The sequence below is a fragment of the Toxotes jaculatrix genome, chromosome 8 (genome assembly GCF_017976425.1).
Source record: "Toxotes jaculatrix isolate fToxJac2 chromosome 8, fToxJac2.pri, whole genome shotgun sequence".
Taxonomy (NCBI): Eukaryota; Metazoa; Chordata; class Actinopteri; family Toxotidae; genus Toxotes; species Toxotes jaculatrix.
In genome coordinates this window covers 15,791,316-15,857,839 of record NC_054401.1, presented here as the reverse complement: position 1 = coordinate 15,857,839, position 66,524 = coordinate 15,791,316, and the positions used below count along the sequence as shown (strand labels likewise).

Here is a 66,524-nt window from a genome sequence, read left to right as displayed (position 1 = left end):
CGCTTATAGATGCCACAAGTGCGCAACAAGACCACATCGCTTCTCCGTAATTCTGGAGGCTTGAACTTCTCAACAGCGAATTTCTCATTAGAGATTTCAGCGAAATCTACTCTGAGTGGGCTAAACTGACCAAGATAGCTCCCGTGATCCCCGTCTCCAGTGTGCCAGCACAGAGGTTTCTCTCTGCAGAGCCGCATCCAAACGGCGCCTATTGTATAATGCGCATTGCAAGTTGCGGAGAGACACTGCATGCTTTAGATTTTAATTCAGCTGCTGTAGCCTACAATTAACTGCAGCAAATATGCATTAGAAAAAGTCTGAAACATGTCAAGGGATCTTTTAATATTAATTAATATAGTTTTTATTGCATTGAAAACGCATATAGCGAACTGACTTTTTTTTTTCAGTTGGCAGCACGCCGTGTTATTGAAACGGTATGAGCCAGTCCAGATGGGTTTTATCTGAGAATGCTTTCTTTATATTCATGTTCAAAGAGCGCAGCTTTGTGCAATATTTATTTTAGAAGTGACGCACGGGAGTCAGTTGACGGCACATATTTTATCTGATACAGCCTATATGTTTCAATAAAAAGATTCTAAACTGACATACTTTGATATCATTCTCATACATCCTGCATATCATTTATCATTTTAAGCTCAATAAATTCAGATAATACAAATATTTAATAAAGACATTTGTCCGGTAAATTGAAAACCTATCGGTCACGTTGTGAATTAAAAATGAATGACCGTGAGGCTCAGCAAACTATTGGCTTGTGCCTGCATCGTTCACAAACTGAATGGATAGTCACTTGTTGTGCGACTAGCCATCTTTCTTTCTCTCTTCTCCGTGCTGTCACGTAATGACGTCACGTTCATAAACTTTGTCAAATGTCTCGAAAAGTAAAACATTATGTATTACTGAAGTAAAACTGAAAATTCAACCACATAAGGCATTAAATAAATGTTTAATATTTAATCCTGATCTCCCATATAAGTGCATTTTATATTTTATACTGACGTATTGAAACTGATACCGTTGCTATTTTTAAGACGACCGTATACCTGATTACCTTAATAACTTTTTACTGCCCAACCCTACTGTCAGGTATGTTAGCCTGGTTAACTCAGGGTAACGTGGTGGAGTAGGTACTCAGTAAAGAGAGTGTGTGTGAGTGAGAGAGTGAGATAAAATACCACACACATACACCATCATGAACTTAAGTCAGGAAAAGACCAAACCTGAAAACAACAAAGGCTCCAGACTCGACTCACACTAACTCTGTTTTCTTCTTCTTTTTTTTCAGGTAGATCTACGAACTGTAAGTCTGCTTTTTCTTTAATATGTGGTTTGGATGTTCACCGAACCATCACTGCTGTCAGCCACCGTGCCTCTACTGTGTTATTTTGACCCTCATGCCCTGTTTGTTATTTTGATCCTCTTGCCCTCTTTATTTCCATCCTCATGCCACATTTCTTCTCATCCTCATCCCCTGTTTATTATTTTCATCCTCATTCTCATGCCCCGTTTGTTATTTTCATCCTCATCCTCTCTTTCTTAGTTCTATCCTCTTGCCCCGTTTAGTATTTTCATCCTCATGCCCTCTTTGCTAGTTCCCTCCTCATGCCCCATTTCTTATTTTCATCCTCATCCTCATGCCCCATTTGCTAGTTCCATCATCATGCCCCGTTTGCTAGTTCCATCCTCATGCCTCGTTTGTTATTTTGATCCTTATCCTCATGCCCTGTTTGTTATTTTCATTCTTATCCTCATGCCCTGTTTGTTATTTTGATCCTCATCCTCTCTTTCTTAGTTCCATCCTCTTGCCCCGTTTCTTATTTTTATCCTCATTCTTATGCCCTGTTTATTTTCATCCTCATCATCTCTTTATTTGTATCCTCTTGCCCCGTTTGTTATTTTCATCCTCAACCTCATGCCCAGTTTATTTTCATCCTCATGCCCTCTTTGCTAGTTCCATTCTCATGTCCCGTTTGTTATTTTCATCCTCTCTCCCCGTTTGTTTTCATCCTCATGCCCTGTTTTCTAGTTCCATCCTCATGCCCCGTTTGTTATTTTCATCCTCAACCTCATTCCCTCTTTGCTAATTCCATCCTCACGTCATGCCCTGTTTATTTTCATCCTCAACCTCATGCCCCGTTTGTTATTTTCATCCTCAACCTCATGCCCTGTTTGTTATTTTCATCCTCATCATCTCTTTATTTCTATCCTCTTGCCCCATTTGTTATTTTCATCCTCAACCTCATGCCCTGTTTATTTTCATCCTCATGCCCTCTTTTCTAGTTCCATTCTCATGTCCCGTTTGTTATTTTCATTCTCTCTCCCCGTTTGTTATTTTCATTCTCTCTCCCCGTTTGTTATTTTCATCCTCATGCCCTTTTTTCTAGTTCCATCCTCATTCCCCGTTTGTTATTTTCATCCTCAACCTCATGCCCTCTTTGCTAGTTCCATCCTTATGCCCAGTTTATTTTCATCCTCACATTTCTCCATTTAACATGGCAGCCTGTTAGATCCTTATCTGTCCGTTGTACATTTTGATGATTTTCCTGCCAATTTAAATGCGATGTAGTCATTTTAATTTCTTCGTCCAAGACGTTGCCACCTGTGCGCTCGTCGTCATTTTATTTATTGTTCGTCCATTTTGATGAATTTCCCGCCAATTTACATCTGATGAAGACATTTTAATTTCTCCGTCCAAGACATCTCCACCTGTCCGCTCGTCGTCATTTTATTTATTGTTCGTCCATTTTGATGAATTTCCTGCCAATTTACATCTGATGAAGACATTTCTCCGCCCAAGATGTCTCCATCTTTACATCTGATGAAGACATTTCTTCGTCCAAGATGTCTCCACATGTCTGCTCGTCGTCCAGTTTAATGATTTTCCTGCCAATCTACAAAGTTATGTGCTGTTGCTGTTGGTGATGGGTTTTCTGTGCCACCGTGACATGAAGATATTTCAGTTTCTCCAACATGGCCACCTCCGCATCACTATGTATTGTGTTGGATGTCTCAGCTGGTCTGTTTCTATGTCTATGTGGGTCTGTTTCTATGTCTATGTGGGTCTGTCTTTTGTTTCTGTCTCTATGTGAGTCTGTCTGTCTTTGTGTGGGTCTTTAACGTGTGAAGAAGACGAAGGCCGAGCTGGACCGAGTCCTCCCTGATGAAGGTGACGCCACCCCCACCTCTGCACCATGTGATTGATCTCTGCGGATACTGACCAGTGTGTTCTGTCAGATACATTATCCACTTCAGCCAAATCTGTCAGTGCTCTGTGTTTATGGTAATTGATTTTCTTGTTTTTCAGACCCCCCAGCACCATACACGACAGTCAGAGACTTTAAGACCAGGTTGAAGGTTGTGAAGGGCAGAGACTATTGTTGTCTAACTAATAACATCATACTCAGGTGATCCTTAGCTTTGATTGTCATGGTCTCGTTTTCAGCCAGTCTCCAATGGAGGGGGGGTGGCGTGTCATGTATGGGCGTAGTGGCCCGTTGTGGAATATATCTCATTGTGCTTCGTGGATGTATAACTGCAGGATGCACGAGCCAGATGGTGCCAGGCGGTGACGAAGGCTGCCGTAGGTTCCGAGGTTTCCCGTGCCACTGTAGAATTCAGCGTGGGACGCTGTGACCCAGAGGAGCTGAGTCCCACTGACTACAGTCACCTGAGTTCACAGTAAGACAGGTGAGAATGGTGTAGTCTGGTTCTGAGCTGTAAATTAAAAACTAAATATGGTCTAAGCTTCAGTGCCTCGGTCCTCCAGAGGACTCTCCAGCTCAGGAGCTGGGCCTCAGTCATAATGAGGATCAGTCATTTAAAAAGATAAAAAAAAAACCCAAAACAAAACACCTTGAAATACACAGTACAAGTTAGCTTGTTGATGCACACCTGTTAAAGGTGGACCACCGCCATAACCCTGAGAGCCCAGGCTTAAACCGGAAGTTAGCCGGCTAACCACAGATCCTGCCTTGTGGTCCAGGCCTCTCGTCTGGATTCAGACTAATTGACTTTTCTCTTTGATTTAACAGAGAAACAGCTCCTCTGGTGAAGAAGGCAGGAGAAGGACAGTCGACCCCGTCCACCGACCTCTTAAACTAATCCAGAGAGGTCAGTGACACCTGTCGGTCTGCTGAAGTAGCTACTAGCTACAGTATACCTTATTACTGCCCAACCCTACTGTCAGGTGTGTTAACCTGGTTAACTCAGGGTAATGTGGTGGAGTAGGTACTCAGCAAAGAGAGAGTGTGTGAGGGAGAGAGTGAGATAAAATACCACCCCCCCCCTCCCCCCCATCATGAACTTCAGTCAGGACAAGACCAAACCTGAAAACATCAGAGGCTCCAGACTCGACTCAGGCTAACTCTGTTTTCTTCTTCTTTTTTTTCAGGTAGATCTACGAACTGTAAGTCTGCTTTTTCTTTAATATGTGGTTTGGATGTTGGCCGAACCGTCACTGCTGTCAGCCACCGTGCCTCTGCCTCTTGTAATTTTTATTTTGCTACTGTGCTTTGTTATTTTGATCCTCATGCCCTCTTTGTTATTTTGATCCTCATGTCGTTTATTCTCATGCTCATGCCCTCTTTATTAGTTCTATTCTCTTTCCCTGTTTTTTTATTTTCATCCCCATGCCCTGTTTGTTATTTTCATCCTCATCCTCATCCTCTGTTTATTTTCATCATTATGCCCGGTTTGCTAGTTCCATCCTCTTGCCCCGTTTGTTATTTTCATCCTCATCTTCATGCCCCGTTTGTTATTTTCATCCTCATCTTCTTGCCCCGTTTGTTATTTTCATCCTCATCTTCTTGCCCCGTTTGTTATTTTCATCCTCATCTTCATGCCCCGTTTGTTATTTTCATCCTCATCTTCATGCCCCGTTTGTTATTTTCATCCTCATCTTCATGCCCCGTTTGTTATTTTCATCCTCATCTTCATGCCCCGTTTGTTATTTTCATCCTCATCTTCATGCCCCGTTTGTTACTTTCATCCTCATCTTCATGCCCCGTTTGTTACTTTCATCCTCATCTTCTTGCCCCGTGTGTTACTTTCATCCTCATCTTCTTGCCCCGTTTGTTATTTTCATCCTCATATTCATGCCCCGTTTGTTATTTTCATCCTCATCTTCATGCCCCGTTTGTTATTTTCATCCTCATATTCATGCCCTGTTGGCTATTTCATCCTCATGCCCTTTTTGCTAGTTCCATCCTCATGCCCTGTTTGCTAGTTCCATCCTCATGCCGTGTTTGTTATTTTCATCCCCATGCCGTTTTTGCTAGTTCCATCCTCATGCCCCGTTTGTTATTTTTATCATCATGCCCCCATCTTTCTTAATGCTGTGCTATGCCATGACAGGTTTTCCTCTGGTTGTTGAACACGTCTAACATGACCACTTATTATTCAGGCGTATCTACAAACGCATCTATATATCTATAACTATTTAAAACAGGGCTTTGTCTTTGCCTCTTGTAGCTAGTCTGTCTCTGTGTCTCTATGTGGGTCTGTCTGTCTTTTTGTGTCTGTCTCTATGTTAGTCTGTCTCTGTGTGGGTCTTTGACGTGTGAAGAAGACGAAGGCCGAACTGGACCGAGTCCTCCCTGATGAAGGTGACGCCACCCCCACCTCTGCACCATGTGATTGATCTCTGCGGATACTGATCAGTGTGTTCTGTCAGATACATCATCCACTTCAGCTAAATCTGTCTGTGCTCTGTATTTATGCAAATTGATTTTCTTGTTTTGCAGACCCCCCCAAAACCAGACACGACAGTCAGAGACTCTAAGACCAGGTTGAAGGTTGTGAAGGGCAGAGACTTTTGTTGTCTAACTAATGACATCATACTCAGGTGATCCTTAGCTTTGTTTGTCATGGTCTCGTTTTCAGCCAGTCTCCAATGGAGGGGGGGTGGCGTGTCATGTATGGGTATAGTGGCCCGTTGTGGAATATATCTCATTGTGCTTTGTGGATGAATAGTTGCACGGTGCACGGTGCACGAGCCAGATGGTGCCAAGCGGTGACGAAGGCTGCCATAGGTTCCGAGGTTTCCCGTTCCACTGGAGAATTCAGCGTGGGACGCTGTGACCCAGAGGAGCTGACTACAGTCACCTGAGTTCACAGTGAGACAGGTGAGAATGGTGTAGTCTGGTTCTGAGCTGTAAATTAAAAACTAAACATGGTCCAAGCTTCAGTGACTCGGTCCTTCAGAGGACTCTCCAGCTCAGTAGCCGGGCCTTTGTCGTAATGAGGATCAGTCATTAAAAAAAAAAAACAACAACAACAAACACACCTTGAAATACACAGTACAAGTTAGCTTGGTGATGCACACTTGTTAAAGGTAGACCGCTGCCATAACCCTGAGAGCCCAGGCTTAAACCTGAAGTTAGCCAGCTAATCACAGGTCTTGCCTTATGGTCCAGGCCTCAGGTCTGGATTCAGACTAATTGACTTTTCTCTTTGATTTAACAGAGAAACGGCTCCTCTGGTGAAGAAGGCAGGAGAAGGACAGAGATGCCGACTTGACCTCGTCCAGATTCATGTGGAACTTAAACTAATCCAGAGAGGTCAGTGACACCTGTCGGTCTGCTGAAGTAGCTACTAGCTACAGTATACCTTATTACTGCCCAACCCTACTGTCAGGTGTGTTAACCTGGTTAACTCAGGGTAATGTGGTGGAGTAGGTACTCAGCAAAGAGAGAGTGTGTGAGGGAGAGAGTGAGATAAAATACCACCCACCCCCCATCATGAACTTCAGTCAGGACAAGACCAAACCTGAAAACACCAGAGGCTCCAGACTCGACTCACGCTAACTCTGTCTTGTTCTTCTTTTTTTTCAGGTAGATCTACGAACTGTAAGTCTGCTTTTTCTTTAATATGTGGCTTGGATGTTGGCCGAACCGTCACTGCTGTCAGCCACCGTGCCTCTGCCTCTTGTATTTTTTATTTTGCTACTGTGCTTTGTTATTTTGACCCTTATGCCCCATTTCTTATTTTCATCCTCATGCCAAGTTTGTTATTTTCATCCTCATTCTCATGTCCCGTTTGTTATTTTCATCCTCATCCTCTCTTTCTTAGTTCTATCCTCTTGCCCTGTTTATTATTTTCATCATCATGCCCTATTTGCTAGTTCCATCCTCATCCTCATGCCCTATTTGCCACTTCCATCCTCATCCTCATGCCCCGTTTGCTAGTTCCATCCTCATCCTCATGCCCCGTTTGCTAGTTCCATCCTCATGCCCAGTTTGTTATTTTCATCCTCATTCTCATGCCCCGTTTATTTTCATCCTCATCCTCTCTTTCTTAGTTCTATCCTCATGCCCTGTTTGTTATTTTCATCCTCATACCCTGTTTGTTATTTTCATCCTCATGCCGTTTGTTATTTTAATCCTCATCATCTCTTTATTTCTATCCTCTTGCCCCGTTTCTTATTTTCATCCTCTCCCTGTTTCTTATTCTCATCCTCATGCCCCGTTTGTTATTTTCATCCTCATGCCCAGTTTGCTAGTTCCATCCTCATGACCTGTTTATTTTCATCCTAATGCCCTCTTTGCTAGTTCTATCCTCATGCCCCGTTTACTAGTTCTATCCTCATGCCCCGTTTACTAGTTCCATCCTCATGCCCTATTTGATAGTTCCATCCTCATGCCCTGTTTTTTATTTTCTACAAACACATCTATATATCTATAGCTATTTAAAACAGGGCTTTGTCTCTGCCTCTTGTAGTTTTTTTTTATTTTGCTGCTGTAATTTGTTGGTTTTTTCCAACCATTGCCCACACATTTCTCCATTTAACATGGCAGTCCGTTAGATCCTTTTTCGTCCATTGTCCATTTTGATGATTTTCCCACCAATTTACATCTGATGAAGACATTTTAATTTCTCCGTCCAAGACATCTCCACCTGTCCGCTCGTCGTCATTTTATTTATTGTTCGTCCATTTTGATGAATTTCCTGCCAATTTACATCTGATGAAGACATTTTAATTTCTCCATCCAAGATGTCTCCACCTGTCCGCTCGTCGTCATTTTATTTATTGTTCGTCCATTTTGATGAATTTCCTGCCAATTTACATCTGATGAAGACATTTCTCTGCCCAAGATGTCTCCACCTTTACATCTGATGAAGACATTTCTCCGTCCAAGATGTCTCCACCTGTCTGCTCGTCATCCAGTTTGATGATTTTCCTGCCAATCTACAAAGTTATGTGCTGTTGTTGTTGGTGATGGGTTTTCTGTGCCACCGTGACATGAAGATATTTCAGTTTCTCCAACATGGCCACCTCCGCATCACTATGTATTGTGTTGGATGTCTCAGCTGGTCTGTTTCTATGTCTATGTGGGTCTGTCTTTTGTGTCTGTCTCGATGTGAGTCTGTCTGTCTCTGTGTGGGTCTTTAACGTGTGAAGAAGACGAAGGCCGAGCTGGACCGAGTCCTCCCTGATGAAGGCGACGCCACCCCCACCTCTGTGCCATGTGGTTGATCTCTGTGGATACTGACTAGTGTGTTCTGTCAGATACATCATCCACTTCAGCTAAATCTGTCTGTGCTCTGTATTTATGCTAATTGATTATCTTGTTTTGCAGACCCCCCAACACCAGACACGACAGTAAGAGACTCCAAGACCAGGTCGAAGGTTGTGAAGGGCAGAGACTTTTGTTGTCTAATGACATCGTACTCAGGTGATCCTTAGCTTAGATTGTCTTGGTGTAGTTTTCAGCCATTCTCTGATGGACGGGGGTGGCGTGTCATGTATGGGCGTAGTGGCCCGTTGTGGAATGTATCTCATTGTGCTTTGTGGATGAATAGTTGCACAGTGCACGAGCCAGATGGTGCCAAGCGGTGACGAAGGCTGCCATAGGTTCCGAGGTTTCCCGTGCCACTGGAGAATTCAGCGTGGGACGCTGTGACCCAGAGGAGCTGAGTCTCAGAGATGTGTGAAGAAGACGAAGGCTGAGCTGGACCGAGTCCTCCCTGATGAAGGCGACACCACCCCCACCTCTGCACCATGTGATCGATCTCTGTGGATACTGACCAGTGTGTTCTGTCAGATACATCATCCACTTCAGCTAAATCTGTCTGTATTTATGCTAATTGATTTTCTTTTTCTGAGACAGATGTCCAACCTTAAGGAAGACTGGAACTTGGCCTGTGACCTGACCTGAGCTCACCAAACTGTGCACACTGCTCTGACGTCCAGACCTCACCTTTAAAAGTTCTGCTCTGCACATTAGTCAGTTTCTCAACAAGTCTGTATGCAGGGCTCTAGCTCAGGGTCTTCCTAGACTGGGACGTATCAGCTTGTCTGTCTTTCTGTCTGTCTGTGTGTCTGTGTGTGTGTGTGTGTGTGGCACAACTTTATTTCAGGTGAATCTACAAACGGTGAGTTTTTTTTTTTTTTCTTCGTTTTTTTTTTACTTTTGCACTCTGCCCCCCCCCCCCCCCCCCCGTTTTCTTTCCTTCCTTCCTTCCATGACACCCCGTTCAATCTTTGACTGGTTTCAGCCCATGGATACTAGATTATGAATCCATGTAAAATCAGTTTTGGCTTCTCGGTATTTCCACATTTCTTTTGTTGTATAAAACCTTTCTGCTCCATGAGACGATTGTTTATTCTTCCTCGGACCTGTTAGGGATCAGTAGACCATTTTGCATTTGGGTTTTATAGAGGGAGGAAGCCTGGCCTGGTATAATATTATTATTGGAAACATCATGGGTTTTCCTGAACTGTTAGGGTTCAACAAGTCAAACCTAGAAAATGTGTGTAAGACAAAAGGAAAAACTTGTTCAGTCCTTGGACATAGTCTATAAGATGGGGGGGCAGGCAGTGTGATGCTTTCCATCTCGTTGTACATGTAAAAGATGTCCAATGACAATAAAAGGCATTCTATTCTATTAAGGAAGAAAGAAAAACAGAAGAGACCATATGCATCATCAGGATTTCGTTTTCTTGAACCTGATGAGTCCAGGACCCAGACCCTAACCCCACAGACCACTTCTAGTGTTTGGTCCTTTTTAATTAAACCTTACATTTTAATTTCATCATCCGTCTCTAGGCCTAAGACACAAAACCTGCTGAGGTGAGTGTGATCTGATTCAGCTGTTTTGACATGTGGAGGTGAGACAGGTGAGAGGTGTTTGGCCCAATGCAGCACCATTAGTGACTCCCCTCGTAGTGTCTGAAATGGTAGTTATGTTTTTAACCCCTTCCCCTCTCCCCCCTCCCTCCCCTTCTCTGTGGCAGCTGGATTTTCCAGCGTGGTCACTGTGAACACTTGTTTACTCAGTTGGTTTCTGATATTGTTGGACAACATGTCTCCAGGACTAGTTGTCTGAGAGACCGTGACCTTGCCTGTAGTCTGAACAGTTTGAAGTGATGTAGGAGACGATGCCAGAGATGTTGACGTGTCATGACAGAATCAGCACCGTTTGAAAATGTCTCCCCAGGATTATTTTCAAGTTTTAATGAGCTCGGATTTCTGAAGACAACAGAGAATGAGGCCACACGAGTCGACTCACTTCATAAGAAGGCAAGGCTTTTCTCCTTCCCCTTCTTCTCTGTGTGTGACGAAGTCTGTGCTGTAATCAGTCATCGTTAGTTCTGCTGCTGGTTCTGTCTTAATCAGGGACTTTTACAGGACCAGAGGCTGGGAGTGTTTCCTGGCAGTGGAACAGGTTCCTAGACAAGTAAGGAGAAACTTAGCCCTGTGAGTTTATTCTGCAGAGCTTGTGTGCCTCAGTCATGCAGTTTCCAAAACCAGACAAGGATCCCTCTGGCTTTGTGAATCAGCTGATTGTGGTGCACAGATACCTGCAGAAGATGAAGGTAAAACACATTTGAGTAACGTTACCACTTTCAGACTTGTGATCATGAGTCTTGATGCATTTCAGGGGCAGATCAGGCTTCAAGCTGTTTGCTTTGTTGATTGTTTGTTAAATTTGGAAGCAGCTCCCTTTGCAGTTGAGACAACAGCTGACGATGAAGGGTGATTGTTTTATTTTGTTAAGAGCAGCAGATTCAAGCAGAGAGTGAGATGTAGGGGAGGCTCCAGAATCAGGGACAGAGGAGGAACTGTGAGTCAGCAGCCAGGTGATCTCTGGGCCAGTCACAGCAGGAAGTGGGTCTCAATGTCAGATCATCAAGGTTGGAAAGTTTCATATAGTGGCAGACACAAACACCTGTTAGCTGATGTTGGAGAGGTGTGTGTCTGTGTGTGTGGTGTGTTGATGTCCCACCATTCAACATGCAGTTCAGATGGACCATGAATCCACTTTGAATCTTGACAGAAGTTTGAGTTTTACAGGTTTCTGCTGCCACAGTTAAAACAACCTCCCTCTTTAACCGTGTTATTTACTGTGTAATGGACACACTGGACCATCAGTCCATCAGCAGCTGATGAGCCTGTCAGTCCTCCAGCTCCTTAGATCACTTATTCATCCAACTTAATCCTGTTTTTTCAGGATATTAAACTTGTTTTGTAGACCCCCCAACACCAGACACAACACTCGGGGACTCTAAGACCAGGTCAAAGTTTGTGAAGGGCAGAGACTTTTGTTGTCTAATTAATGACATCATACTCAGGTGATCTTGGGCTTGGGTTGTCTTGGTGTAGTTTTCAGCCAGTCTCTGATGGACGGGGGTGGGGTGTCATGTATGGGCGTAGTGGCCCGTTGTGGACTACATTGTGGACTCATTGTGCTTTGTGGATGAATAGTTGCAGGGTGCACGAGCCAGATGGTGCCAGGCTTTGACGAAGGCTGCCGTAGGTTCCGAGGTTTCCTGTGCCGCCGGCGAATTTAGCGTGGGACGCTGCGACCCAGAGGAGCTGAGTCCCAGAGACGTGTGAAGAAGACGAAGGCCGAGCTGGACCGAGTCCTCCCTGATGAAGGCAACACCACCCCCACCTCTGCACCATGTGATCGATCTCTGCGGATACTGGTATGTTCTGTCAGATACATCATCCACTTCAGCTAAATCTGTCTGTGCTCTGTATTTATGCTAATTGATTTTCTTTTTCTGAGATGTCCAACCTTAAGGAAGACTGGAAATTGGCCTGTGACCTGACCTGAGCTCACCAAACCCTGCACACTGCTCTGACGTCCAGACCTCATCTTTGAAAGTTCTGCTCTGCACATTAGTCATAGTTTTTCAACAGTTCTGTATTCAGGGCTCCAGCTGAGGGTCTTCCTGGACTGGGACGTCTCAGCTGGTCTGTCTGTGTGTGTGTGTGTGTGTGTGTGTGTGTGTGTGTGTGTGTGTGTGTGTGTGTGTGTGTGTGTGTGTGTGTGTGTGTTGGGGGGGGGGGGGGGGTCTACAAACGGTGAGTAACTTTTAATTTTTTTTTTTTTACTTTTCAACTCTCCCCCCTCCCCCTCCCTTCCTCTTTACTTCCTTCTGTCCTTCCATGATCCATCCTTCCATGACATCACTGTCCATCTGAGACTGGTTTCAGACTGCTGTGGTCTTCAGCCCATGGGTAGCAGATTATGAATCTATGTAAAATCAGTTTTGGCTTCTGAGTATTTCCACGTTTCTTTTGTTGAATGACACTTTTTGGCTCCATGAGTCGATTGTTTATCCTGCATCTATTCTTCCGTCATCAGATGGAGGCATGTGGGCAGGTCTGATCCAGACTGATTGGGGATCCTCCAAACTGAGATCTGTGCTGCTGTTGAGATCATCACCATTCAAATTTTAAATAGACTTCCTGTTTACTGGGCTTCCTGGTTAATTTATCTGGATGTTCAACTCTAGCTTGTCTCTCTGCCAGGTTTCATTCCAAGGGGCGACTCGAGTACAGCCTTTGAGCTGAAGTCGGTCCAGCAACGTCCAGTTTTGCGTGTCATATTTCTTCTTTTTCTTCCTCGTGTGTGTAGGGAGGCCTCCCGGCAGGGGACTTTTTTCCGCCCCTGCAAAGCGTTACGTCTCTAGGGTACCGTACCGTCAGCCACTTCTGACACTTGCCGTGCTATCAGCCGACACAGGAGTTCATACTGGGTGGTGGGGGGGTTGTCCTCAAACCTGTTTAGTGATCGGTAGGCCGTTCTGCGTTTTGATTTTATGGATGGAGGAAGCCTGGCAGAAGGAGACAACTCAGATACCACAGATGAAGCTTGTGGAGACCCGTGTTGGGTGCCTTTGATTAATTTGCCCTTATTGGTGATGAGAGCGGCAGCAGCAGAGACTGTTAGATCCTTCTTTAAGTCCATTGTACCAGTTTGACACCATATTTTCCAGTTTGATTCTGAGGGATCAGTTACCAGCTGTTGCTGTATTTGAAATACAAACTGTGGGCTGAATCCCAGAGGTCTTCAGGTTGAAGTAGAGACAAAGGACAGACTTAGAGCTCTTGATGCACTGACAGTACCTGTATTAGACATGTTGATATTAATAATCAGTGACCAAAACTGGTTCTGTGCTTTTATAACATTCCATGAGATTTAGTTCTTTGCAGAGTTGCTGTTTATTGTGTTTAATCTGATCACGTGTTCTAAACAATGTTTTCTAAACTGACAAGTGGTCAGTGTCTGTTTCAGAGGCAGGAGGCAGCTGTACTGTTAAACCAGTGAAGGCTGGCATATATGTATTTTTTTTTAAAGAAACATCATGTGTTAATCTGAGCTGTTACAACAATTTCAACAAGTCAAACCTAGAAACTGTGTGTAAGACAAAAGGAAAAACTTGTTCAGTCCTTGGACATAGTCTCTAAGACGGGGGGTGGGGGGGGGGGGGGGCGGTAGTGTTAAGGGCTGAAGCAACAGACTGAGGAGGATGTTTCCTCCTCGGCTTCATTAGCATTAAATTAGCTGACATGAACATGTGACCTCTCCACCTCATGAGACATGTTCTTCCTTCTCATTGCTGCCCCCTAGTGCTCCGGTGGAGGAAAAGCATCAGAGAGATGGATCAGGGTAAAGAAAAACAGAAGAGGCCCTCTACATCATCAGGGTTTCACTTTCCTGAACCTGATGAGTTCAGTACTGAAGTCCAGTCCAGGACCCACAGACCACTTCTAGTGTTTGGTCCTTTTTCATTAAACCTTAAATTTTCATTTCATCATCTGTCTCTAGGCCTAAGACACAAAACCTGCTGAGGTGAGTGTGATTTATGGTAAGTCTGAACTGCATTTTGGATGGTCAGATGACACACACACACACACACACACACACACACACACACACTGCTGGCAGAAAGAAGGAGCCTGTGTCGTCTTTCTGAAATGATCTGATTCAGCTGTTTTGACATTGGCCAGGTGTGTGGAAGTGAGACAGGTGCCCAATGCAGCACCATTAGTGACTCCCTTTGTAGTGCCTGAAATGGTAGTTATGTTTTTAACCCCTCCCCCTCTCTGTGGCAGCTGGTTGTCTCCGGGACTAGTTGTCTCCGGGACTAGTTGTCTCCAGGACTAGTTGTCTGAGAGACCGTGACCTTGCCTGTAGTCTGTGAACAGTTTGAAGTGATGTAGGAGACGATGCCAGAGACGTTGACATGTCCTGACAGAATCAGCAGCGTTTGAAAATGTCTCCCCAGGATTATTTTCAAGTTTCAATGAGCTCGGATTTCTGAAGACAACAGAGAATGAGGCCACACGAGTCGACTCACTTCATAAGAAGGCAAGGCTTTTCTCCTTCCCCTTCTTCTCTGTGTGTGACGAAGTCTGAGCTGTAATCAGTCTTAGTTAGTTCTGCTGCTGGTTCTGTCTTAATCAGGGACTTTTACAGGACCAGAGGCTGGGAGTGTTTCCAGGCAGTGGAACAGGTTCCTAGACAAGTAAGGAGAAACTTAGCCCTGTGAGTTTATTCTGCAGAGCTTGTGTGCCTCAGTCATGCAGTTTCCAAAACCAGACAAGGATCCCTCTGGCTTTGTGAATCAGCTGATTGTGGTGCACAGATACCTGCAGAAGATGAAGGTAAAACACATTTGAGTAACATTACCACTTTCAGACTTGTGATCATGAGTCTTGATGCATTTCAGGGGCAGATCAGGCTTCAAGCTGTTTGCTTTGTTGATTGTTGAATTTGGAAGCAGCTCCCTTTGCAGATGAGACAACAGCTGACGATGAAGGGTGATTGTTATATTTTGTTAAGAGCAGCAGGTTCAAGCAGAGAGTGAGATGTAGGGGAGGCTCCAGAATCAGGGACAGAGGAGGAACTGTGAGTCAGCAGCCAGGTGATCTCTGGGCCAGTCACAGCAGGAAGTGGGTCTCAATGTCAGATTATCAAGGTTGGAAAGTTTCAGATAGTGGCAGACACAAACACCTGTTAGCTGATGTTGGAGAGGTGTGTGTCTGTGTGTGTGGTGTGTTGATGTCCCACCATTCAACATGCAGTTCAGATGGACCATGAATCCACTTTGAATCTTGACAGAAGTTTGAGTTTTACAGGTTTCTGCTGCCACAGTTAAAACAACCTCCCTCTTTAACCGTGTTATTTACTGTGTAATGGACACACTGGACCATCAGTCCATCAGCAGCTGATGAGCCTGTCAGTCCTCCAGCTCCTTAGATCACTTATTCATCCAACTTAATCCTGTTTTTCAGGATACTAAACTTGTTTTGTAGACCCCCCCCCAACACCAGACACAACACTCAGGGACTCTAAGACCAGGTCAAAGTTTGTGAAGGGCAGAGACTTTTGTTGTCTAACTAATGACATCATACTCAGGTGATCTTGGGCTTAGATTGTCTTGGTGTAGTTTTCAGCCAGTCTCTGATGGACGGGAGTGGGGTGTCATATGTGGACTACATCTCATTGTGCTTTGTGGATGAATAGTTGCAGGGTGCACGAGCCAGATGGTGCCAGGCGTTTACGAAGGCTGCCGTAGGTTCCGAGGTTTCCTGTGCCACCGGAGAATTTAGCGTGGGGTGCTGTGACCCAGAGGAGCTGAGTCCCAGAGACGTGTGAAGAAGACGAAGGCCGAGCTGGACCGAGTCCTCCCTGATGAAGGCGACGCCACCCCCACCTCTGCACCATGTGATCGATCTCTGCGGATACTGGTGTGTTCTGTCAGATACATCATCCATTTCAGCTAAATCTGTCTGTGCTCTGTATTTATGCTAATTGATTTTCTTTTTCTGAGACAGATGTCCAACCTTAAGGAAGACTGGAACTTGGCCTGTGACCTGACCTGAGCTCACCAAACCCTGCACACTGCTCTGACTTCCAGACCTCATCTTTGAAAGGACTTTTTAAAAATGCACCACTGGAACAGGACATCTGTCTGAGGACAGCACAAACAAACTGGGACAATAGGATTTTAGATGTATTGTATATATTGTAGCTGTATGTGATGCTGTGGGTATGCAGGCCACAGATTGTGGTCTCAAATCAGTTGTCATATGATGATGATGTAGATGACTTTGCTGCAAGAAAGACCAGGAGAGTAAAGCTGTAGCAGGTTATGTGAGATTGAGGAGGTGGTGGTGTAGTTTTTAAATAGTTTAAGCTAAAGCAATACCAAAAAAACAAAACAAAAAACCAGTCACTAATTAAACAATCATTACTTTAAGATGGATTATTTGATTTGCAATACTCAGTAAATCCACAGCTGGGTGAAAATAGACAATAGATTTGATATCAGAACTTACCTTTGAACAATACATTCACCACCTGGTTATCCTTGTCAAAACTATATTTGAGTTTATTGTCACACTCCAGTCTGAAGTAATATGTGTTGCTGGTATCAGGAACAATGTTATTGAGGGTTGTGGTGCAATCTTTTTTTTTTCAGGTTTCCCACGAGTTCTCCATTTTTTCTAGTTTGTTCAGCACTATCAAACACAATTTTGTTATCACTTCATCTAGTTCTTTTTCATACTTGTTCTCTATGCCAAAGGAGCAGGGGATGGTCACACAGGATCCACTCAGAGCCTCAATAGACTTTTGAATAATGACCTCAAAACCCTGACACATGGCACCTGAAACATAAAAAACAGACCTTGAAGAAGAGAACACACAACTTTACAACAGAAAGGCCAAAATGCCTTTCTAAAATCTTGGTACAAAAAAATATCCATGGAATCATGAAAATTCTACTCAATTCTATTCAACTACTATGGACAAATTTGTATGTATACAGAAGAATTAAAGATAGCGGTTGCTGAGAAACTGATCATGACACGTTTTTGTCATCTTTATAGTTACTAGTCCAAATATAAATAAACTTCATCTCACCTTGTAGCAGACAGCTCATAAGAAGAAGATTCAGAGCTCTGGCCATCTTTGTCAGGAGAGTCAGAAAATCAAGTTTGAAACCATCTGATGATGAGTGAGCCTCTAAGCCTTTCATTAGAATCCCATACAAATTAAATTATACATCATTCACTGTGTGTTTGCAGCCTTTGAAAGCAAAATGATGCAGTATAGCTGTTTATCACTAATAGACTACTACTTTGAAAGTTATTATTTGTAAAACCAAAACTAAACATTTTTTAAAACCATTTCTCATATTTATTTGACAGAGTTTTTATGAACGTTTGATCATGGTAATGATAAAGGGGAAGAAACATGAACTACTTTGAAAAAATAAACATATTTTTTGTCTGTTCATGCCTTACAGTGGTGGTTCCCATCTTGAGGTTCAGAATATCCTAAAGATGCTAAAAGATAAATCTGAGGGGTCATGAAATTAAAAATTAAATAAATAAGAATCTCAACAAAATCATGTTAGTTTTTCTTAGTTTTCTGTAATCTTAATTTCTTTTTTCATGTATTACTGGATAATTCGCATCTATCTCTTCAGGCATCTAATCATTGTTTGGTCAACCTGGTCAAAGCCAATAGACATATGCAACTGGTGATGAGAAATCACCAGTAGATTTTACTTATTTTTCAGTTGTCACAGGCAAAAACCCTTAGAAGTCACTGCCTTATAATACTGTGTATTATTTATAAAAAGTCCAGTCTTTGAGTGTCAAAAATGAATCTGGATTACATTCACGGAAAAAAGTAAAATAAAAATTGTATAAGTGCAGTCACTGATCATTTTCCTCCAGAAGTACTTACAAAAGAAAGGGCATTTTCTTCGTCATAGATTTTTATTTCTCGATATTGCAGTTTCATGTGTCAGGTGGGACTCGGTTGCTGTTTGTTGTATTTTTGTGTTGTCCTAACAATTCTTCTCCGCCAGAGGGAGTCCTTTCTGCAGTTTAACACGCAGTTCATTGATTCTCTTGTAATCTCATTCTCATATAATGAGACCACACATCAAAACACAGGAGGACGTCATCCCCCGCTTCATTCATTTCAATCATGGCACCTACGGTAATTGCAACATACAAGGGCAACCATGGTGTAATTACTACAGACACAAATTAACAGAACAGAATAACCAACACATAACAAATACACCCACATTCAGTCCATGGGCTCCAGGGAGATGGCACTCCCACAAGTCTTTGCGTTGTCCCTGGCCGCGGCGTAAGCCACTGGGGCTATCCGCCGTTACAGTTTACCGTGAAATAAAACACTGTCATATGTATGTGGAAACGTAATGATTTGGCCAACAAGTACTTTTTTAAGGAACTACATTCACTTTCAAAGAGAAGATACTGTAACCTCTCACTGTGTGGTGTTGCCTAGTGCGTATCTGCCTCTCCAACCCAGAAGTGTCCTTGTAGTATTATATCTAAATACTCCAAAATGAGAATCACCACTGCTATTTTCAGACCTATTTTCATACATCCTACACAATTTCAGGTATCGCTACTATGCATCCTGTGCTTTTTTACAACATTTCTTTAAAGGAAGATATCTGCTTGTTATGGGTAGAGACCAGGGTGAATTGAGTTTACCTTCTCAGTACATGTGAGGAGAGTGAATCCACGTTAATCCATTGAGAGATCGACAAAGAAATAAATGCAGAGGAAGAAACACTTGATTCTTTATTCAAGTAATAGTACCAATACCATGGTTTAAAAATACTCCATTAAAAGGAATTGTGTGTTAAAAGTCCTGCTTTTAAAATCATATTTTAGTAAAAGCACAGAAGACTGCAGGCTGATATGATTGTTAATAATTATTAATACTGATGGATCAGTGTGTAAGCAGCATCTTACTGTTGTAGCTGCTTGAGGTGGCATTAGTTTTAAATAGATAAATAAACAGTCAGCTTGTTTAGTCAAGTGGTTCCCAGCCTAGAAACAATCAGATAGTGGACTTCCAGTGTGTAAAACTGTGTGAATTCACGGGTTTCTGTGTGTGTGGGTGAGAGAGAGAGACAGAGACAGAGAGAGTGTAGTGTCCTTAAAGAAACGCCCCCAGCCTCGTGCCTTCTTCGGTGTGAACGTCACGCCGTGCTGACATCACCGCGGAGCCACGCTGCACTGCCAGTCCAAACAACTTTTCCAGAGGAACTCCACATCACTACGCGTCCAGGAGCCCTCCACCGAAGTGCCGATATTTCTCCGAGCCGCCGAAAACACCAGTGAAAACGTGACGAGGAATTTAGCTTAACGACATTGCTTTGCTTCTCAGTGTCTATAATTTAGTTTTTCCCCCCTCACCGTATACATTTTCCCGTACAACTGCCGTTTCTTTTTTGGAAGTGAGGATGAGGAATCTGTGGTTGTTGTTCCTCGTCGGGCTGGCGACTGGGTTTATCAGTGAAAAAGTAAGTGGTTTTTAATCGCGGTTTTACTCTAAATTTGGACCAATTGACGTTAATGATGAACCTGAATGTCATTTGACTCGATAACGTTGAATTTGTGTCTTTCTTTTATCCCTAGTTTAGGCACAAATCAGCCGTTAAGATACGGTTAAAAGAAGCAAACCTCCTTAACGTTCGGTTTTATTCAGTTGCTTCTGTTTGCCAGGCAGGTTCCGCATAAAATCAATGGGAAATTATTACATTTAATGTTATACCGTCCTGGCTTGTTCAGTATGTTTTTTTTAAACGAATTTTACATAATTGGTCCGCTCGGACTTTTTTATGTAAAGTCTGTGCTAAAAATAATGAACATGAAATGAACCCTAGCTGTTTTCAAGCTTAAGCAAATGTTATCTTCCAGGAAGCAATAGTATTTACATAAGAGATGTGTTATTTGGCGGACTAATTCAGGGCTTGCTGATATTCATCCACAGACTGTGTATTCAGCCCAAGTTTAGGCGTCCAGTTGGTGTCAAGTTCACACAGGGCCAAAGTCTGTTCAGCCTCCAGCTCACAGCTTTGACATTTAAACCCAAACCTCCAGACCTGGCCTGAATTTCTCACCCACACAAGCTTTAAAATGTCATTATTTGCTAAATAAAATACAGAGTCAGAAAATAATTAATATTTAACAATGATAAAAATGTTCTTGCCTCTCTCCGTCTTTCCCTTTTTCTGTGTGTGTGTGTGTGTGTGTTGTAAAGCTGGAAAACACCTGGAAATGACAGGCTGAAACAGAGCTCTGTACATTGTCACAAGTGTGAAAAATATCCTGGTTGCATGATTTATTGACTGTAAAGTCCCAAATGAGAGCCAAGGAACTTTGACACCTCTCCTTAAATGCATGATATTTCTGATTTATGGTCTGTATATTGTAAAAGGGAGAGGGCTGAAACCTGAGACTGTCCTGCTGGATATTTGTAGCAGGAACTGAAGAGAAAGCACACATTGGCTTAATACTGGAATAAATACAGTTTGTCATTTCTTTTCCACCCAGGGCCCCATGGGAGTTTTAATCCCTAAATATAATATCTTATAAACAAATGTGATCACTAAGAAAAACAAACTAAACTTTAAATTTTATCATCTTGTAATGAGCTCCCTACTCTGATCCACATATGCTTTGATTCGCCTTTACTTTATGCCACTAATACACAGACTCCAGTCCTAAATTGCTGGGTGTGATGGGTTACATCGTGTATTCAAACTGCCTCTTTCTCTGAGTGTGGCTGGAGAATTACTCATTAGTCAGTCAGCAATGTTGCTCACATCTGAAAGATGAATGTTCAAACAGGCTTTTTGCCTCTGACAGTTTGTGAGCCGGTAGTTGTGTCATTTTCTGGATGGATGACTCATAGTGAGTCTCACTGGGCTAGTCCAGGCAAGCATGTAACTGCGTAGGATACATGCAGTTTTCCATCCAACCAGATAAGGCAAGAGGAAGAGTGTAACACCTCCTCTTCTCATATTTATTAATGATTATTGTCATGGTATTTCTAAACCACAGTAACAAAACACAGTGTATATATTTATCTGAGTAACAGTATTATTCACAGCAAGGGAAGACTTTTGACATCTGATTGACTTCTAGACTGTTTCTGCAACATTTTTGTAACTTGTAGCTTGTTTGTTTTATGTCTGTCACTCTCAGCTTACATGAGGGATTTTCACATTTTTAAGCACAACAAGACTTTGGCAGTTGTAAACAAGTGCCAGATAGATTTTTTATAGTGGGAAATACCAGTCAGGTTTTTACCACATATTGGTGGTGAGGTATTGTCATTTTCTATTAGTATCACACTTTGGAAATTCTTGTCTACCTACGTCTCTCTGTACAAACTTACCAAACCCTGCCCAGACCCACAATAGTTGTTTAACAAAAATGTTAGACAACTGTTTACCTCCAATTGGCTTCCTTTTCTGAACTTGTAAAATAATTTTGCCTTTGAGAAGCATTTACAGTCTGTAACTGCTGTCGAAAGACTAAATAAATCGACTTGATGTTAAGGGGTCAAACATTTTATGACTTGTAGTCTTCATCAAACATACACCCCCTCAAACATGGCATTGTGTGATGCTGCTGCTATCTAGGTGGTGATGACAGGTCTGCTGTGTGCTTTTGGCTGTTACACAACCTCACTTTTGACCCAACCACTCTCCTATGGACTCACAGCTCATTGGGGAAATATTTTACTGTAATAACTGTTTACCCAGCAGACACCAAAAAACATGGATTTGTTGGGTAAAAGTTGTAATAATGCACTCTCCCAACACACTCACACACCCTCCCTGTTGCATGTCTGCAGTGTTTTACCACTGTGACCCGGCTGTTTCCAGAAAACTGTATTCACCGGGACACCAGATGGTTATATACGTTTGTGTGTGTGTGTGTGTGTGTGTGTGTTCTGTGTGCGCTCTGTGTGCTCTCTGTGTGTGTGTGCGCGTGCTCTATGTATGTTTTCCAGATGTGTGTAACTCTCTGAGTGACTTAGTCAAGTCTTCCAGTAAGCCCCAATGCAAAACTTGTTTCGGGCAGGCAGATGTACAGAGAAGGTGATAGTTGATTTTTTTTTGTTTTGGTGTTTCATTTTGTTTGTTACACTGTCTGTACATGTGTTTGAGAAAACTGAAGTTGATACAATTAGTCAATTAATCAATCAGTCAAAAAAAAAAAAATCTGCATTCTGCAAGTTATTAATTTAATTTATTTTATGAGTGATTGCACATACATCTTCTATATTGTTATGTTCATTAATATCATATCATTATTATTGCCATTAATTATGTCAACCGTGCAGCCTAGCCCTATATCGCTGTGCAGTGCTGAAGTACTTGTACGTGGTGGTGGCTGTGTGTGTTTGGCCATCTATTCAGAAGCACCTGAGGTCATAATAGAGCGTGTTGTTGTGGCCTTAAAAGGTAAGGTACATTTAGTATGTACATTGTGTGCCTTCTTCACTGGGACAATTTAGTCAGTATCAATGTGAGCATGAACTGCTTTCTTTTAAAGCTGGAGACCAAACAAGCAAGACCAGCTATGTCCAACTGGGAGCTGTGAGTTTGACAGTAAAAATTAACTCCCACTGGTCAGCCACACACATTCTAGGTTTAAGGTAAAGACAAAAGACATGAGATGGACATCACATTTGCATGTCTACAGCAGTTCTGGTTTTGTTTGTGTGTGTGTGTTTGTGCTGCACTGTGTGTTTCGTTTTCACAAGCACAGCATCTGCTTTTGTAATCCCTGGCTGAAGATAGCAAGAATGTGAGAACCCCGTCTGCTATTTCAGTCAGTCTTGGTATTATGAGACTTCACTGTCCTTTGAAAATTGATGTTGATGATTTTCTGTTTGGCCTGTTTCACCACAGTGTGAACATCTGGTTTGTCTCATAATGTTTTTGTCATGTTGTTGGTTGTTACATCTCAGTTAGCCCAGACAAGATTCAGATTTCACAGGCTCCATGATGGAAATTGAGCTAAAACATTTTTCCAGAATCTTGAGCTTGTTTAATATGACCAAAAATAGGTATACCTGCAGCTTGCTTATATGTTGCAGAATAAAACAGCCTTAATAGATCAAGTGTTTGGTGTGCAGTTACAGAATAACAAATTTCACATCTGTATAACATCTGATTCTTGGCTTATTTTACTCTAACTCTCCTGTGCAGAAACCATAAATCCATAAGTCCAATCAACTACCATCGTCATGACTTGTTGGGTTTTGTTTGTTTCCTTATGATTACATTTGTTGCCTACAGATGAAATGCTAAATAAGGACTCATGACTCATGCTTTAAGATTATATTTACAACTTTACTTCCTTCACGTTTGAATATTTATTGCTACCAAAGACACCTCCTCATGCATTTTCTCCTCGCTCTTCAGCGCCTGTTTTATGAGAAACGTACAGTACTGTCCCCGTCTCTCTCCCTCCTTTACCTTTCTCTCCAGTCTCTGTCCTTTCTTCCTCTCTCAGCACCTGTCTTAGTGGAGGCATAGTATACATACCAGACATACTTCAGGTCTCAATGGGCCATATTCATCCACGCCTGTGTGTGTATGTGTGTGTGTCTGTCTGTGTGTCTTGATACCAACATCTGCTGAGCCATTCCTGTTTTTTTTTCAGTCTCATTATCAGGTTGTCTTCTTTGATTTGCGAGTTCTTCTAGTCTGCCTGATCTGTTTGTTTTATTACCTTTTGTCTGAAGTTATTATAACTTGTTCTATTCAACTTCAGTCACAGTCATATTTCAACAAGCCGATGAATAACTTCATCTGTTTGAGCACCTCATCTCTTTGGCTAAAGCTTTTTCTTTAGATGAAGAGACAATAGGCTTTTGGTTTTCATCACACTCCTTTGTGGAGTGTTTGGTTTGGTGGGAATACATAAAACAGTTTTCCTGTGTGTGTGTGTGTGTGTGTGTGTGTGTCCGCTTGTCTGTTTTGTGTGTTGTCTTTTGAAGCTGCGCTATCTGTCCCTCCTCCTCTTACATACACTTAGATCTCTGCTGTCTGGCTCTGTGAAGCTTCACAAATTACTGCCACAATGCATGAAATGAAAAAGAAACCAGCCTCTGCCTACTGTTCATGCTTCAGTATGGATGGAATACACACAATGGTTAAACTCACAGACGCCTGTGAACACTCTAGCATATTTGGCCTGCATAGGTCATTGGTTGTGAGAGGTATTGTCTTACTGCAAAACTGTAGAGATGTTCACATGTTTTCAATTAGTGGAAGGAATTTTGCAAGTGTGAATGAAGCAGATTTATGCGTAGCTGTGTCTCTCCCTCTCCTTTTTTGTCTTTGTTAGTATTTCTCTCCAGCTTGCATTTAATGAGTAATAAAAATGCCTGTAATTTTTCTTTCTCCCAGCTTTTGGTCTCCTCCCAGTCACAGCCTTCAATAGATGACCTGTACCTAGAGGGCCAAACATCAGGTGACCTTCCTATAGATGATGAAGATGGCGAAGATGATGGCTCAGGCTCAGGATCTGGAGACTATGGTAAGGAGACTACTGTCTCTTGAACTTTCTTTGTTTCGTAATTGTTTTTTTTTTTTTTTTTTAATTGATATAAACCATTTTTGGTCCAATGGAGGGTTCACAAATTCTGATTTTTATTAAGTAAAATTAACACAAAGTACGACTTAATCTCATACACTTTTCATTTTTATTTTTCAAGTCTTCTTCAACATTCCAGGGTCTCCTCTAGATATTACCATGGCATAGTTGTAGAAATTGTACTTTCTATGATTTAATAAATCTGATTATGACTACTTTAACCTTCCAATCACAGCTTCATGTTCAAATTTCCTCATAATCAGCCCAAAAGTTTCCTAGCCCCCCATGTATCCACTCAGTTACACATGTCAGACAAATGAGCAATATGTATTGTATTCATGAATGAACCACACAGAAGCACTCACTGTGTGCCAGATGTTTGTCCTGAGGGGATGTGAAGATTTTATTGGCCCACAGATGTCAGATATTTCTGCCTTCATTATAAGTGACTCAACCTTTACACCCACAGTGAATAACGTGTCGGAACATTTAGTTCATCCAGAACATTCAGTGTGATCCCAATATAAAGTTTAAATGTGGTATAATGTAGTTACGTAAATTCCCTGAAGTTATGTAGCTCACAGATTACATTCCTCCAGCATGTAAAAGAACTGGTTAATTGAAATCACCAGAGCACATTTTAAACATAATTAGGCCAAAATTAGGTTGCTACGCTGCATGTGAATCAATTCAGAAATACCTTTTACTCTAAAATCTGTCATGGTGCTAGGCTGAAAAGAAAGTGTCCAACGTTTTCCTCTGTCTCAGCTTTTGTCCGCATCGAAGATAGTGAGATGCTGGAGAGGTTCCTCAACTTCCCAAGGACCAGAGAAATGGTTCCAGCTCAGCCACAGCCAACAGCAGACTCTTCTCACAACCCACCAACCACAGCAGCAGGCAGCCAGGATCAAACAACCACAGTGAAGACAACACCGTACATATTCCCTTCTGGAGAAGATGGGGATGCAGGGGTAGAATATTACTTTTCCTTTTCTTCAAATGTTTATCTCAAAGTTCTGATCTTTATGGCTTGGATCTCAAGACTAACCACTATTTATATACTGTATTCCATTTAAAATATTCAAACTAATATTTTGAATGGTATACTTTCCAACTTTCAGTGATTTTTTTTTTTCAATGTTTTTTGGACATCGGTAAATGTTAGTAATCTCATGATTTACAGACATATACATCTTTTGCGAAACTCTAAGCCCTTGCAAATACACACTATTATAGAAATTTTGATTATTTATTTCTGCAAGGTCTAACAATAAAACTATAAAACTAAGAGCTTTAACAAAGCATTTCCGGCATCTACTTCTTGCTCTAAATGATCTAAAGGACTTAAAACCACCTAGAGTTTTATTTTATTTTATTTTATTTTATTTTATTTATTTTTTTACCCTGCTTTGTTACTCAGTGACTCATGCATTCAACAAATGCAAATATTTTTCCCAGGAGGCGCTTGCTATTGGCCCAACAGCTGGCATAGAGAATGCCAGCCCCAGCTCCTCCAATGTGACTCCCACTGGAACCACTGCCACTGAATTCAGTATCGCCAAAGATGCAGACGAGGACAACAGCCTGGATAGGTTGCAGACATCAAAAGAAAGTGAAGAAAAAGTTTTGATCCAAGAGGGGGTTGACAATGAAGTTCTGGCCAAAAATCGAGGCAAAACATATGCAATGGAATCTTCTGAAGAGGTGACCCCTGAGAACTTATGGGAGAGGACAGAAGTTCTGGCAGGTAAGTACATATTTCCACAAGCCCTTTTAGAGTATCAGGATTTAGACTGATGATGAAGAATACCTTATTTTCTTTTTAATTTAGTGTCCTAAAATTATATAACTTAAAGTTCTGTAAATATTTTTGACAGTTTTGGTCTCCCTAAGTCATATTATTGCCAAAAATCTGAAAACAAAAATTGCAATATGTTAATATTCTCTTATATCCCCTCCAGCGGTGATAGCATGCGGAGTGGTCGGGTTCCTCTGTGCTGTTTTCCTCCTCCTACTTCTTGCCTACCGCATGAAGAAGAAGGACGAAGGTAGCTATGACCTTGGAGACACCAAACTTTCCACGACAGCCTATCACAAAGCGCCTACCAAGGAGTTTTATGCCTGAACTGACAAATGAGGACTTTAAATGGAATCTGTCACCTGCCAGTCAGGACTAAGAATGGATCTATAAACAGCTGAAGATGATTCTATTTGTTGAAGTTTGAAGTCAAACACCTCTGCTCTTCTTCAGTGCTAATATTTCCTGTGTTCCTCCTCCTCCATCCTTTCATCTTTTTCTCTACATGTTCAGTTTTTGTGAAGAGGAGGTCATAAGAGAACAAATAATAATAAAATATCATTCCATTCCATTCATTCATTAGGGAAGGAGTTAGTCATTTAATACGCATCCTAAATTTTAAGGAAGGAATCTCCTCTTGAGTATCACCGTGGAAAACCACTATTCTTGTCTAGTAAAGTAATCAACTTGAAAGTATTGTTAACATTGTGCCTTTAAACCCATTTTACTTCTCTACGCTGAACACGAGGCTGGGCTTGGTTCCGCATTAGCAGTAAATCAAATATCCCATTTAGCAGAACTGAACAGTCCCAAGTCAGCAAAACAGCATGGGGAAGTAAACATATTAATAGCCTTTTCACATTTTGAATGCTGTTAAAGGAAGCTGTGGCATGTATAGGATTAATATTACAAAGAACCAGCAAACGCTGATAGCCTTTACCCTTTATTTGAGGTCAAATGTGCTTTGTTTGTTAACATCTTGCATTGTTACATTTCATTTTCTGTACGCTTTTCTGAATTGAAGATTTTTTTTGTTGTTATGAGGAATGAATGTGTTTTTTATATGCTGTCCAGTATTTGTAACTCTTCAGGTACATATTTTTGTTGTTTTCTCATAAGTATTTGACCCCTATAAAACTGACCAAATATAAATGTGTTTTATTTCTCTTTAGGAAAATTATTTTTAGTAGCTTTTTCGATGTTTGTTGTTTTTAGAGATTATATTTCTGTAAGCCATTTTTTAAAAAGAGACTTGAGTCTTTGCACTCATACAGCGGTAGCCTTACAGGTAAATGTCCCTCAACCTTGCATCTGTCCAACATTAGTAATATTTTCGGGACTATTCTATTTGGTGACTGAATGCAGCAAACATGTGGCCAGGATTGCTACAGTAGAGCCAAAGCTAATGACTATAATTCACAAACCATCTAAGTGACCAGTGTTGTCTGACAGAGGCCAAAGCACATTCCTTTCGTACTGTCAACTGTATACAGCTGTAATGGCGGGTTTGAAGTTAAAGGGACAGTGACAGCGTTGAGTTTTTTTTTTTTCCTTAGTTTTTTTATTTAATTCATGCAGCCGGTTTGGAGAGTTAAAGATTTCTGTTTCTTCTTAACTGTAATAAGCAATGTTACAATGCTAGTCTGAGTGGTAAGCATGTCAGGGTTTAAACACACTTCCTAATTCTCAGTGTATAACTCAAGCAGCCAACCAAAGGAGTGTAGGATCTTTTAGAGCTTTGCTAAGGATATACTTAACAGCAGTGACAACAGTGTGTTATTCCCCTGATAGCATCAATTTTACTTATGTATGGGGGATTTGTCCTATATGTAGACACAGAGGAAGATTTTTTTTTCAAATCAACCTTGGCTGAGTTCAGTGGTTGGTTGATTCATACAGAGAGTTGGAGGTTGAGCAGTTAAACTATGAGTAGACCTGCCATTTATCTACAAAGTCTCATCAAAGTTACATTAATTTCTGATTGTTTCTGTTGCTCTGAGTTTGTTGACTTTGAGTTATATATTGCATAACAAATGTTAAATCATTATAGGCATTTCCTTATAGGATTGTAATGGACATTTTTGTTTGTTGTTAGATTTTCCTTTGTTAATAGTCACTACCTGTGTCTATTGCAACGTGTTTTTTGAGTCTATTAACAGTTTGATTACCCTCATGCGTGAAGTTACATTTATCTTTTATGCTCCAGTCATGGCTTCCAGTCGTGTTTTCATGATATATCTGCCTTGATCATAATAGAGCGGTAACAGATTATTTTAAAACAATTCTAGACTGCCTGAATGCAAATGCACATGCAAACTACCTATTCACCATGGCTGGAATAAACAGGACGACCTGATCACTAACCTACTGTGACTTACTGTTGATAACTTGATATTTGTTGCACTTGACTCCGCAGTGCCTTGTAAGTCATTGTCTACATTCATTTACAGTATTAGTGTCATGCTCTGACCTTCAAGCTGTACAGAACCACATCTGTAGACTAGTTCTGGGCTACACTGCACTGTGCCAGTGTGGTCTCAAGAAAAGTAATTTCTGTGACAGAAATGTCTGACATAAACCATATCCTTAAAGAGTTAGGACAACGGGTCACTATTCACAATCCAACAGATGATGACATACCATAACCTTTCTTTTCTAAAATCTCTGTACATTTATACAGTATGTTGATGATACTATAATTTATAAGTATTAATTTATAAGTACTTCGACAATAGTCCAGGTTATTAGGTCAGTGATAAATTGGGATTGTACAGTGTTTACTCATGTTTGAAGCCTCTTTGTGCCTACTGCTTTTTTTTTCCTATTTATGATTTTTAGAATATTTACAAGCTTTAGTTCAATTAATTTTCAGTTTCATTAACAGTTATTTAGCTCTTTTGAAATGCATTTTTTTCATATGAATGGCTTTAATACATGATTCAAATAGAATAATTCTTTGTAAATATTTTGCAGCTTTAATTTTCTTTTTTGTCCATGTTGAACATGAATTGACTGAAGCCTTGAGGTAACAGATAATCACCTACACAATGGTGAGGACAAGCCAAAAATCAACACACCAATAAGACGTATGCACGACAGGCTGCCTTACAGAGAACAGTGTTGCTGAAATGGTGTATCTTATGAGGTTCACTACTGAATAAAAGATGTGGCTTTAATGCAATGGTGAATCTGGCTGTTTGTCATTTTTTGACTCAGCGGATTGGTCTGAATATAAGATCATACATTCCTTCTTTGTTCTTGTACAAACACAACACAACAGCATGTGTGCTAATGTTCAACAACCTCCCTGTGCATCTTACCTTCTGCCCATTTAATGACATTTTTCCCTTCATTTACCATTTCTGATGTATCTGTCTGTCGCTGACACAGACACAAAATTGTTTTTGGAACCTGTGTGTTATAAACTTGTGTTTTGTTGTCTGTGTTGTATATTCACTGTATGCAAAAGGCAAAACCAAAAGACTTGCATCAAAAGCCAGATTCTTATGCAAGTCCTTTAATCATTTGACAGAAATTTGTGGTGTCAATAGATGAAAGCTCCCACAGGACACACAGTTTGTAATGAAACATTGGTTATGACACGTGTTAAATGTCCCCACACTGAAAGGTCATTTGCAGGTAAAAGCACTCAGATCTAAATTTTGTTCCACTTGTTTGCACAGTAGTGCAGAAAAAACATTTCCTACTGACCTCAAGAAATATCCTTTTACAAATGTAAGTGCCAAAAAAGAAAAAAAGATTTCAAACCACTGTGTTAAACCATGCCAGCAACATGTGAATGGAGCCAAATGGTCAGATGTTTTTCAAAACCCAGTGATGCAGAGAGGAAAACACAAATGACAGAGGGAAAAGTGAAAAAAGAGGCTGGTGAAAAACAGGGGCGACACTGAGTGTCTTATAACAGTATGTGAAGCAAATGGAAAAGAAGAGGAAAACTAAAAACTAGAAGTAAACATGAATCTGATCCTTCTCACAGGGTGGGTTGTTTACAGTGAATACCAATGACTGCAGAAGATTTGTGGTAGGATGGTAAGGACGGGGGGTGCAAAACCACAGATTGGGATGTGGGCAGAGACTTTCTTTGCTTTTTGTACTGTGGATACAATGCTGTCAAAGCACTGGACATCCTTTTGGTATCTAAAACTGTATACAAAGAGATATAGACGTAAGAAATCAGAATCAAAAATCAGAAATTCTTTTGTAACTTACAAACTCCCAATTGAAAATGAAGAAAAGAAGAAAATAGAGTGTGTTCACCAAGAGAAAAATGTTTCTAAAGTAAATAAGATTAATGAAGTGAAACAAAAAATAAAAAGTATAGTATAATGAATAAAGTAAAAATACTGCAGTAAGTGAGACATTATATTTATTAAGCACTTTATAATTTTTGTTTGTGTATACCGGGAGAAGACAGGCAGACACCATTGATAGGGAGTTCATATTTTGCAATTTAATAGTCAATGTGAGAACAATACAGCTTATTTGTCCAGCTGTGTTGTTTCCTTGAAAAGAGGTGTCTGGCTGTGCAGCTTCACTTGACAGTTCAGTCAATAACAAACCTTCCCCCTTCCTTCAGTGTGTTCGCATTGTCGAAAAACACCTTAGCTTATGGTGAATAGTATTGAAAAGTGCATATAGCATTTCTCTACTGGACATTTAAACTGGAAAAAAGCAGTTAATTGGTTCAACTAGTTGTACAGTATTCATATTTTTTTTAAACTTCTTTAGATTTTTTTAAACGGATTACAACTGTTACATTTTATTGCTATTTCTATATTTAGTTATCTTTGTGGAAGGTTCTTTATTGATTATGTTTATCAACCAAAAACACACAAAAAATATATATAACAAAACACGCTTTTATTATGAAAACGCACAGACCGGAAGTTCACTTTCGTTTTGCACGCTGAGATCACGAGCGCGGAAACGGTGTTTATATTTCAGTCTCTGCTTTCGGTCCTCTGTCAGGACATTACTCTTACAGCTATTTAAAGTCTAATTGTAACGTCAGCGATAACAAAGACACTAACTTTGGCCTGAAGGGTTTGTCGTTGTTGTTGTTGTTTTTTAAAATGAGCATTCAAATCACGTTTACTCACGTTTCTCTTCGTCCTCAGTAACATTAGTTAACATGAGTTGATTCTGATTTTTAAAAAAAGGGAATAAATCAATAAAACAAATTTCTGGGAGTTTGTTAGCGACTTTGTTAACGTGATCATTTTGGTGGTGTGTTTGAATTGATAGCAAGCTGAGACTCAGACAAAACCGATAGACATTTTCAGATCCTGCAACTGAAAGTAAAACTGTAACTTTAAGCTAACGATACCTTAACAAATCAGATGGGATTTCATGTGGTTGGGGTCAGTTCGATTACATTAACTACACAGCATTAGCTTTGTGCTGCTGCTTTAGAGTGAATTATTGAAAACCTGTTGTTGAATAACCCCAACATTGTAAAGAGGTTTACATTACCATTATAAGTGATTGAGTCAGTGATATTGTTGAGTCCTGTGTTTTCCAAGTAAATTTGTAGCAATGTGGGATCAATTATGTGCTCTTATTTACAGAGAATTTCCCTGTTAGGGTTATTTGGCTAGCTTCCATGAGATTCTTTACAATCACACTAATATTACTCTGTTCACAGATGGCTTGGGAGGCGAGACTGCTTTTCCTCCTTTCCCTCTTCATGTTGCTCTCCATGCTGTCATCTATGTGTGACTGTCACCCTCTCTCTGCTCAGCCCATGAGTTTGAGGGCTGCATCCAATGATACGGCAAGGAAAGGTATTAGATTATGATTTCGATTTTATTAAAAAAGAAAAAAAACGTGGTACAGAAATCAAGAAATCAAGCGGTTAAAAATACATGCCACATTCCTATCCTGTAATTTGCAGATCATGTTGGACACTGGATTGAAAATGTCTGTGTTTCTGTGTGAACCCAGCTTCAGATATAGCAGCAGAGGTAGCAGGCTACGCTGATGTGGCAAAACGGATCATTGACCTGGCTGTGTTTGGTGCGGCCCAGAACCGCTCTTACAGACGGCTGGCTGACTTCACCGACACTATAGGGAACCGTGTCAGTGGCTCACAGAGCCTGGACATGGCTATCAAATACATGTACAAAGCTATGACACAGGATGGGCTGGATGTCCATCTGGGTGAGTATGCCTTGTTATCTGTCTTGATGGATGCAGGATATTAGACATGTGCTGTGTAGACATGTTTCACTTTGCTCATATTAAAGAATCCCTAAAAGCAGGGTCTTGTCCACTGCTGAATGTAAGTAGTAAGTTTTGATTTAGGGTCTTTTTGTGCCATTTCTTCTCCAGAGCCTGTCAAAATTCCTCACTGGGTGAGAGGGAAGGAGAGTGCAGAAATGATTTTGCCCAGGGTTAAAAGCCTGGCTATGCTGGGACTGGGTAGCAGTGTAGGAACACCACCTGAAGGTAAAGATCATTAATGTATAAAATCATCTTAATGCCTGTCATCTGCCATCCATCTCCCTTTTGTTCCTCACGTTCTCCCTGTTATCTCTGCAGGTATCAAGGCAGAAGTGTTAGTGGTTCAGTCTTTTGAGGAACTGAAGCATAGAGCCAGTGAAGCCATAGGCAAGATTGTGGTTTTTAACCAGCCATTTGTCAGCTACGGGGAGACAGTGGCTTACCGTGCTTATGGCGCCTCTGAGGCTGCTAAAGTGGGAGCTGTGGCCACACTTATTCGATCTATCACTCCATTCTCTATTAATAGGTAATTGTCTATCTATCTATCTATCTATCTATCTATCTATCTATCTATCTATCTATCTATTTATCTATCTGTCTGTGAATGTTTAGTCAACTGTAATGTTTCTCTGTCTTTCCCTCTGTAGTCCCCACACAGGTTGGCAGGACTACCAGGATGGAGTGAAGCCCATCCCTACAGCCTGTATCACTGTGGAGGACGCTGAGCTGATGTGGCGTATGGCGCAGAGGGGGCAAAAGATTGTGGTCAGACTCACAATGGGAGCTAAGACTCTGCCAGATGCTGACTCTTTCAACACAGTGGCTGAAATAACAGGCTGGCAGCACCCTGAGCAGGTAGCACTCACTCACACACTCACGTATACTGTACCTGCCTATCAAGCTTTTTTCCCCTGTCTTGTGTATCTCTGTATATCATCACGCAACGGTTTCTTTTTTCCTTTTAGTGTTGGGGTAAATCTGTTGGGTGGGTCTTCTAAGGAAATTGTTTGCGAAACAGATGTACAGTTAGGATTACATTTTTGGTAGGAAAACACTGTCTCTCTGTCTCGATAATTTATTTTCTGTGTCTTGGGGTTTGGTGATAAGAAGAAATAATATTGAAACCTCTTTTTGCAGACTCTAATAGTCCCACTGATATTTAGTCTTTCTTGGCGGTGTGTGTGCGTGTGCGTGTGTGTGTGTGAGAGAGAGAGAGATCGAGATCTAATCTTTCCAGAGAAGTGCTGACGCTTGGCTCAGCTGGAAATACTGAGAAATGTCACTTTCAGTGGGTTACTATGGAAACACAACATCATATAAACAAGCCGTCTTCACCTGTTGATTGCATTTTTTTTGACGACTTGAAATTTTGTTTTTTGCTGTTTCTGTGTTAATGAATCCCTAAAATCGGACAATTTTTATAAATTACAAACTCGAAATTACTGCATGTTTCTTAGATCACTTCATTTTTTTCTCCATTGGCCAATCTAAACAACTCAACTAAAATTATAGGCCTGCTGAAATTAACCCATCCTTTTATGGAGTAAACAGTTTGTGAACACATAGTAATGTAAACAAACAGAATGATGACTTGAATCTCCATTTTGGTGTTTTTTTCCCAGTACTGCCAGTATGGCAAACTACAGTCATTCTTAGTATTTGTTTTTAATTAGATTTAAATCAGGCTTTGTAAAATATGAATAATCAGCTGTGCATGAAACTAATGAGTCAGTGGGAATGGATGTAACCTGTAGCAGGATCACTGACCTGCAACTAGGACAAACAGAGCACTGCACTGTGGGAAATGTGTGGTGCAGCCCAGACAGGCTCACACATAGACTGACATTCAGTCATGTCTGACTGAATAAAATTGGATGAGAAGCAGGAATCTTCATTTCCTAGTCACAGGGGCTGTCCCAGTTGGGTTAAACCAGCATGTTCTAAATAGCTGAGTAGGGTATGTAAGTTTTAGTTGCACTGATGTGTAATATGACTGATAAAACCTGTGTGAAACAGAGATGTAGAACATTAAAGAAGAATGGCGGAGGAGCTTCTGGTTAGACTTGACCAAACTGAATTGATATTTACCATGTGTCACACACGCAAAGGCTGTGTGAAATTTCCACAGCGTGATCTGTGAATCATGGTGTGTACTGAAGCACTTTACTAGGTACGCCATACTAATACTGGGTAGTTCCTCCCTTTGTGCTCAAAACAGCCTTAGTTCCTTGTGGTATGGATTCCACAAGATGGTGGAAACCTTCCTGTGAGATTCAGGTCCATGTTGATTGCATCACATTTTTGTTAACTGCACATTTGTTAACTGCATATTCATGTTGTTTATCTCCTGCTCTACCACATCCTAAAGGTGTTCTACTAGATTCAGATCTGGTGACTGGCGAGGCCACTGAAGTACACTGAACTTATGGTCATGTTCACAAAACCAGATTGATCCTGCTTTATCATGCATTATCATGCTGTAAGACGGCATTAGCAGACTGTGGCATTCAAGCCATGATTGATTGGTGTTAAAGGGGCTAAAGTGTACCAAGTAAACATTCCCCACACCATCACACCACCACCACCACCAGTCTAGACTATTGACACAACGTTGGGATCAAACCAAGCTACATTTTTCCATTCTTCAGTTGTCCAGTTTTGCTGAGCCTCGGCTCTTGGCTGACAGGAGAGAAACCTGACGTGGTCTTCTGTTGTTGTAGCCCGTGCACCTCAAGCTTTGATGTGTTATTCATTCTGAGATGCTCCACACAGTTGTAAAGAGTGGTTATCTGAGGAGCTTGAATCAGTCTGACCATTCTACCTCTTAAACACGCGTTTCCGTCAGCAGAACTGCTGCTCACTGGATGGTCCTCATTTTTCGGGCCATTCTGAGTAAACTCTGGAAACTGTTAAATGCAGTTTCAGAAATACTCAAACCAGTTCGTCTGGCACCAACAATCATGCCACAGTCATGTTACTGAGGTAGTATTTTTCTCCTGGCTGATGGTTTATGTGAACATTTCATGCCTGGCTGATTGGATAATGGCATGGATAAGCAGGTGTATGGGTATTACTAATAAAGTGTGTGTTGGTGGGGGTTACCAGAGCATGGATGTTTTATTGTTATTGTTGTTTACTGTTGATTCCTGTACGCCGTGTAACATCTAACAAGATATGTTTTGTTGGAAGATGAAGATAGTTGGTCTTTGCACTGGAAATTTTCCAGAAGTGTGACTATGAAGTCAATGTGTTTAAGGCTTTACTCCCTCACAGGCTCTTGAGTCTGCAAACACGAGGCCTGCTGATTCAACAACTGCAAAACATGGTATCATAATAGTCTGAGATAGCCAAACAGAAGATTCCTCACTTTGACTGTTAACAGGGAGCATAAACCTGGTATATACTTGGTGTTGCAATAATGTCATTATGTCCACTTTATTTCAACAGTTTCCACTGTGTGTAATCCAGGTGAAGTTCTTTACAAACTACAGTCTCTATGGTTTAATTTGTGGAAAAATGTGGAGATATTTGAAAAATCAGTCAGTAGACTTAGACTAGAGGAACATCGCTGATGTAAGTTGTTACTATTCTGATCTGGGAACCAATGCTTGGTCCCTCATTATAGAAAAGGGAAATGAAACACATGGCATGGTTGACATCATTTCTGGCTCTGTGACTTCGTGCTCTGGCTGCCAGTAGCAGAAAATGTGGTTGGGGCGTGTGTGTGTGTATGTGCACATTCACGGAAAGATGAACATTTGAGGCTTAGTGAGTCATATCCACAATCTAGCGTTTCAGGACTTTTCAGAGTCATCTGAGTGTGATGAGTTGCAAGGAGTTTGTCCACCCACTCAACTTCTAAATTTTCCATCCTTTTTTTTAATTAAACTTTTTACCTTTCAAATCTAAAATCTCCCAATGTGTAGCCTATGATTATACTTAAAACACAAATAATTTTGCTACACAGTGATTGTGATGAGCACTGATTATAAAATGCTTGTTTGTATTTGTTGGAAAGAATATTTTTGTTATGTGTCTCTAAACTTCACAGAACCACACCTAAAACATCTTTTTTATACTTTGTTAGTCTCTCGGAATTTAAACTATGTTGACTACAATGTATTTAGCTGTCTTCACTGTCAGCACATTGTACAAAGCAGCTAGACTGATAGCAATACTAGCCAGTGAACTGTACCCCTCAAACGTAAGACCGACAAAGTGTATTAACATAAAGTCAGAGGGAGTAGAAGGATCTCTCTGAGGTTAACCATTGTAATAATTATGATACAACAAGAAAATGATGCACAGTTGGTTTTAAGCAAATTCCAAACTCAAAGACTGCACGGTAAAATCCTTGATGCACGCTGTAACCCGGGACAAACCCTTACATGGAAAACATGAATTTAGAGGTAGACACTTCTGGTATTGCAAAAACAAATCCAGTGATTCATCTTGCCCAAAGAAGCACGTCTGCATGCGTTTGTGTCCCTGTATCAAATGCCCAAGTACGTCTTATTTTCCCAGCTGATGTATTCATACCTCATTCTAAAAGCATTTAAGTGTGTGACCTGCACATTTATGTGGATGTTGATAGTACTGAACTCCTTTTAAGTAAACCGGTGAAAGGTTCAGCTATAAACAGGAAAAAAGTGTTCTGAACAGCTTTCTTTTATGAACAATAGACTTGTATGTCTGTTGTGTGGTAGGAGAAAAGCTTTCATTTTAACCAAAAGAATGTCCTCCAGGTTGTTGTCCAGACAGGCCTTATCAGGTCAGAGGATGTTTTGTAACCTGCAACATTAGGTCAGGAGCATCCCACTGACTGGATTCTCATGCCTTAAAATTACTTGAAACTCCGAACTGTGTATTTTTGTCTTTGTGTCCTGTTTTTATGTGTCTGTTTTTCTGTCTTTGCTGATAAAAAAAAGTGTTTATAAATATATTATAAAAATAGATTTAAATTTGAGGCGTGTCATGTTTGTGTTATGTATTTGTGTGTGCTGTAGAGTAGGGAATAGGTTAGATAGCGTTATCTATTCCAATTCCTGTGTACACGTCTGAGTCAGATCAGACAAATGGTCAGGTTGCCATGGATATGCACCTAAAAAGTGTCCCACTGCACTCTCTCAATCTCTCTTTTCTGTGTTTATATTTCTTGTAACTGTCCAATTTGCTAGGTCGTCTTACTGAGTGGTCATTTGGACAGTTGGGACGTGGGCCAGGGCGCCATGGATGACGGAGGTGGAGCCATGATTTCCTGGGAGGCCCTGTCGCTCATTAAGGACCTAGGTAATATACAGCAGAGCCAGACATACCATATAGGCAAACACATATACAGTACATGACAACATACAGAGGCGCTTCTACAGACGGGAACATGTAAAAAAAAAAAAAAACACGGCAGCAAGCCCATACAAACTTATAAACAAACAAAGTCGAGTAAATGATTTACTTTATTATTTATGTGACCTGTTTGTCCCACTGAGATCAGTAGTCTTCTTTATAAACAGGTAACCATGCCAGAAAAGTACAACTCATGACAGATGGTAGAACAATGTATAAAAGCCAAATACATTAAAGCTCCATGAGCAAGGGAGAAAAACATCACATTTTCTATACTGGTGCTTTAGTTATCTCCAACAGCCAGTTAGTGAAGACCATAAAGAAGGAGCAGAGAATCCAGTTCCAAACTTAGAGACAAATTATAAAACAATTCCTCAGACAGTAAACAGTAATTTCCTCCAACTGTTGGTAGAGGAACAAAAACACACATAATTAGGAAACAGACTCTGATATACAGTGCCGTATTCTTATAGACAAAAGAATGCAACTGAATGAGCCTAGAATGGGATCCAGTGCTGGAAAATAGTTTTATGATCAGGATTACAGTAAAGTTTAATGTGTAATACAGTTTTTTTAAAAAAAAGAACTTTGATAGTTATAACTGGAGCTAATATCTCCCTTTTTCAGTATGTGCATTTTATCTGCATTTTATCGCTGTGTTCATTTGTCTCATCGTCTGTTTGTAGGTTTGCGTCCAAGGAGAACCCTGCGAACAGTGCTGTGGACAGCTGAGGAGCAAGGTGGAGTTGGAGCGCAGCAGTACTATAATCTACACAAGGTTACTGTCTACTTTTACTGCAGTACTTAATATGAAACACACTGTAACAGCAGTAAAGCAAACACTGTTAGTAAGAAGCAAGAAGGGTTACACCACATTGTGAAAGTACAGACCGCTGGTGTGTAGAAGTATACTTCCAGCGAACTGAAGAGGCCTTGGAGAGATACCAGGTTTTTCTTGGTGCAAAGGATCTAAACAGCAATCTACAGAGTTTCCTTCTTTAGAAATTTGGCTGCGTACCAGGCCTTGACCCATAATAAACTGCAGTCTTAAAAGCAGAGGTAGAAGGTTACTGCAGTTTTGGTACCATTTCCCCCCAATGTACCATAACTCCCCTGTGGACTGTCTACTTCTTACATTTGATGTATAATTAGAATTTAAATGATTTCAATCAGGTAAGGCAGCTGCACTAGCAAATCCTGGTGGTTGGTTGAGTGTTTATGACCTTGTAGCTGTTCTTAATATGTTTAACTTTACCTCATGAGGCCTCATATGAAGACTATTCAGTGGTTCACTATTTCCACTGACTGAAGCTTGTATTGTTTACAATTATTCAGGCACACCAATGTTTGTTTTTCATGTGTCTGTGCTCTCTTGGCCACTCACTTCCTCTCCCCACCCAGGTGAACCTGTCCAACTTTGACCTTGTCATGGAGTCCGACTTGGGGACATTCACCCCACACGGTCTTCAGTTTACTGGCAGTGACGCAGCACAAAAGGTGGGATTGAAAACACAACACTGTTGCACAGTTATGAGCAGTTATACTGGTTTACAAGTCTCAATTCTGCAAAACACAGCTTCTGCAAGGTGTCATAGATTAGTATCTTGACTGGACAGTTTTTAACTGTTGAACTTCCCACTTAACCTCACTGTGCATTTAAATTACATGTGGGAAGTAGTTTGTACCACAGAAACAGTAGAAGTACATGCAGAAAATCCATACTTAATAACAGCTGCGGTCTCCTTTGCGTGAATGTGGCACTGTCATGTCTAATTACGTGGCCACAGAATGTTTACTCTTTACTCTTAAGTCTGAATTACAATGGTCATTTATTCCAAGGATCAGGTGCATTACCTGATCCTTGCAATAAATGAATAAATGTAATCTTGGAATTACAGTATTTTAAATACAAATGTTGAACTTTGTTTTAAAAGCGCTGGTGTATAACCGACAGTGTGGTAAGCTAAGAAGCACTTTGCTGTGTCTTTATCAACAGGTGATGGAAGAAGTGGTCAAACTGCTGGCACCCATTAATACGACCAAACTGGAGGCACACGGAGAAGGGACAGACATATCACCGTGGATGCAGGCAGGAGTACCAGGTTAGTTGAATCTGTCCGTCTGCAACTAGCAGCACGTTTGTGATAAGATAATACAGGACAGTGAACTGATATTCTAAAAACGTTATAAAGCCATGAATACAAAAAAAGAGAAAAAGGAAATAATTCCAGAATTTCTCATTTATGTGGTTCTGGTTTTTATGAACTCTCTGTTCCTCTTAAAATGCTGAATTCAGAAAATCACATCCTCAATGATGAACTATGGACGGAGCATAGCTTGGTATAGCATAAGATACTGTAATGGCAAGAAGTGGGGGCAGATTTTCTCTTTAAGTGGGATTAATTGGAAGTCTGAAGGGAAACTTCAGGATGTTTAAAATAGAATGGGAAATTTTCCACACGCCTGAGGTGTACAGCGAATTTTTGAATGATGGGCACACAATGTACAGTAGGCACAAACTGACAGAATAAAGTATAAAATTGAAATAACAGAATAGAATCAGTAGAATAAAAATTTATATTATTAGATCACACTGTGTTAGTATTGACATTGTATTTGTTCATTTAAAAAAGACAAAACAAAAACAATGTACATGCATGTTCATGCAGATCCGCTCCTTTTCCACTAAGTAATACTTTTTTAAAAAAGCACATATTCCACTGTAGCTGATTGTAAATCCCTAGACTGGCGCAAAGAGCTAGAGACTGTATAAAGCCATAGTAATATGGATATATTTATACATTTTGTGTTTTACATGTGAAATGTTTTTTACACAGATATACACTATTGTATAACCTTTGAAGGAGGAACTGAAAAAAAACACAAAGCCATTATTTAAACATTTCAGCACTTAACCAGGCACCACAAACATTCCTACTTTAATGCAGCAACACAGAGGATTTGTTGGAGGAGAAGAATGCGCTACGTGGGTACAGTGACAGTCTAACATTACGAAAACATTTAACAGTTGTAATGGAGCTGCTCAGGTCTGTGTACTGTTTGTTTTTAAGGCCCTGCTTCTCAGGCTTTAGGGGCTGTTACAGTTTATTTATTTAAGAACACCTCTATAGTAATGTGTGAAGAAAAAGTATTAGATAAAAATAAAAGGAGTCGCAACTAGCACCATTTCAATTAGAGGATCTCTCTGCAGGATCACGCTGGGATCCCACGTGTTTTAAACATAGGAAAATCTGAGATGCGCTGCCCTCACTTCCCTAAAATCCAGGAAGCAGCGACACTTAATGGATACATTTGCACAAATTTAAATACGTAGTGGAACTTGTGTGTCTGTGATTTTAGTGACTGTATTTTGTAGTGAATCTAAACCAGAACTGTGAGAAGTTTAGAAAATGGATTGGCAATGTAAGTCTTTTCATGCCACTGTTCCACAATTACCATTGCCAGAGTGTTTTTGAGTTGTCCATCTGTCCACCCCATTCTTTTAGTTATCATTTCTAATACATTTTTACTATGAAACAGTGTAAATACACCAACCTGTTGCTGTAGAACAGACACTTGAAGAGCTGAAACGTAACTTTATGGTCAAAATATTTCCTCCACTGTTTGTACAGTACATTTACAAACCAGCATTGTTATCAACTTAGACGTCCATTTTTGTCAAATATAAAAGATTTCACTGATGTTTGTTGAGCAGCAATAGTGAAAAGCTATACCAAACCACAGTAGTTTGCCTCAATTTAAATTTCTATATTGTACGTTTCTATTCTTTTGGTTTTGGTAACGATTAAATGGTCCAAACATCTTCTTAACCTCTGTTTAATTTCAACAGAAGGGCAATCGCATTGTACTCAGAAACACATTGTAGGAAGAGGAACTGAAAACCAAAACCATTTGAACCTCTAGCAGACCACAAACACATACCCTTCTTAAAACAAAGACACTCAGTTACAGTCTTCTGTTATTACACAGTTTCAGTGGAGCAGCTGAAGGTCTGGTGTCTTGCTCAAGGACACTTTGAATGCAGTTGTTGCGTATTTTCTCCAGCCTGGTGACTCAGGAATACCGTATTAAGATGTGTGTCCATTATAAAAACTTGGGCAAGTACCAGTTCAGCTGGACAGAGGTAGCTGTTAAGCCCATTCAAGTTGTCAGCGTTTTTAATTATTCCATTCACCAACTCCTCTCCATGAAAATATTTCTGAAAAGGTGAAAAAAGACACAGCTGCTAACCCACAACAGTGACAGAGTGCTCATGAGTCATGTTGAATCCTTTGTTCGCGAACCCCCATAGACATGCTGGATTCAGAAGGGCCTTCCTCCTTGTCTGTAAGGCTGAGTCGAGGTCTTTTTGATGATCGCGGTCTCTTTACTATTGTTGGTTGTAGGAACAATATGGGACTGTCCAGGGGAAAGGTGAGGGTGCAAACACCACAGTCTTTGCTGGGCACTCTTGCCTGGGTGGCTTCACAGACAAAGAAATCAGTAATTCGGTCAGTTGTATCGACAGTAGCAACATGAATGAGCAGTTAGTGTTCAGATAAGTGAAAGCAAAAACAACCAAATTTCATGTATGAACTCTTGATGAGTAGTAGAACGACAAACCTGTACTTCGAATGGGATTGTGCAGACTTTTCATGGATAGCTGTGTGGCGACAGATCTTTTCTCTGGGGAGTCAGTCTGTGAGGCTACGTGTCTTACAGCAGGCAAAATGCGACAAACACTGCCACCAGTGCCCTTAACAGAATGGCAGGAAACAACAACACTTTATCGTAACAATTATCATTCAAAACAACAAATTCCAAAGTGCAAGTCCAAAAAAAGTGACTATATTGTTAGTAAAAACTTTTAATAATTATTACTTCTATTATCTAAAACCACAGTAGTATTATTTTATTATCATTAGTACCGCCATCATTATTAGTAGTACCAAAAAAAAAAAACTAAAAAAAAGACCAAAAATTCCTTCCTACCAATAATCTTTAAAAATCCAGTTACAAATACTTTAATTTAAAGAAAAAAAAGGAGAAACAATTAGCTTAAAAATCACACACAGTACTTATTTAATGGATCAGCTAAGGGTTGAGTTTGGTCTTTTCAGGTGGTTTGTTAACTAAGAAAAAAAATAATCTGTAGAATATAACCACTGAAGTATCACATTCAGGGATGACTTTTCAGCTGACATGAGAACCACCAAATAAGGAAATTTATTTGCTTGTTTATTGCCGTGGTGAGGGAAGTATTAAGGTTAGGATATTTTACACCTTTCTTCTGTTTAATTTTAAGTTTGCATATCTGTAAAAGATATACTTCTGGTTTTAAGAAACCAAAACCATCTTCATATAGTTTACACCTCCTTTCTCATGCTTCTCTCGAGCTCTAGAAAGAATGGGGTGTTTTAGGTCTGTCTCACTGACACTAAGCCTCTCCTCTGATTGGCTGAGTGACACACGCCCAGGCTGACCTGCAGTAGAAAACCACCGGTTTGTAGGAGCGGAGTTGTCCAGACTGAAGGAGGTAATTATGGTGGCCGAGAAAGGCCACGCAAATGCAAATGTCGCAAGACAAACGCAAAAGCCACAATACAAATACAAAAGCCGCAACACAAATGCAAAAGCTTCACAACGGTTCCTACAGGTATGTTGGAGCTTCACTGTGCAGAATGATTTATGTGTAGTTTTACAGTCACATATTATTAGAGCTGCTGACTCAGTGTGTGAAGACTAATCTCTGGTACTGTTGAGGGTAGGTTCAAATACCTGGCCGAAGAAAAAACACACCATGAGTATCTCATTTGATGCGCATTGTGACCCAATAAAGGGTGTACCATCTCTGACCTGTACATGAGCCATGTAAGCAGGTGCAACATGATAAATGTTATACTCACTACTGTATCAGCTGAATTAAATGCAGCAGCACTTCGGCTTGTTATAATCACCTCTGAATCAGATGAGTCTGTGCCGAATTCCTGAGCTGTGAATACAAGATCAGACACAGGAAGGTTTTACTTTAGGTGTTAATCAATTTAGGAGAGCCCGTCTTGTTTGGCTATTAATTCCAAAATGACTTACAGCTGAAATCTTTGGCCTTACAAATATACACTTTGATTCTTTGATAAGCTTTCCCCAGTGCCTCCTTGTAGGCTTTGAGAGTGAAGGGTCTGTCTGTTCCTGGAATGTTAACTATCACGGTAAAGCAGAAAGTAGGGACCACCCTGTAAAAAGTCCTTCATTTTTTGTTCAGCAGCTTTACGCAGTTGCTCAGCATCCACTTCTGGGTGAACTACAAGTTGTAGTACCATTCCTCGCATAGTTTTCAGTGCTCCATCTTCCATCCTCATAATGCCTACAGAAAGCTACACAGAAACATATAAGTAAGCCATACACAGGATCATTGACAGACTTGAAAATTAATGACAGAAGGGACTGCAAACAGAATGATTGTCCTACATCAGAAAAAATAAGCTACCTTCACAGTTTGTTCAGTTGTTGTTGTTTTTTTTCCAGTACTTCCTGCATCAAACCAATCAAATATCAATATCAACTCAAGATCATTATTAAATTATATTTTTTTTAAAAATCACTGCCAATCATTTGAATTTGTGTTGCGGCTTTTGCATTTGTGTTGCAGCTTGTCGCTGCAGGGCGGTCTACCCCAAAAAAAATGTTAGCCCAACGGGATATACTAACAGGCTTATCTGAGCAGTGTAAACACCACCTCGGTTATCACAGCATCATGTGGAAATATTTACACTATCTTTACTTCTTATTCACAGGTTCAGATCCTACACTTTTTATTAAAACACACTCACTCATTGTGGTTTGGGCACAGGTACAAATCGCTGCTGGCTGAAATGGGGATGCTTGTTCAAATCTGTGAAATACACAGATATGTTTTCGGTTTTACACCCAACAACTAGGAAAATGCGACTTTCCCCCCTTTGTTTTTTTATGGAAAGAGCTCCAGATCACAATAGCTCAGTGGCACATTGTTCAAGTTACAGTCAGAGGCTGGCGTGATCTTATTTTCCATTATCTGTGCAGCGAGCTTTACTCACCTGTGTCACCACCTTTGCAGGGGTGGGGACAGCATCAGGGTTGAGGAGAAGCTGCTTTTTGAATCCCATTTCCACCTCTGCATAGTTGGAGAAGCACTCTCGCGTAAAGTGGTGATTGCACACGTAAACAGAGCCGGTGGGTATGTCCAGCCGTCCCAGAGCATGCAGCCAGCGGTGTGCCATCTCTCTGTTTGACGGTAAAGAGTGCAGGCCCTCCGTGCTTTTGCACTCGGGATAAGCGCATTTGCGACCCATGTATGACAGCTTACTTTGGGTCAGCCTCTACGAACAGCTAACCAAGCTAAAAACAAACAAACTTCAGCTTCTTCTGTGTTCTACATTTACCTGTTATTTTTCCTTTACTGCCACCTATTGGGCTGGAGTGTGGAGGGGTACATTGGCAGTGAAAAATTGTAATAAAACCTTGTGGCTAAATTGGAAAAAAGACTGCTATCCAAAACAGATCACACCCTTGACTTTCTCTCGAAAAAGTCAATGACCTGCCTTGACTATGAACACTATATACTGGAACTGAAGCCAGTTGCTAGTAAAATGAAGTGACTGGACTGTATTTGTATTTTACTAACTTGATAAAGTAGTTTTTAAGTTAAGTTGTGCTTATGAACTAAATCTCTTAGAACTTCTGTTTTGCATCTGCCAAAACAGTGATTATTATTTTAAATGCATCAGCAAAGCAAAGCATGCCCAATAATCTGAAGATCAAGTTAATGAACAGATCGAAAGAGAGCGGTAACCACAGTGGGAAGTGAAAGTTGTTATATCGTAACCAAGACTAGTAAGAGGTTTTCTTCCTTTACTCTCCACCAGTTTTGTGGCTTTAGTTATTTGTCACACGCTGTGGTCAGCCTGGCCAAGAAATGTATTCACTCCTCTTACTATCAAGGACCTTGCCTTCCCAGGCACAGAAATGTCCTGGAGGACTAAACCAGATGCAACTTTTCTGTTTCTTTTCAGATGTGAATTTTAATGACCTGGAGTCCAAGGTTGTTTAAACAGGTGGCTCTTGCATGTTTGTATTTTACCTATCTTTCTCTCTGTCTCTTGTCCAGGTGCCAGCCTCCATGTGGCAGACAGTCGTTACTTTTGGTTCCACCACAGTGAGGGTGATAGCATGACCGTTCAGGACCCTCAGGACATGAACCTCTGCTCGGCACTGTGGGCCGTTGTTGCCTATGTGGTGGCAGATCTGCAGGATATGCTGCATAGATAGCCAGTTAGCACACAGGAATATTAAACTGGTGTGGATGGGAAGACAGAACGATCACTCTGAACCACTGGTTGATTCAAAAGCACAGGGAAACATTAAAAACCATTAAGAAAAATAGTTACATTTTTAATGTCAGATTACAAATTGAATGTGAACTGATTTTGGATCATGAAAGAGGATAAATAATGTGTTGTTTTGTATTAACTACTCACATGGTATCATGTTGTTAATCATTTAGAGTAAGTCCAGCTTGAGGTTCAGCAACATAGATTTATGCACAAGTAATGACTTAAACACATTGTTTTATTACAGGATCAAAGAGAGGGAGTGTAATATATTGGAAACCATTCAAAATAATCATAATCATTGATTGATGTGATTATGCTGTTCAGTCATTTTAGTACTTTGCAGTAACCCATGTTATGTTTACAGTAAGGGGAAAATTGTTGTCTGTTGTTCTTTTTTTTTTTTTTCAAGTGAGCTGATGATTCTATAGTGCTGGTTTACCATCTAAGAGAAGACCAAGACAACGAATTCTGTATTTAAGATAGAGACATTCTCAGGTAATGTATTTTACTTGATGCCTTAATGTGACATGCTGCAAAAAGGATGAAAGCAAGAAAAGAATTCTAGGTCTGTGAAAGTATAGAAATTACCAGAAGTGTGAGAAAGTCAGAAAAATCCCCCATCATGCTGTGAATTGCTCACCCATGAGAGAGAGAGAGAGAGCGCTATCAGTAAAGTCGGGCTACAGTCAGACACAGCAAACAACAATAACAAGGTGTTCGTGGACGAGAAAGTGTTAAGAAATTGTGGAGCTCTCTAAATTTCTCATGCTTCTGTTACTTTCCAGTGTTATCTAAAAGAAATTGTGACTTGTCATGAAAACTTGTTTAACTGTGTGTTAAATGATTGTGGTAAATCCTGCCTACATTATGCTTAACTGAGTTTCAGCACTTTTTCTTAATTTCACTGTCATGTAATATTCTGCACAATTTTACACCAAGAACTCTTGCGGTGTTGTGATATCATCAATACAAGTATGAATCATTGTTTTACGCAGTTACTCCCATCTTCTTTAATGCTGTAATGCTTTGAGTTTTGCTGATTGTGTAGTTTCTGTGACAGAAGAAAGAGGAAGATGAGGACAAACAAGACACACACAAAACTGTGTGGTTGTTTCCATAGAAAGGAGAAGGAGGAGGACTCATGATGGGTGAAGAAATGATTAGAGTCCCAAAAAGAAAAGTTATCATACAGAGGAGGAGAGGGGGTTAAGAGAGTTAATCATTTTGCGGGTGCCACGCAGACCAACACAGAAGATATAACACACACACACACACACACACACACACACACACACACACACACACACACACACACACACACAGCTGCGATCATTTTCTGATGTCAGTACTCCCTTTGAGTGATGTTAGAGTTAGTCAGCTTGAAAGTGCTGATAAAGTCATGTTGAAAAGACAGATGTCTGTGTGTGTAGGTGTGTGTGTTGAAACAAAGCTGTGTTGCTTTAAGTGTCTGGTGAGCGCTTTCTTGTGTTAGTAACACTGATTCACACAGACTGTTGTGTTAGGGAAGAAACAAACACTGAGTCATACACATCACAGCTAATGTGACCTATAGAAAACTAAATGTAAACCTTGACATCAGACGTGGTCTGACAGTTAGGACTGTGAAATGGCATTTAAATCTACTTTTGTATTCTGTGTAGTATTTTGATTTGTAGTATGCACCTTTTTGTATGACCACAAATGAACTGACCCCCTTTTTAAATACATTATAGCAACTGGTATCAAGCCATGTGTACTCAGCCAAAAACTGTGCCCACATATAATTCACTGTGTAACATGCTCGGCTTGAATTTAGTTATTACTTCGGACAACAAAATGATTCTAATTCAAAGATGTGATTCAGATCATAAGATCCCACCACAGACAATTTAGCTAAATTTAGGTAATTTAGCGTTACTTGTTTGATTTTGCCCTTGTTTTGTATGAATATAATGAGCGTCTTTTACTTTTGCTTAAAAAATTATTTATCTAACTAGATCAAACTAATTGTTCCAGCTCTATATGTGATGAACACTGGGATCCAGCCTGTGGAAACCTGAGGACATTCATTCATACAACTAATTGTCCTTTCAATGCAGATGGACATCGGCCGGTAAATACCAGATTACCCAGTCAGTGTGTAGAGCAGTGGTGTCCAAACTGTTCCACAAAGGGCTGTGTGGCTGCAGGTTTTTGTTCCAACCAATGAAGAGCACATGGTTTGACCAGTCAACTGTCTGAAGACTGAGATCAGTTGATTAAATGAGACAAGTCTGGTGTGCTGCTGCTTGGTTGGAACAAAAACCTGCAGCCACACGGCCCTTTGTGGAACAATTTGGACACCTCTGGTGTAGAGCTTACATTTATCAGCACAGGCCACCACCTTGTGGACAACCTCCAGCATGGCACCTGCATTGTAGTGTATGCTGGAAATGGAAAAAGGTACCAATTTGTCCAACTCAAGTTAATTAAGGACAAAAGGAGACTAAGACGGCCACCTATGTGATAGTGATGGTCCTCTGACACATGCGCGGTAGCTCATGAGGCAGTTGTATCGAACCACTGTGCCGAGGTGTGGTTTGGTCACTTGAGTACTGACGTTTGAAGCACTTGAGTGACGTTCGAAGCAGGTGAGTGCTTCGGACGTCATACAAATCACCTGATTGGTTCAGTTTGTCATGTGAATCACGCGGCGGGATCAAGTGTGTTCAGGGATAGGATAGCTCTGTATAGTGGTGGTCATTTGAATTTTTCTTTGCAGAGTAGGTTGGTTTGTTGCGGTTGTTAGGTGTTTTGAGAGTTAGTAGTGTTGATAGCTTATTTTTGGAGAATCAGTGTCGATGGAGCAATAGATATATACTATGTAAATTAGATAGATACCCAAATCTGTATCAAGTAGCCAAGCATTTTCTGTGTACCCCAGCCTCATCTGTGCAGTGTGAACTGTTTTTTCCAAGGCTGGGGAAATAGTTTGTAAAAGAAAAAAAAGACTGAGTCTTAATAAAAACTCACAAACAGTTACACAAGCACACCCAGTGCCCTGTTTCAAGCATACCCAGTGCCCTGTTCTTCAACCACACCCTCTTTACCCACCATAAACCTCTTTACCAACGAAGCCCAAAACATACCATGATATAATCTGTATTTGCACCAGTACCATGTGAAAATTACATCAGTCTGTATTTGTAGAGCACATCTCATGAATGTACCAGCACCATTTCAATGTTTCACAACACAACATATAGGTGAAGATTATGTAGGGTTACAATCAGCCATGCCATAACAAACATGGTTTTCTATTATTATTATTATTATTATTATTAGTAGTAGTAGTAGTATTAGTATTAGTATTTGTATTACTATTAATAATAATAATAATCAACTTGAAACCACATCATCATCTGGTGCAGTCAAACGGAAAAGTACTATTTATCGAGCTCCATGATAGAGTCAGAGTGTTGAATTATGTGATTTATTACATATGAACCACTTTACTGCTTCATTCGGTATTGAAACCTTGTCATTGGTTTAGTTGTCTTGCAACAATGTAGCGTGGCTTCGATTCCCGTCAGAGCTGCGTGTTATTTAGCTCATGAATTAGGCAATTGGAATGAGATCACATTTGCCATCTGGGGACTGAACACCCAGTATTCAAAATCTTTTAAGCTATGGACTATCTAGACTTGTTTTAGGATAGCTTACGATTCAGAAAACTAAATATCAGGCCAATATATTTAAGATATGTATTTTATTGTGTCAGCTTGAAACCATACAAACATCAAGTGTCAAAACTTAAAAAAAGCTTCGATCAGCCATCATTACTTACAGCTGTATGACGTTTTTATGACATTTTTAGGTTTCACTAAAATATCACTTTTTTTAAAAATATTTTGAAGCCTTACTGTACCATTATGTTTTTTATGACATTTTGAGGTATTACTAAAATATGACTTTTTTTGGCATATGTTGAAGATTTACTGCCGTATGACGTTTTTTATGACATTTTGAGGTCTTATTGAATTACCAGTTAAAAATATCACTTTTTTTGTCATATTTTGAAGCCTTACCCTGCCATAACGTTTTTTATGACATTTTGAGGTCTTACTAAAATTTGACTTTTTTTGGCCGATTTTGACGCCTTACTATACTGTGACCATTTTTATGACATTTTGAGGATGTTCTGAAAAATGACTTTTTTTGACCGATTTTTACGCCTTACTATACTATGATGTTTTTTATGACATTTTGAGGTCAAAAAAAATTTTGACTTTTTTTGACCGATTTTGACGCCTTACTATACTATGACGTTTTTTATGACATTTTGAGGTCAAAATTTTTTTTGACTTTTTTTAACAGATTTTGACGCCTTACTATAGTATGACGTTTTTTATGACATTTTGAGGTCAAAAAATTTTTTGACTGTTTTTGCCCGAAAAAAACGCCATACTATACTATGACGTTTTTTTATGACATTTTGAGGTCAAAAAAAATTTTGACTTTTTTTGCCTGAAAAAAACGCCATACTATACTATGATGTTTTTTTATGACATTTTGAGGTCACATTTTTTTTGGACTTTTTTTGACAGATTTTGACGCCTTACTATACTATGACGTTTTTTATGACATTTTGAGGTCAAAAAATTTTTTGACTTTTTTTGCCCGAAAAAAACGCCTTACTATACTATGACGTTTTTTATGACATTTTGAGGTCAAAAATTTTTTTGACTTTTTTTGACCGATTTTGACGCCTTACTATAGTATGACGTTTTTTATGACATTTTGAGGTCAAAAAAAATTTTGACTTTTTTTGCCCGAAAAAAACGCCATACTATACTATGACGTTTTTTATGACATTTTGAGGTCAAAAAATTTTTTGACTTTTTTTGCCAGAAAAAAACGCCATACTATAACTATGACGTTTTTTATGACATTTTGAGGTCAAAAAATTTTTTGACTTTTTTTGACCGATTTTGACGCCTTACTATAGTATGACGTTTTTTATGACATTTTGAGGTCAAAAAAAATTTTGACTTTTTTTGCCCGAAAAAAACGCCATACTATACTATGACGTTTTTTATGACATTTTGAGGTCAAAAAATTTTTTGACTTTTTTTGACCGATTTTGACGCCTTACTATACTATGACGTTTTTTATGACATTTTGAGGTCAAAAAATTTTTTGACTTTTTTTGCCCGAAAAAAACGCCATACTATACTATGACGTTTTTTATGACATTTTGAGGTCAAAAAATTTTTTGACTTTTTTTGCCCGAAAAAAAACGCCATACTATACTATGACGTTTTTTATGACATTTTGAGGTCAAAAAAATTTTTGACTTTTTTTGCCCGAAAAAAACGCCATACTATAGTATGACGTTTTTTATGACATTTTGAGGTCAAAAAAAATTTTGACTTTTTTTGACCGATTTTGACGCCTTACTATACTATGACGTTTTTTATGACATTTTGAGGTCAAAAAATTTTTTGACTTTTTTTGCCCGAAAAAAACGCCTTACTATACTATGACGTTTTTTATGACATTTTGAGGTCAAAGAAAATTTTGACTTTTTTTGCCCGAAAAAAACGCCATACTATACTATGACGTTTTTTATGACATTTTGAGGTAAAAAAAATTTTTGACTTTTTTTGACCGATTTTGACGCCTTACGATACTATGACGTTTTTTATGACATTTTGAGGTCAAAAAATTTTTTGACTTTTTTTGACAGATTTTGACGCCTTACTATACTATGACGTTTTTTATGACATTTTGAGGTCAAAAAAAATTTTGACTTTTTTTGACCGATTTTGACGCCTTACTATACTATGACGTTTTTTTATGACATTTTGAGGTCAAAAAAAATTTTGACTTTTTTTGACCGATTTTGACGCCTTACTATACTATGACGTTTTTTATGACATTTTGAGGTCAAAAATTTTTTTGACTTTTTTTGCCCGAAAAAAACGCCATACTATACTATGACGTTTTTTATGACATTTTGAGGTCAAAAAATTTTTTGACTTTTTTTGCCCGAAAAAAACGCCATACTATACTATGACGTTTTTTATGACATTTTGAGGTCAAAAAAATTTTTGACTTTTTTTGCCAGAAAAAAACGCCATACTATATCTATGACGTTTTTTATGACATTTTGAGGTCAAAAAATTTTTTGACTTTTTTTGACCGATTTTGACGCCTTACTATAGTATGACGTTTTTTATGACATTTTGAGGTCAAAAAAAATTTTGACTTTTTTTGCCCGAAAAAAACGCCATACTATACTATGACGTTTTTTATGACATTTTGAGGTCAAAAAATTTTTTGACTTTTTTTGACCGATTTTGACGCCTTACTATACTATGACGTTTTTTATGACATTTTGAGGTCAAAAAATGTTTTGACTTTTTTTGACCGATTTTTACGCCATACTATACTATGACGTTTTTTATGACATTTTGAGGTCAAAAAAATTTTTTGACTTTTTTTGACCGATTTTGACGCCTTACTATACTATGACGTTTTTTATGACATTTTGAGGTCAAAAAAAATTTTGACTTTTTTTGCCCGAAAAAAACGCCATACTATACTATGACGTTTTTTTATGACATTTTGAGGTCAAAAAAATTTTTGACTTTTTTTGCCAGAAAAAAAACGCCATACTATACTATGACGTTTTTTATGACATTTTGAGGTCAAAAAATTTTTTGACTTTTTTTGACAGATTTTGACGCCTTACTATAGTATGACGTTTTTTATGACATTTTGAGGTCAAAAAAAATTTTGACTTTTTTTGCCCGAAAAAAACGCCATACTATACTATGACGTTTTTTATGACATTTTGAGGTCAAAAAATTTTTTGACTTTTTTTGCCCGAAAAAAACGCCATACTATACTATGACGTTTTTTATGACATTTTGAGGTCAAAAAATTTTTTGACTTTTTTTGCCCGAAAAAAACGCCATACTATACTATGACGTTTTTTATGACATTTTGAGGTCAAAAAAATTTTTGACTTTTTTTGCCCGAAAAAAACGCCATACTATACTATGACGTTTTTTATGACATTTTGAGGTAAAAAAAAATTTTGACTTTTTTTGACCGATTTTGACGCCTTACGATACTATGACGTTTTTTATGACATTTTGAGGTCAAAAAATTTTTTGACTTTTTTTGACAGATTTTGACGCCTTACTATAGTATGACGTTTTTTATGACATTTTGAGGTCAAAAAAAATTTTGACTTTTTTTGACCGATTTTGACGCCTTACTATACTATGACGTTTTTTTATGACATTTTGAGGTCAAAAAAAATTTTGACTTTTTTTGACCGATTTTGACGCCTTACTATACTATGACGTTTTTTTATGACATTTTGAGGTCAAAAAAATTTTTGACTTTTTTTGCCAGAAAAAAACGCCATACTATACTATGACGTTTTTTATGACATTTTGAGGTCAAAAAATTTTTTGACTTTTTTTGACAGATTTTGACGCCTTACTATAGTATGACGTTTTTTATGACATTTTGAGGTCAAAAAAAATTTTGACTTTTTTTGCCCGAAAAAAACGCCATACTATACTATGACGTTTTTTATGACATTTTGAGGTCAAAAAAATTTTTGACTTTTTTTGCCCGAAAAAAACGCCATACTATACTATGACGTTTTTTATGACATTTTGAGGTCAAAAAATTTTTTGACTTTTTTTGCCCGAAAAAAACGCCATACTATACTATGACGTTTTTTATGACATTTTGAGGTCAAAAAAATTTTTGACTTTTTTTGCCCGAAAAAAACGCCATACTATAGTATGACGTTTTTTATGACATTTTGAGGTCAAAAAAAATTTTGACTTTTTTTGACCGATTTTGACGCCTTACTATACTATGACGTTTTTTATGACATTTTGAGGTCAAAAAATTTTTTGACTTTTTTTGCCCGAAAAAAACGCCTTACTATACTATGACGTTTTTTATGACATTTTGAGGTCAAAGAAAATTTTGACTTTTTTTGCCCGAAAAAAACGCCATACTATACTATGACGTTTTTTATGACATTTTGAGGTAAAAAAAAATTTTGACTTTTTTTGACCGATTTTGACGCCTTACGATACTATGACGTTTTTTATGACATTTTGAGGTCAAAAAATTTTTTGACTTTTTTTGACAGATTTTGACGCCTTACTATACTATGACGTTTTTTATGACATTTTGAGGTCAAAAAAAATTTTGACTTTTTTTGACCGATTTTGACGCCTTACTATACTATGACGTTTTTTTATGACATTTTGAGGTCAAAAAAAATTTTGACTTTTTTTGACCGATTTTGACGCCTTACTATACTATGACGTTTTTTATGACATTTTGAGGTCAAAAAATTTTTTGACTTTTTTTGCCCGAAAAAAACGCCATACTATACTATGACGTTTTTTATGACATTTTGAGGTCAAAAAATTTTTTTGACTTTTTTTGCCCGAAAAAAACGCCATACTATACTATGACGTTTTTTATGACATTTTGAGGTCAAAAAATTTTTTGACTTTTTTTGACCGATTTTGACGCCTTACTATACTATGACGTTTTTTATGACATTTTGAGGTCAAAAAATGTTTTGACTTTTTTTGACCGATTTTTACGCCATACTATACTATGACGTTTTTTATGACATTTTGAGGTCAAAAAAATTTTTGACTTTTTTTGCCCGAAAAAAACGCCATACTACACTATGACGTTTTTTATGACATTTTGAGGTCAAAAAATTTTTTGACTTTTTTTGCCCGAAAAAAACGCCATACTATACTATGATGTTTTTTATGACATTTTGAGGTCAAAAAAATGTTTGACTTTTTTTGCCCGAAAAAAACGCCATACTATAGTATGACGTTTTTTATGACATTTTGAGGTCAAAAAAAATTTTGACTTTTTTTGACCGATTTTGACGCCTTACTATACTATGACGTTTTTTATGACATTTTGAGGTCAAAAAATTTTTTGACTTTTTTTGCCCGAAAAAAACGCCTTACTATACTATGACGTTTTTTATGACATTTTGAGGTCAAAGAAAATTTTGACTTTTTTTGCCCGAAAAAAACGCCATACTATACTATGACGTTTTTTATGACATTTTGAGGTAAAAAAAAATTTTGACTTTTTTTGACCGATTTTGACGCCTTACTATACTATGACGTTTTTTATGACATTTTGAGGTCAAAAAATTTTTTGACTTTTTTTGACAGATTTTGACGCCTTACTATACTATGACGTTTTTTATGACATTTTGAGGTCAAAAAAAATTTTGACTTTTTTTGACCGATTTTGACGCCTTACTATACTATGACGTTTTTTTATGACATTTTGAGGTCAAAAAAAATTTTGACTTTTTTTGACCGATTTTGACGCCTTACTATACTATGACGTTTTTTATGACATTTTGAGGTCAAAAAATTTTTTGACTTTTTTTGCCCGAAAAAAACGCCATACTATACTATGACGTTTTTTATGACATTTTGAGGTCAAAAAATTTTTTGACTTTTTTTGCCCGAAAAAAACGCCTTACTATACTATGACGTTTTTTATGACATTTTGAGGTCAAAGAAAATTTTGACTTTTTTTGCCCGAAAAAAACGCCATACTATACTATGACGTTTTTTATGACATTTTGAGGTAAAAAAAAATTTTGACTTTTTTTGACCGATTTTGACGCCTTACGATACTATGACGTTTTTTATGACATTTTGAGGTCAAAAAATTTTTTGACTTTTTTTGACAGATTTTGACGCCTTACTATACTATGACGTTTTTTATGACATTTTGAGGTCAAAAAAAATTTTGACTTTTTTTGACCGATTTTGACGCCTTACTATACTATGACGTTTTTTTATGACATTTTGAGGTCAAAAAAAATTTTGACTTTTTTTGACTGATTTTGACGCCTTACTATACTATGACGTTTTTTATGACATTTTGAGGTCAAAAATCTTTTTGACTTTTTTTGCCCGAAAAAAACGCCATACTATACTATGACGTTTTTTATGACATTTTGAGGTCAAAAAATTTTTTGACTTTTTTTGCCCGAAAAAAACGCCATACTATACTATGACGTTTTTTATGACATTTTGAGGTCAAAAAAATTTTTGACTTTTTTTGCCAGAAAAAAACGCCATACTATATCTATGACGTTTTTTATGACATTTTGAGGTCAAAAAATTTTTTGACTTTTTTTGACCGATTTTGACGCCTTACTATAGTATGACGTTTTTTATGACATTTTGAGGTCAAAAAAAATTTTGACTTTTTTTGCCCGAAAAAAACGCCATACTATACTATGACGTTTTTTATGACATTTTGAGGTCAAAAAAATTTTTGACTTTTTTTGACCGATTTTGACGCCTTACGATACTATGACGTTTTTTATGACATTTTGAGGTCAAAAAATTTTTTGACTTTTTTTGACAGATTTTGACGCCTTACTATACTATGACGTTTTTTATGACATTTTGAGGTCAAAAAAAATTTTGACTTTTTTTGACCGATTTTGACGCCTTACTATACTATGACGTTTTTTTATGACATTTTGAGGTCAAAAAAAATTTTGACTTTTTTTGACCGATTTTGACGCCTTACTATACTATGACGTTTTTTTATGACATTTTGAGGTCAAAAAAATTTTTGACTTTTTTTGCCAGAAAAAAACGCCATACTATACTATGACGTTTTTTATGACATTTTGAGGTCAAAAAATTTTTTGACTTTTTTTGACAGATTTTGACGCCTTACTATAGTATGACGTTTTTTATGACATTTTGAGGTCAAAAAAAATTTTGACTTTTTTTGCCCGAAAAAAACGCCATACTATACTATGACGTTTTTTATGACATTTTGAGGTCAAAAAATTTTTTGACTTTTTTTGCCCGAAAAAAACGCCATACTATACTATGACGTTTTTTATGACATTTTGAGGTCAAAAAATTTTTTGACTTTTTTTGCCCGAAAAAAACGCCATACTATACTATGACGTTTTTTATGACATTTTGAGGTCAAAAAAATTTTTGACTTTTTTTGCCCGAAAAAAACGCCATACTATAGTATGACGTTTTTTATGACATTTTGAGGTCAAAAAATTTTTTGACTTTTTTTGACAGATTTTGACGCCTTACTATAGTATGACGTTTTTTATGACATTTTGAGGTCAAAAAAAATTTTGACTTTTTTTGCCCGAAAAAAACGCCATACTATACTATGACGTTTTTTATGACATTTTGAGGTCAAAAAAATTTTTGACTTTTTTTGCCCGAAAAAAACGCCATACTATACTATGACGTTTTTTATGACATTTTGAGGTCAAAAAATTTTTTGACTTTTTTTGCCCGAAAAAAACGCCATACTATACTATGACGTTTTTTATGACATTTTGAGGTCAAAAAAATTTTTGACTTTTTTTGCCCGAAAAAAACGCCATACTATAGTATGACGTTTTTTATGACATTTTGAGGTCAAAAAATTTTGACTTTTTTTGACCGATTTTGACGCCTTACTATACTATGACGTTTTTTATGACATTTTGAGGTCAAAAAAAATTTTGACTTTTTTTGACCGATTTTGACGCCTTACTATACTATGACGTTTTTTATGACATTTTGAGGTCAAAAAATGTTTTGACTTTTTTTGACCGATTTTTACGCCATACTATACTATGACGTTTTTTATGACATTTTGAGGTCAAAAACTTTTTTGACTTTTTTTGACCGATTTTGACGCCTTACTATACTATGACGTTTTTTATGACATTTTGAGGTCAAAAAATGTTTTGACTTTTTTTGACCGATTTTTACGCCATACTATACTATGACTTTTTTTATGACATTTTGAGGTCAAAAAATTTTTTTGACTTTTTTTGACCGATTTTGACGCCTTACTATACTATGACGTTTTTTATGACATTTTGAGGTCAAAAAAAATTTTGACTTTTTTTGCCCGAAAAAAACGCCATACTATACTATGACGTTTTTTTATGACATTTTGAGGTCAAAAAAATTTTTGACTTTTTTTGCCAGAAAAAAACGCCATACTATACTATGACGTTTTTTATGACATTTTGAGGTCAAAAAATTTTTTGACTTTTTTTGACAGATTTTGACGCCTTACTATAGTATGACGTTTTTTATGACATTTTGAGGTCAAAAAAAATTTTGACTTTTTTTGCCCGAAAAAAACGCCATACTATACTATGACGTTTTTTATGACATTTTGAGGTAAAAAAAATTTTTGACTTTTTTTGACCGATTTTGACGCCTTACGATACTATGACGTTTTTTATGACATTTTGAGGTCAAAAAATTTTTTGACTTTTTTTGACAGATTTTGACGCCTTACTATACTATGACGTTTTTTATGACATTTTGAGGTCAAAAAAAATTTTGACTTTTTTTGACCGATTTTGACGCCTTACTATACTATGACGTTTTTTTATGACATTTTGAGGTCAAAAAAAATTTTGACTTTTTTTGACCGATTTTGACGCCTTACTATACTATGACGTTTTTTTATGACATTTTGAGGTCAAAAAAATTTTTGACTTTTTTTGCCAGAAAAAAACGCCATACTATACTATGACGTTTTTTATGACATTTTGAGGTCAAAAAATTTTTTGACTTTTTTTGACAGATTTTGACGCCTTACTATAGTATGACGTTTTTTATGACATTTTGAGGTCAAAAAAAATTTTGACTTTTTTTGCCCGAAAAAAACGCCATACTATACTATGACGTTTTTTATGACATTTTGAGGTCAAAAAAATTTTTGACTTTTTTTGCCCGAAAAAAACGCCATACTATACTATGACGTTTTTTATGACATTTTGAGGTCAAAAAATTTTTTGACTTTTTTTGCCCGAAAAAAACGCCATACTATACTATGACGTTTTTTATGACATTTTGAGGTCAAAAAAATTTTTGACTTTTTTTGCCCGAAAAAAACGCCATACTATACTATGACGTTTTTTATGACATTTTGAGGTCAAAAAAAATTTTGACTTTTTTTGACCGATTTTGACGCCTTACTATACTATGACGTTTTTTTATGACATTTTGAGGTCAAAAAAAATTTTGACTTTTTTTGACCGATTTTGACGCCTTACTATACTATGACGTTTTTTATGACATTTTGAGGTCAAAAAATTTTTTGACTTTTTTTGCCCGAAAAAAACGCCATACTATACTATGACGTTTTTTATGACATTTTGAGGTCAAAAAATTTTTTTGACTTTTTTTGCCCGAAAAAAACGCCATACTATACTATGACGTTTTTTATGACATTTTGAGGTCAAAAAATTTTTTGACTTTTTTTGACCGATTTTGACGCCTTACTATACTATGACGTTTTTTATGACATTTTGAGGTCAAAAAATGTTTTGACTTTTTTTGACCGATTTTTACGCCATACTATACTATGACGTTTTTTATGACATTTTGAGGTCAAAAAAATTTTTGACTTTTTTTGCCCGAAAAAAACGCCATACTACACTATGACGTTTTTTATGACATTTTGAGGTCAAAAAATTTTTTGACTTTTTTTGCCCGAAAAAAACGCCATACTATACTATGACGTTTTTTATGACATTTTGAGGTCAAAAAAATTTTTGACTTTTTTTGCCCGAAAAAAACGCCATACTATAGTATGACGTTTTTTATGACATTTTGAGGTCAAAAAAAATTTTGACTTTTTTTGACCGATTTTGACGCCTTACTATACTATGACGTTTTTTATGACATTTTGAGGTCAAAAAATTTTTTGACTTTTTTTGCCCGAAAAAAACGCCTTACTATACTATGACGTTTTTTATGACATTTTGAGGTCAAAGAAAATTTTGACTTTTTTTGCCCGAAAAAAACGCCATACTATACTATGACGTTTTTTATGACATTTTGAGGTAAAAAAAAATTTTGACTTTTTTTGACCGATTTTGACGCCTTACTATACTATGACGTTTTTTATGACATTTTGAGGTCAAAAAATTTTTTGACTTTTTTTGACAGATTTTGACGCCTTACTATACTATGACGTTTTTTATGACATTTTGAGGTCAAAAAAAATTTTGACTTTTTTTGACCGATTTTGACGCCTTACTATACTATGACGTTTTTTTTATGACATTTTGAGGTCAAAAAAATTTTTGACTTTTTTTGACCGATTTTGACGCCTTACTATACTATGACGTTTTTTATGACATTTTGAGGTCAAAAAATTTTTTGACTTTTATTGCCCGAAAAAAACGCCATACTATACTATGACGTTTTTTATGACATTTTGAGGTCAAAAAATTTTTTGACTTTTTTTGCCCGAAAAAAACGCCATACTATAACTATGACGTTTTTTATGACATTTTGAGGTCAAAAAATTTTTTGACTTTTTTTGACCGATTTTGACGCCTTACTATAGTATGACGTTTTTTATGACATTTTGAGGTCAAAAAAAATTTTGACTTTTTTTGCCCGAAAAAAACGCCATACTATACTATGACGTTTTTTATGACATTTTGAGGTCAAAAAATTTTTTGACTTTTTTTGACAGATTTTGACGCCTTACTATAGTATGACGTTTTTTATGACATTTTGAGGTCAAAAAAAATTTTGACTTTTTTTGCCCGAAAAAAACGCCATACTATACTATGACGTTTTTTATGACATTTTGAGGTCAAAAAAATTTTTGACTTTTTTTGCCCGAAAAAAACGCCATACTATACTATGACGTTTTTTATGACATTTTGAGGTCAAAAAATTTTTTGACTTTTTTTGCCCGAAAAAAACGCCATACTATACTATGACGTTTTTTATGACATTTTGAGGTCAAAAAAATTTTTGACTTTTTTTGCCCGAAAAAAACGCCATACTATACTATGACGTTTTTTATGACATTTTGAGGTAAAAAAAATTTTTGACTTTTTTTGACCGATTTTGACGCCTTACGATACTATGACGTTTTTTATGACATTTTGAGGTCAAAAAATTTTTTGACTTTTTTTGACAGATTTTGACGCCTTACTATACTATGACGTTTTTTATGACATTTTGAGGTCAAAAAAAATTTTGACTTTTTTTGACCGATTTTGACGCCTTACTATACTATGACGTTTTTTTATGACATTTTGAGGTCAAAAAAAATTTTGACTTTTTTTGACCGATTTTGACGCCTTACTATACTATGACGTTTTTTTATGACATTTTGAGGTCAAAAAAATTTTTGACTTTTTTTGCCAGAAAAAAACGCCATACTATACTATGACGTTTTTTATGACATTTTGAGGTCAAAAAATTTTTTGACTTTTTTTGACAGATTTTGACGCCTTACTATAGTATGACGTTTTTTATGACATTTTGAGGTCAAAAAAAATTTTGACTTTTTTTGCCCGAAAAAAACGCCATACTATACTATGACGTTTTTTATGACATTTTGAGGTCAAAAAAATTTTTGACTTTTTTTGCCCGAAAAAAACGCCATACTATACTATGACGTTTTTTATGACATTTTGAGGTCAAAAAATTTTTTGACTTTTTTTGCCCGAAAAAAACGCCATACTATACTATGACGTTTTTTATGACATTTTGAGGTCAAAAAAATTTTTGACTTTTTTTGCCCGAAAAAAACGCCATACTATAGTATGACGTTTTTTATGACATTTTGAGGTCAAAAAATTTTGACTTTTTTTGACCGATTTTGACGCCTTACTATACTATGACGTTTTTTATGACATTTTGAGGTCAAAAAAAATTTTGACTTTTTTTGACCGATTTTGACGCCTTACTATACTATGACGTTTTTTTATGACATTTTGAGGTCAAAAAAAATTTTGACTTTTTTTGACCGATTTTGACGCCTTACTATACTATGACGTTTTTTATGACATTTTGAGGTCAAAAAATTTTTTGACTTTTTTTGCCCGAAAAAAACGCCATACTATACTATGACGTTTTTTATGACATTTTGAGGTCAAAAAATTTTTTTGACTTTTTTTGCCCGAAAAAAACGCCATACTATACTATGACGTTTTTTATGACATTTTGAGGTCAAAAAATTTTTTGACTTTTTTTGCCCGAAAAAAACGCCATACTATACTATGACGTTTTTTATGACATTTTGAGGTCAAAAAAATTTTTGACTTTTTTTGCCCGAAAAAAACGCCATACTATACTATGACGTTTTTTATGACATTTTGAGGTAAAAAAAAATTTTGACTTTTTTTGACCGATTTTGACGCCTTACGATACTATGACGTTTTTTATGACATTTTGAGGTCAAAAAATTTTTTGACTTTTTTTGACAGATTTTGACGCCTTACTATACTATGACGTTTTTTATGACATTTTGAGGTCAAAAAAAATTTTGACTTTTTTTGACCGATTTTGACGCCTTACTATACTATGACGTTTTTTTATGACATTTTGAGGTCAAAAAAAATTTTGACTTTTTTTGACCGATTTTGACGCCTTACTATACTATGACGTTTTTTTATGACATTTTGAGGTCAAAAAAATTTTTGACTTTTTTTGCCAGAAAAAAACGCCATACTATACTATGACGTTTTTTATGACATTTTGAGGTCAAAAAATTTTTTGACTTTTTTTGACAGATTTTGACGCCTTACTATAGTATGACGTTTTTTATGACATTTTGAGGTCAAAAAAAATTTTGACTTTTTTTGCCCGAAAAAAACGCCATACTATACTATGACGTTTTTTATGACATTTTGAGGTCAAAAAAATTTTTGACTTTTTTTGCCCGAAAAAAACGCCATACTATACTATGACGTTTTTTATGACATTTTGAGGTCAAAAAATTTTTTGACTTTTTTTGCCCGAAAAAAACGCCATACTATACTATGACGTTTTTTATGACATTTTGAGGTCAAAAAAATTTTTGACTTTTTTTGCCCGAAAAAAACGCCATACTATAGTATGACGTTTTTTATGACATTTTGAGGTCAAAAAAAATTTTGACTTTTTTTGACCGATTTTGACGCCTTACTATACTATGACGTTTTTTATGACATTTTGAGGTCAAAAAATTTTTTGACTTTTTTTGCCCGAAAAAAACGCCTTACTATACTATGACGTTTTTTATGACATTTTGAGGTCAAAGAAAATTTTGACTTTTTTTGCCCGAAAAAAACGCCATACTATACTATGACGTTTTTTATGACATTTTGAGGTAAAAAAAAATTTTGACTTTTTTTGACCGATTTTGACGCCTTACGATACTATGACGTTTTTTATGACATTTTGAGGTCAAAAAATTTTTTGACTTTTTTTGACAGATTTTGACGCCTTACTATACTATGACGTTTTTTATGACATTTTGAGGTCAAAAAAATTTTTGACTTTTTTTGACCGATTTTGACGCCTTACTATACTATGACGTTTTTTTATGACATTTTGAGGTCAAAAAAAATTTTGACTTTTTTTGACCGATTTTGACGCCTTACTATACTATGACGTTTTTTATGACATTTTGAGGTCAAAAAATTTTTTGACTTTTTTTGCCCGAAAAAAACGCCATACTATACTATGACGTTTTTTATGACATTTTGAGGTCAAAAAATTTTTTTGACTTTTTTTGCCCGAAAAAAACGCCATACTATACTATGACGTTTTTTATGACATTTTGAGGTCAAAAAATTTTTTGACTTTTTTTGACCGATTTTGACGCCTTACTATACTATGACGTTTTTTATGACATTTTGAGGTCAAAAAATGTTTTGACTTTTTTTGACCGATTTTTACGCCATACTATACTATGACGTTTTTTATGACATTTTGAGGTCAAAAAAATTTTTGACTTTTTTTGCCCGAAAAAAACGCCATACTACACTATGACGTTTTTTATGACATTTTGAGGTCAAAAAATTTTTTGACTTTTTTTGCCCGAAAAAAACGCCATACTATACTATGACGTTTTTTATGACATTTTGAGGTCAAAAAATTTTTTGACTTTTTTTGCCCGAAAAAAACGCCATACTATAGTATGACGTTTTTTATGACATTTTGAGGTCAAAAAAAATTTTGACTTTTTTTGACCGATTTTGACGCCTTACTATACTATGACGTTTTTTATGACATTTTGAGGTCAAAAAATTTTTTGACTTTTTTTGCCCGAAAAAAACGCCTTACTATACTATGACGTTTTTTATGACATTTTGAGGTCAAAAAATTTTTTGACTTTTTTTGACAGATTTTGACGCCTTACTATACTATGACGTTTTTTATGACATTTTGAGGTCAAAAAAAATTTTGACTTTTTTTGACCGATTTTGACGCCTTACTATACTATGACGTTTTTTTATGACATTTTGAGGTCAAAAAAAATTTTGACTTTTTTTGACCGATTTTGACGCCTTACTATACTATGACGTTTTTTATGACATTTTGAGGTCAAAAAATTTTTTGACTTTTTTTGCCCGAAAAAAACGCCATACTATACTATGACGTTTTTTATGACATTTTGAGGTCAAAAAAATTTTTGACTTTTTTTGCCAGAAAAAAACGCCATACTATAACTATGACGTTTTTTATGACATTTTGAGGTCAAAAAATTTTTTGACTTTTTTTGACCGATTTTGACGCCTTACTATAGTATGACGTTTTTTATGACATTTTGAGGTCAAAAAAAATTTTGACTTTTTTTGCCCGAAAAAAACGCCATACTATACTATGACGTTTTTTATGACATTTTGAGGTCAAAAAATTTTTTGACTTTTTTTGCCCGAAAAAAACGCCATACTATACTATGACGTTTTTTATGACATTTTGAGGTCAAAAAAATTTTTGACTTTTTTTGCCCGAAAAAAACGCCATACTATACTATGACGTTTTTTATGACATTTTGAGGTAAAAAAAAATTTTGACTTTTTTTGACCGATTTTGACGCCTTACGATACTATGACGTTTTTTATGACATTTTGAGGTCAAAAAATTTTTTGACTTTTTTTGACAGATTTTGACGCCTTACTATACTATGACGTTTTTTATGACATTTTGAGGTCAAAAAAAATTTTGACTTTTTTTGACCGATTTTGACGCCTTACTATACTATGACGTTTTTTTATGACATTTTGAGGTCAAAAAAAATTTTGACTTTTTTTGACCGATTTTGACGCCTTACTATACTATGACGTTTTTTTATGACATTTTGAGGTCAAAAAAATTTTTGACTTTTTTTGCCAGAAAAAAAACGCCATACTATACTATGACGTTTTTTATGACATTTTGAGGTCAAAAAATTTTTTGACTTTTTTTGACAGATTTTGACGCCTTACTATAGTATGACGTTTTTTATGACATTTTGAGGTCAAAAAAAATTTTGACTTTTTTTGCCCGAAAAAAAACGCCATACTATACTATGACGTTTTTTATGACATTTTGAGGTCAAAAAAATTTTTGACTTTTTTTGCCCGAAAAAAACGCCATACTATACTATGACGTTTTTTATGACATTTTGAGGTCAAAAAATTTTTTGACTTTTTTTGCCCGAAAAAAACGCCATACTATACTATGACGTTTTTTATGACATTTTGAGGTCAAAAAAATTTTTGACTTTTTTTGCCCGAAAAAAACGCCATACTATAGTATGACGTTTTTTATGACATTTTGAGGTCAAAAAAAATTTTGACTTTTTTTGACCGATTTTGACGCCTTACTATACTATGACGTTTTTTATGACATTTTGAGGTCAAAAAATTTTTTGACTTTTTTTGCCCGAAAAAAACGCCTTACTATACTATGACGTTTTTTATGACATTTTGAGGTCAAAGAAAATTTTGACTTTTTTTGCCCGAAAAAAACGCCATACTATACTATGACGTTTTTTATGACATTTTGAGGTAAAAAAAAATTTTGACTTTTTTTGACCGATTTTGACGCCTTACGATACTATGACGTTTTTTATGACATTTTGAGGTCAAAAAATTTTTTGACTTTTTTTGACAGATTTTGACGCCTTACTATACTATGACGTTTTTTATGACATTTTGAGGTCAAAAAAATTTTTGACTTTTTTTGACCG

General features: G+C 37.7%; 2 protein-coding genes across 2 annotated transcripts; both read left to right on the top strand.

The window, feature by feature from the left end:
* Nucleotides 1-19,332: 19,332 nt before the first annotated feature.
* On the top strand, nt 19,333-29,705 carry LOC121186261 (syndecan-2-like). Its single transcript, XM_041044947.1, has 5 exons — nt 19,333-19,621; nt 24,533-24,662; nt 25,488-25,690; nt 26,178-26,466; nt 26,681-29,705. The coding sequence occupies exons 1-5, from the start codon at nt 19,562-19,564 to the stop codon at nt 26,842-26,844; spliced, it is 846 nt and encodes a 281-aa protein (XP_040900881.1). The 5' UTR covers nt 19,333-19,561; the 3' UTR covers nt 26,845-29,705.
* Nucleotides 29,706-31,444: 1,739 nt separating this feature from the next.
* LOC121186225 (carboxypeptidase Q-like) lies at nt 31,445-47,459 on the top strand. The gene is made up of 11 exons (XM_041044911.1): nt 31,445-31,581; nt 32,183-32,321; nt 32,482-32,697; nt 32,869-32,985; nt 33,079-33,286; nt 33,408-33,615; nt 37,938-38,049; nt 38,790-38,881; nt 39,505-39,600; nt 40,100-40,205; nt 46,250-47,459. The coding sequence occupies exons 2-11, from the start codon at nt 32,183-32,185 to the stop codon at nt 46,408-46,410; spliced, it is 1,455 nt and encodes a 484-aa protein (XP_040900845.1). The 5' UTR covers nt 31,445-31,581; the 3' UTR covers nt 46,411-47,459.
* Nucleotides 47,460-66,524: the final 19,065 nt, after the last annotated feature.

Coding starts and splice junctions, on each gene's coding strand:
- LOC121186225 (XM_041044911.1), top strand. CDS start 32,183: ATGGCTTGGGAGGCGAGACTGCTTTTCCTCCTTTCCCTCTTCATGTTG. Junction 32,698..32,868: donor TGGGCTGGATGTCCATCTGG/GTGAGTATGCCT, acceptor TTTCTTCTCCAG/AGCCTGTCAAAATTCCTCAC. Junction 32,986..33,078: donor TGTAGGAACACCACCTGAAG/GTAAAGATCATT, acceptor TTATCTCTGCAG/GTATCAAGGCAGAAGTGTTA.
- LOC121186261 (XM_041044947.1), top strand. CDS start 19,562: ATGAGGAATCTGTGGTTGTTGTTCCTCGTCGGGCTGGCGACTGGGTTT. Junction 24,663..25,487: donor CTCAGGATCTGGAGACTATG/GTAAGGAGACTA, acceptor CCTCTGTCTCAG/CTTTTGTCCGCATCGAAGAT. Junction 26,467..26,680: donor GAGGACAGAAGTTCTGGCAG/GTAAGTACATAT, acceptor TATCCCCTCCAG/CGGTGATAGCATGCGGAGTG.